Source organism: Cannabis sativa, chromosome 7 (assembly GCF_029168945.1).
Source record: "Cannabis sativa cultivar Pink pepper isolate KNU-18-1 chromosome 7, ASM2916894v1, whole genome shotgun sequence".
In the NCBI taxonomy this organism is placed as follows: domain Eukaryota; kingdom Viridiplantae; phylum Streptophyta; class Magnoliopsida; order Rosales; family Cannabaceae; genus Cannabis; species Cannabis sativa.
Window position 1 is genome coordinate 54,675,414 of NC_083607.1, and position 72,089 is coordinate 54,747,502.

The 72,089-nt window shown below is 34.6% G+C and overlaps 2 protein-coding genes and 2 long non-coding RNA genes across 4 annotated transcripts; 1 reads left to right on the forward strand and 3 right to left on the reverse strand.

Moving 5' to 3' along the window:
- The first annotated feature begins 5,327 nt into the window (after positions 1-5,327).
- Positions 5,328-9,522, forward strand: LOC115696838 (putative wall-associated receptor kinase-like 16). The gene is made up of 3 exons (XM_030623722.2): positions 5,328-6,519; positions 7,192-7,353; positions 8,101-9,522. The coding sequence occupies exons 1-3, from the start codon at positions 5,631-5,633 to the stop codon at positions 9,342-9,344; spliced, it is 2,295 nt and encodes a 764-aa protein (XP_030479582.1). The 5' UTR covers positions 5,328-5,630; the 3' UTR covers positions 9,345-9,522.
- A 7,183-nt stretch (positions 9,523-16,705) lies between these two features.
- On the reverse strand, positions 16,706-20,581 carry LOC115696875 (uncharacterized). Its single transcript, XM_030623761.2, has 5 exons — positions 19,923-20,581; positions 19,530-19,742; positions 19,163-19,311; positions 18,984-19,052; positions 16,706-18,897 (listed from the first exon to the last, which is right to left on the reverse strand). The coding sequence occupies exons 1-5, from the start codon at positions 20,133-20,135 to the stop codon at positions 17,127-17,129; spliced, it is 2,415 nt and encodes an 804-aa protein (XP_030479621.1). The 5' UTR covers positions 20,136-20,581; the 3' UTR covers positions 16,706-17,126.
- Positions 20,582-25,846: 5,265 nt separating this feature from the next.
- On the reverse strand, positions 25,847-27,164 carry LOC115696834 (uncharacterized). Its single transcript, XR_004007787.2, has 2 exons — positions 26,962-27,164; positions 25,847-26,683 (listed from the first exon to the last, which is right to left on the reverse strand). It is a non-coding gene; the product is annotated as an uncharacterized LOC115696834 (long non-coding RNA).
- Positions 27,165-36,265: 9,101 nt separating this feature from the next.
- LOC133039891 (uncharacterized) lies at positions 36,266-38,985 on the reverse strand. Its single transcript, XR_009688838.1, has 3 exons — positions 38,664-38,985; positions 37,749-37,811; positions 36,266-36,594 (listed from the first exon to the last, which is right to left on the reverse strand). It is a non-coding gene; the product is annotated as an uncharacterized LOC133039891 (long non-coding RNA).
- Positions 38,986-72,089: the final 33,104 nt, after the last annotated feature.

Sequence of the window (72,089 nt, forward strand, 5' to 3'; positions counted from 1 at the left end):
TACTTGGTAAATTCTTGATCTGCTTATTGGAAGCTCGGTTATATAGACCCATGGTCCACATACTAGTTGAGACCATACTGCTTGTAAGACTCGGTTAATTGATTTTAATTAATCAATTATAATTCTAAAATTAGACTATGTCTAGTTTATGAATTTTCACTAAGCAAGGGAAAAATTGTGAAGAAAAGAGATTCTAAGTTTTATTTATTAATTAAGAGACTTTATATGTCTAATTAATTTTTAGTTATTAAATAATTGGAATTGGCATTTAAGGATTAAATTGGAAAATTGGCGTTTTTGAGAAAATGGGTTGGAAAAATGACAAAATAGCAAAATTGCAAAGTGGGGCCCAATCCACATCCTATGGTCAGCCACACTAAGAAATTACCATTTATTTTTCTATTATTTTAATGCCAAATAATTCTAACCTAAACCTAGGTGGTTACCTATAAATAGGTAGTGATGGCTTTAGGAAAAAGATGATGCATCTCATTCCTTCAAAGAAAATATTAGGCCGCCACTTCCCTTCTCTTTTCTTCCTAAAATTTTCGAACTATGAGTGAATGAGTGAGTGCCCATACACATCAAGTGGTATCTCAATCATAGTGTGGAAGATTGTGAAGAATCCAATCAACAAGAAGGAGAGAAAGAGATCCAAGTTCAGATCTTGATAATGCTTTGCTACAGAAAGGAATCAAGGGCTAGAGATCTAAACGGAAGGAGTCATTATATTCTGCTGCACCCAATGTAAGGTTTTCTTAAACCCTTATGTGTTTATTTCATTGTTTTAGAATTCATATTAGGATGTTAATGAAACATACTTGTTAGTAAATCTAGATCCTGGTAAAATATTTCCATCACATACTATATAATAATATAGTCTCATAAGCACGTTAATAAGGTCCAGTTTGGCACAGCTTTTGAAAAAGCTAAAAGCTGCTTTTCAAAAAAGCTGTGACAAAAAGGTGTTTGGTGAAGTTAAAAAACAGCTTATTGAAGAATTTATGGAAAAGTTACATCTAAAAGTTAAAGCTGGTAAAACCCAACTTTAAAAAAAGTTATTTTGATTAAAATACTATAATAAATTATTTTTTACTACAATTATATTTAATTATTTAATTTTTTTGAAGGAAAAAATATTTAAAATGAATTATATTTAAATTTCTAATTTTTCATTTTATTTTAAAAAATATTTTATATTTATATTATTAACAAACAATATCAATCCAAGTTTCTTATAAACTACAATTTTATTTACGATTGATAAAATTATAATTTAATAATATTAAAAATTATTTTTATCAAATGCATATAAATTTATATTATAAATAAAAATAATTAAAAATACATAGAAAATAAAAATTTTATATAACATAGTTTTTTATATATATATATTTGTGCTTTTAATGAGATAGATTAAAATATTATTATTATTATTATTATTATTATTATTATTATTATTATTATTATTATCATTATTATTATTATTATTTTAGAATCTTTATAACTCACAGTACTTTAAAATTTATAATTTACCAAACACTTAACTCAGCTTTTTTCTACAGTTCTGCTACAACTCCTTTTTCCTACAGCATAGCTACAGCTGCTTTTCCCCACAGCACAGTTGTGCCAAACTGGCCCTAAATTAATTTCATTATTTTACCCTTCTCAGGTCAAAATTACTAAAATGCCCCTAGCTCACCAACGGGGTCTTAACATAGTATAAATCATATAAATTCTCATATATTAAATTATACAATAATGTAATTTCTCAATAATACATAATTATCTAATTATGGTTTTGCTAATCCATTTACATAATCTTAGGGTATTACAATTACAGTCATGACAGACTTGAAATTAAGGTCAACAAAACACCTCAAAGAAATAAAGTCTTCGGCCAAGGATTCTTGATTGGAAATGACCAACTCCAACATAGATTTCAACAATTCAATGTCTTCTGAATCAGACTTTTTAGAAGATGAACCACTCTCGAATGTTTGCTTAGATGTACCGCGATCATCAATAGATTCATCTAAAATTAAGCCTTCCAATTGCAACTTCTGCCTCTCCTCATCAGTAGGACAAATGTTTTTAATCTTCAACTGAAAAACATAATCAAAAAAACAAAACATTAAACAAAAATAATTAAAAAAAAAACAAATGTTAAGAAATCAGCAAAAAATAATAATAAAGCAGTAAAGAAACTGAAAATCACCTTGTTCAACGGCAAATCAAAAATTTTGCCCTTCAAGTCTCTAAACGTTGGATTTTTGGTCACAACATTATTGGTCCAATTTAGAATTCTTGGAATCGTGGATGAAACTCTTTTACAAAATGTGTTTACCATCGTAGGACAACATTCATAAAACCAAACAATAAACACCCAAGGATAGTCCAACGCTCTATACCAACCATATAGGACTGACCTCCCTTCTCCTCTTTTTTATTTTTCATTTTAATCCCATGCTCTATTCTTCCTTTGAATGAATCAATAGTCAATTCAAATGACTCCCTACCCCAACAATACTCATCCCAATGACCACTATCAACAACATATAGATCAAACCTAGAAACTTCTTTATCTGGAGTATTGCTAAGAAGGAAACATTGGATGAAATACAGCACAAATAATTTCAAACCAAGGGACTCATTCTGACCCCACCTACTTCCCAAGAAAGCATCCTCTATAGCTTTATGATCTATGGTTTTTACGCCACGGAAACAAACCTCAATTAACTGGTTTGACTCTCGGGAAAATAACAGTTTGTTGCAATCACCAAAGCAATCAATACCAGTGATCAAGTCAAACTCCTCGGCACTGAACCGTATACAACGGCCAGCAACCTTAGCCCAAAATTCTTTTGGATTGGGCTGATATATTTCCCTCAAAAGTAGGCTATGGACAATTTGAGGGTGGAAAACAAAATCAGGTATATCCAAAAAAAAAATGACCAAGTTGGGTGTCACGAAACATAGATAACAAATTGACAGACAAAGTATTCTTAATATTATCAAGAACAGAGAAATTACTCGTACAAACACATTTCAATCTCTAGAAATCAGAGGGACTGAATTTGTTATCCCAGACCTGCAATTAAATACACATGGCAAATATAAACAAATAACATATGCAAGTAGCCAAACTATAATAAAACTATAAAAAAACAGAAAACAAACTAAAATATAGAAAGAATTCTTTGAACATCAACATCCATGATAAAATCAAATTGTTACCCATTAATGATATAAAAATGGACACGAAACAACTAGACCAAATAATATTTCCAAAAAACGACATACAAAAAGTGATTACACTATTAAAAAACTATAAAAAAAAACTAAAACAAAATGAGAAGAGATAAAAAAAATGAAACTGAAATGAAAAAATATTAAAAAACCTGGAAAAATAAAAACAGAAAAAAAGACCACAAAATGAAACAAAAATTAAGACTAAACAAACTAAAATGCAAAACCCATCAAAAGAACAAATAAAATTGAACAAAATAAATTGAAGCCTTAAAAACCCAAACAAAACCAAACGAAATGCTAAAATGGAAAACCTAGAATAGCACAATCCAAAAACACAAAATCGAAAAATGTAAAATACAAAAAAAATTAGAAAAGGGGGGAAACCAAAAAGAAACGGAAAACAAACCTCAGATCGAAGACCACCATTAACTTGATCATTTTTTTTTTTTCAGAAACATCTTGAGCAATTTTTTCTTCGGCAGCCAACTTCGATTTCTCCTTTGGACTCCTCGCCCACGTTTAGACAATGGAGGAGCAAAATCAGTGTCATCCTCCTCAATAACAGGTCGTTTACCCTTATTTTTATTAGCTAAAGATTTCAATCTCATTTTAGAGCTTTTCTTTTGAACATGGGAATGAGTTGATGAAGAACGAGTTACAGCTATATTTATATACGGATTGAGAGACAAATAAAAAGAGGAAAAACGGTTATGGGATTCGATTACTGGGAGTTGAAAAAAAAATTGAAGAACAAAATGGACGTGGGATCGGGGAGAGGGAAGGTTCAGCTATGGAGGTTGATATTTAAAAAAAAAAAAAATGAAATGAAATATAAAATCATATGAAAAAGAAGAAAAAAAGAGAGAGAAATGATGGATGGTTGTTTGATAGGGGTCATGGACCACTGAATGGAATGAGTGTGCGTGTGGTAAAATTGTAATAAAATAAAAATGAAGAGTAAAAAAGTTGTTTTAACCGTGTGTAAATATATATGGAATAAATTGTGTATTTTATATTTTTTGTGTAAAAATTTCTAAATTTTATTATTTTTAATAAATAAAATATTTAAATATTAGTTATTTAGAAAGTTGATATAATAGAAGAGTAAATCAAGCAATGCAATTTTAAATTAAATAATCTAAAAGTCAGGTATATTTATAAATAGTATATATAAATATGTTATATTATGTTTTATACGAAATTCTTATAATTATTTTATGTTAAATCTGCTAAAAAATAAGAATACAATTGTTATGATATTTATATAATTAAGATATATAATACTTATAAAAACGAAGTTTTTCCAATATCATATTTACACACAAAGGGTTCCATGAAATTTCCTAGACATCAAAGAAGACTATAAAGTAACCCTACAGTACGGGGGTTATGCTTTGTTAAAGTATAGGGCGCAACTTTATAATTAACTGTTCAAGCGAGACTCAAACCAAACTTTAACAATTAGTATATTTTTTAATTATAGTATCTTTAAACTGACTAATTAGAATAGAAAAAAGATGAAAAAAAAACAGTAGCATTAGGAGAATAGGAGATAGATATGCTCGACAGCAACAGCACTCCAAATGTTAAAATTTGAGAAGTCATTTTTTTTTAACAGTGGGTTCTGACAGCCACATTCAATAGCAATTCATTGGAGTTGCACTAAGGCATTTGGTTGGGCGGAATGAAAATATAGGAATGGGAATGGGAATAGGAATAGGAATGGAATGGAATAAAATTTAAAATGGATAAAAAAAATTGATAAAAAAATCATTAATTTCTTTTTCTTGTTACATTGGAATGGTCATTCCTTTCTTTTTAAAATGGAATAGCCATTCCACCAAAATGGTGGAAAGAGCATTCCATTGGAATGCCATTCCAATACTTTAAAATGCAACCAAACAAAGGAATGGAATGAAAAATATTTCCTTTCCATTCCATTCCATTTCATTACCTCCAACCAAACGCCATGCCGAGTTTTGATTTGTTAGCGGTTTTAATATTATTTAAAATTTGTGGGATCCTATATTAAATTACTCCAATAATATACAGGCACTCATCGTCCTTCACAACTTATCCCTTAGCATTTTTCTTATATTAAATAGTGCAGCAAGAAAAGGAAGACTTGGAAAGTTTCGTCAATATGTAATAGCCTACCAGTACTATTATAGTTGACCATGTAACTTCCAAGAAACTAACGACATAGTAATGATGAAGTGGTCACGGGTCACCCAACCCAAGAGATTGGCTTCTTTTTCTTTATTTTGTATAAAATGAGCCCCATTAGTTTAAATTAGTAGTACTCATGTCTATATATATGAACATTTTATACAAACAAGCAATTCAGAAATCTCTATTATTATAAAATAGTCACCAAAATGGGGTTGTTACATGGTATAATACTCCTTCATTTGGCACTAACTGCAGCAGCAGGGACAATCAATCTGCGCCGCACAGAAGCCAAAACCCCAGATGACGGCTGCCGCAGGCGCTGCGGAAATGTTGACATTCCCTATCCATTCGGGATCGGTGCCGGCTGCTACTTGAACAGCAAATTCAACATCACATGTAACGACACCTCCATAGGCCCTCCGAAGACATATCTCAGAAAAGGTAACCTCCAAGTTATTGACATATCTATTAAAGATGGCGAAATTAAAGTGCTTCAGCTCATAGCAAAAGACTGTTATGAGAAGAATGGCTCCCAATATCGAAAAGATAGGCTCCGGACTAGTCTGCGGTTGTCCAGCTTCACCGTTTCATCTACAAAGAACAAGTTCACTGCCATTGGTTGTGATACTTACGCCATTATTCGAGGCTTTCGAGGCGAACAGAGGTACAGAACAGGTTGTATGTCGTTGTGTGATCGAGCAACAGACATTAACTATGGGACTTGTTCTGGTGTTGGTTGTTGCCAGGTTATGTCCATACCTCCAAGACTAAACAATTTCACGGTTATTTTGAGTAGCTATTCAAATCATACAAAGTTATGGGATTTTAATCCATGTAGCTATGGTATCTTAGCTGAGGAATCTCAGTTCAAATTCTCCAACACGAGTTTCCAAGAATTTCAAAGCAAGAAGAATTTCCCTTTGGTTGTTGATTGGTCAATTGGTGAGTTGCCATGTGAGAAGGCTCGGAAGTTTAAGAATTTTACTTGTCATTTGGAGACAAGTGAGTGTATAAATTCTAATTCCAGCAATGGCTACCTTTGCCGCTGCTTGCCTGGTTTCATAGGAAATCCTTACCACCCAAAGGGTTGCCAAGGTAATATTACTTTTATTAATATAGCTACATCACATTAATTTACGTTTACATATTATCTAGCTATTATCATAACAGTAAAGAGTGAAATTTAACAAATTTTTAACACTATTGATTATATGGATATGTGGGGCATAGTGACTAGTTAGTGATTTTTTATATTAATTATTAATTAAAAAATTGTGAAACGTGTTAATATTAAATTATACTAATAGCCATTTGTTATATTTTGTAAAGTTGGACCCCAATAGTATTTCTAAGAAATTGAGCTAAATATATAGCCTTTCTTATATGTCTATTAAATTATTATATTCCCACTACAAACTAGTATATTTTTTTTTTATTAATTTTTCACAAATGTATGCCCGCTACAATTACTCTAATATTAAATTATTTGAATTCTTTGTTTTGTGAAAAATAAATATATTATTGTAAATTTTAATTAAATTCTCGAAAAGAAAAACCCAAACAATGTTATAGATATGATATTACAAACCATTTTCTAGAATCCGAAATGAGGCGCTTCTGACCCGCAACAAACGGGTCCCCGACAAATTATTGATAGTTATTCTATGAATAGATGACTTAATTGATTTTTTTTTAAAAGAAAAAAATTAGGTGACTTTATTATTATTTATGTGCTTTTAAGCTTGCTCTTATTTTTTCATTATTCAGATATTGACGAGTGCAAAGGTCAAAATCCGTGCATCAACGGGAACTGTATAAATGTAAATGGGACCTTTAACTGTTCATGCCTGAAGGGTTATAAACGAGTCAATGAAACAACTTGCAGTAGAAATGGACCACGTAGAGCTCTCTTCCTCTATATTCCTTTGGGTACGTACGTATATTTATTTTAATCAAATTGATCATGCCTGTTCTTTTTTTTTTCCTTTAATTAATATTAATTGGTTTTTTTATAATGGAAAAAAAAATCCACACGGCGACTTGACTCTAGCTTAAAAGAATCTATGAACAATTAAGTTTTGGAAATAATTGAATAGGTATATGGCTAGCTAGTTAGCTACATTACGTAAATGATAAATTTATAAACAGAGAGTGGGGACTAGCCAGACTGTTTTAAAATCTGTGGATGAAGCTGTAAGTGGTATATTAATAATGGTACTATATATCCTGACAAAAAAAGAAGTAATAGTACTATTTATAATTGATAATTTGAACAAATCTAAATTGATATTCAATTTACCACTTACATTTGTTATGGCAAAATCTAGATAAGAATAAAATTTATAAAATAGAAGTAATTTAAGGGAATTTATCAATGATTTTTTTATTTTTTTGATAGAAATTTGTCAATGATATTCATTATTTAAGTAATATAATTGTGCAGTGTTATTTATTTATTGGGTTATGTAAATAATAATAAAGATGTTGTTGGGCACAATATTATTCTATAACATTAATGATAATGATATTATATACTGACCAAAATTGAACTTATTGGACCATGCCATTTTTGAGAATTAAAGTGAATATTAACCGAAGTAATTAAATTTTAATCTATAATAAAATAAATGTTCTAACTAAATAATTAAGCATCTTATATTTTCTATATCTATGCAGGTGTAAGTATAGGCCTCATGAGTCTTATTGCAATTAGTGTAATGCTATATTGGGGAGTAAGAAAAAGAAAATTGATAATGCTTAAAGAGAAGTTCTTTGAACAAAATGGTGGACTGATGTTACAACAAAGACTATCAAGTACTGAGAAAGGACCTATTGAGACAACGAAAATCTTCACAGCAAAAGAGCTAGAAATGGCCACAGACAATTACCATGAAAGTAGAATCATTGGGGAAGGAGGTTATGGAATAGTTTATAAAGGAATATTCCCAAACAATAAGGTGGTTGCTATAAAAAAGTCCAAATTTGGAGCTCAAATAGTCCCATCTGAACAAATTGAACAATTCATCAATGAAGTAATTCTGCTCATGCAAATTAACCACAGAAATGTGGTTAGGCTCTTAGGTTGTTGTTTAGAGACAGAAGTACCTCTCTTGGTTTACGAATTCATTACAAATGGAACTCTTTTTCAACATATCCACAATAAAGGCAATGAACCATGTTCCTCACTTTCATGGAAAATGAGATTGAAGATTGCAACTGAAACTGCAGGAGCATTAGCATACTTACACTGTGAAACTAATACCCCAATTGTTCATAGAGATATAAAGACAATGAATATACTTTTGGATGAAAACTTCATAGCAAAAGTGTCAGATTTCGGAACATCAAGACTAATTCCCATAGATGAAGATCAGTTATCAACTTTGGTGCAAGGCACTGTTGGGTACTTAGACCCTGAATACTTGCAAACAAGCCAACTTACTGAGAAAAGTGATGTTTATAGCTTCGGAGTTGTTCTAGGGGAGTTATTAACAGGGAAGAAAGCCTTCTCTTTTGATAAATTAAATAATGTTAGTCAAGTCCTAGCAATGTCCCTCCTCTCTGTTAAAGATAATGATCAATTTAACGAATTCATTGATGATAAAATTCTCAATGATGGAAACATTGAGGTTATTAAAGAGGTTGTAGCTCTCACAAAACGGTGTTTGAGGATAAAAGGGGAGGATAGACCTACTATGAAAGAAGTAGCTATGGAGCTAGAGGGATTACGAGCTATGTCAAAGCATTCATGGACAAATATTGGTGATGAAGAGTCTGAACATTTGCTTGGGGAGAAACATTCAATTAATCATAATAATTACATTGGTTATGATCTTGAATGTGGTTCGAGTGGTACAACGGCTATGTATGATAGCATGCAAACTCAGCTCATGCTCAATCCATTTGATGATGGACGCTAGATTTGCATCGTCTAAATATTTTGATGTCCTAAGTATTGTTTTTATTAACTAGTTTTTGTTTTGTTAGAATTGTTGAATGGTACTGCTTTAGTGACTAATTGTACTTACAAGGTTAGTATAAATAGAAAAGTCTTGGGAAAATTGTAGTCAACTAAACTTTAAACAATTAAACAATTAGTAATGACAAGCACAAATCATGAACAATAATCGAAAAAAACAGGGATGAATAAAGTATGGAAAAACCAGAAACAATTAAAGTTGCTAAACAATAAAATCAACGCCAAGATATATGCTATTTTAAGTTCGATAGATTGATGTGATCTATGGCTCTACTCCATTTCTGAAACACCACTAAATTCTCTTTATTTATTTTTTTTAAAACTCAAATCCTCTTTATTGATTGAGCAGGAATAGGTACAATACAGTCGAGATCGATGTTGGAAATTATTTTACAAGGATCTTAGATCTACTCACAAGTATGTTGATTAACACCCTAAATATGTACTTCTAAAACGATTATGAAATAAACACATATAAAGTATGAGAAACTTTACATTGAGTGCACCGGAATTAAATGTCTCATTCCGTTCAGATCTCTAACCCTTGTATCCTTTCTGTCGCAGAGTATTATCAAGATCTGAACCTGGATCTCTTTCTCTCCTTCTTTAGTGCTGAAACTCCTTCTTGTTGAATGTCTTTCTTCACGATCTTCCTCACTATGATTGAGGTATCACTTGCTGTGTGTGGGCACTACTCTAATCACTAAGTGGTTCGAAATTTCAAGGAAGAAGAAAGAGAAGAAGGTGGCGGTGTTAGGTTTTATGCCCTAAATAAAACTCCATTTCAATGTAATCTATTCAACATCAATAAAGAAACAGAAGTATTTTTCATTCATTTGTGTATGTTTTGGTTCACTTTATCAATTGCTTGTCTATTTGATTTATAAATTCATCTTAAACCCTTTTCACATACTTGATCCTGTTTATTGTGTTGTCATCACATTGGAAAGTAAACATGACTATGTGAATAAAGTTTCCTAAATTTATCAGACACAGGGTTTTACTGATATGATAATCTACAACAAGAGTTTACTTGCATTTGGAGAAATGCTATGTTCTTTCCAGAACATTGGTTAAAGTAAAGCTCAGGTTGGATGCATGGAGTATGCATCGGAAGGGACCGATATTGAACTTTGACTTAGATTTAATTAAACTTACCGTAAAATCTATTCAAGTCAATATCGCCAAGTTGATCCTAGATCAAATGTTCTTAATCCTGTTATGATTAGGCTCAATCTTGAAAGGCTATTCGTGTTCTTTGATTTGTTAGTTAAGCCTACTTTTAGGTCAGGGTGATACGTACATTTTGGGAACACGGTAGTGCAATTGAGTGGGAGCGCTAGCATAAACATGGAATCTATAGCTTCTATCTGGCGAATAGTAAGCAAAGGATGATCTCCTTCGAGCTTGACCAAACGAACATAAATGGTGGAGTACTCATTTCACATAAGTTGAAATATCATTTATACGGGGCCAAGTGTTTTAAGGATAAAATACATAGTAGGGTGTTACGGTAATCTAATCCCTTTACAGTGTAGATCATTCATATAGAGGATCATTGATCACATTAGGATTATAACAATGGATAACTAATGATGCGTCTATATGGTGGAACATATAGAACATTCTATATACTGAGAGTGCAATTCTAAGTTCTATGCGTGGATTCAACGAAGAATTAATAAGTTAGTGAATTTTAGTGCTAAATTCTTGATCTACTTATTGGAAGCTCGGTTATATAGACCCATGGTCCCCGCACTAGTTGAGATAATATTATTTGTAAGACTCATGTAATTGGTTTTGATTAATCAATTATAATTCACAAATTAGACTATGTCTATTTGTGAAATTTTCACTAAGTAAGGGCGAAATTGTAAAGAAAGAGTTAATAGGGGGATATTTGTTAATTATGATACTTTGTATGGTTCAATTAATAAATATGATAAATGACAATATTATTTAATAATTATTTATAGTTATTAAATAGTTAGAATTGGCATTTAATTGGTTGAATTAGAAAATTGGCATTTTTGAGAAAATTAGATACAAAGGTGTTAAAATTGTAAAATTGCAAAAAGCGAGGCCCAAATCCAACAAGCCATGGCCGGCCACTTTTGTAGGCATTTTAAACTGATATTTTCATTATTTTAATGCCAAATAATTCAAACCTAACCCTAGTGGAATGCTATAAATAGATAGTGAAGACTTCAGGAAAATTACACTTCTGAATCAGAAAAACTGAGCCTTTCTCTCTCTACCTTGGCCGCCACCCTCTCTCTCTCTTCTTCCTTCATATTTCGAAATTACCTTAGTGATTAGAGTAGTGCCCACACACAGCAAGCAATACCTCAATCATAGTGAGGAAGATTGTGAAGAAAGATCATCAGCAAAGGAGTTTCAGTATCAAGGATTCAAAGAAAGAGATCCAGGTTCAGATCTTGATAATACTCTGCTACAGAAAGGATACAAGGGTTAGAGATCTGAACGGAAGGAGTCATTTAATTCCGCTGCACCCAATGTAAGGTTTCTTAAACTTTATACGTGTTTATTTCATCGTTTTAGAAAGTTCATATTTAGGGTGTTAATAAACATACTTGTAAGTAGATCTAAGATCCTGGTAAAATAAATTCCAACAGGCGGCTAGGTATAGAGAGAGAAGGCTCAGGTTTTTCTCTGAAGGAAAAAGTAGAAAGTTAAGTGTAAATTTCCTGAAGCCTTCACTATCTATTTATAGCATTCCACTAGGGTTAGGTTTGAACTATTTGGCATTAAAATAATGAAAATATCAGATGATAAACCCTATAAAAGTGGCAGGCCTAGGCAATGTGGATTTGGGCCTCACTTTTTGCAATTTTGCAGTTTTATCATTTCTGCATCTCATTTTCTCAAAAACGCCAATTTTCAAATTCAACCATTTAAATGCCAATTCTAACTATTTAATAACTATAAATAATTATTAAATAATATTGTCATTTATCATATTTATTAATTGAACCATACAAAGTATCATAATTAACAAATATGCCCTTAAAACTCTTTCTTTACATTTTCGCCCTTACTTAGTGAAAAATTCACAAATAGACATAGTCTAAAATTGAGAATTATAATTGATTAATCAAAACCAATTATATGAGTCTTACAAGAAATATTATCCCAACTAGTGGGGGGACTATGAGTCTATATAACCAAGCTTCCAATAAGTAGATCAAGAATTTATAACCTAAATTCACTGACTTATTAATTCTTCGTTGAATCCACGCATAGAACTTAGGATTGCACTCTCAGTATATAGAATGCTCTATATGTTCCACCATATAGACACATCATTAGTTATCCATTGTTATAATCCTAATTTGATCAATGATCCTCTATATGAATGATTCACACTGTAAAGGGATTAGATTACCGTTACACCCTACAATGTATTTTATCCTTAAAACACTTAACCCCGTCTAAATGATATTTCAGCTTATGTGAAATGACTACTCCACCATTTATTTTCGTTTGGTCAAGCTCGAAGGAGATCATCCTTTACTTACTATTCGCCAGATAGAAGCTATAGATTCCATGTTTATGTTTGCGCTCCCACTCAATTGCACTACCGTGTTCCCAAAATGTACGTATCACCCTGACCTAAAAGTAGGCTTAACTAACAAATCAAAGAACACGAATAGCCTCTTGAGATTGAGCCTAATCATAACAGGATTAAGATCATTTGATCTAGGATCAACTAGGCGATATTGACTTGAATAGATATTACGGTAAGTTTAATAAATCTAAGTCAAAGTTCAATATCGGTCCCTTCCGATGCATACTCCATGCATCCAACCTGAGCTTTACTTTAACCAATGCTCTGGAAAGAACATAGCATTTCTCCAAATGCAAGTAAACTCTGTTGTAGATTATCATATCAGTAAAACCCTGTGTCTGATAAATCTAGGAAACTTTATTCACATAGTCATGTTTACTTTCCAAAGTGTTGACAGCACAATAAACAGGATCAAGTATGTGAAAAGAGTTTCAGATGAATTTATAAATCAAATTGACAAGCAATTGATAAGATAAACCAAAACATACAAATGAATGAAAAATACTTATGTTTCTTTATTGATGTTGAATAAACTGGATTACATTGAAATGAAGTTTTATTTAGGGCATAAAACCCAACAATCGATTCACTAAATTAGGTCTCTCAAAGTGTTTCAACCCTCATACTCTTACCCAAGAATCTTCTTCATCAACAGAAGACTTCTTACAAAACCCAAATCTAATCTCTCTATTTTCTCTGTATCTCTCTCTAACACTCAACTCAATCTGATCGTCTTTTTTTGAAATGATAAATGTTTGTTGTATTTATAGGCTTAAGATCAAGATCCTAAAGTCGGTGGCTGGAAGAAGGTTAAGTTGTTAAGTTAGTTAGACAATAACTAACTTAACTAACTCTCCTCTGAGTAAGGTCTCCACGTTAGCCTAAGGAACAGTGCATCTGGGAGCGAGTATGAGGGCTTCCGGAGTCACGGTCCAATGCACTCTCTAAAAGACCTTCCTGAATAGGAAAGAGCCAGCTGGAGTCAACTATTGGGGACCTCCTTCTAGGAGAAACAACTAGCCATTTGGAACTCCTTTTCAAAGGAGGACTAGCTTTCCTGAAGACCCTTCTCGGTAGGACAAAAAAGCCTTCTAGAAGATGCACTCGCGAGTTAACAACTTTCTAGAAATGAAATAACTTCTTGGAGAACTTTTCAATTTGGAAGAACTATTCCACAAATTCTACCTAGTTACTTCAAATTAAACGTATGACAATGAAGAAAGAATGCAGCCATCATGGTTGGTGTTCTAAGAATCTCACTATACTAACTTCTGAGATTGATCATTTTTTTATGAAGACCTTAGTCCCAACATCAACAAGATTATCCTCTATTCTGACCATCTCTAAATTAACCAGACCTTCTTATATCTTCTCTCTACTAGTAGAGTCTTATATCTATATGTTTGCTCTTTTCATGATAAACTGGGTTCTTACAAAGATGGATGGATGACTGGATATCCGAATAGATAGTCACTCCCCCTTTGATTTGTTTTAATTCATAAAGAATTCGTCGAAGCCATATAATACTTCCTTGAATGTTTCCTAGTTGCCATGAATTTTGTTTCTGTTGTAGAAAGAGTAACCACAGACTGTAATTGGGCCTTTAAGCTTATACAGTTCGGTTTTGTTAAGAAAATTATGATAGTCAGTAGTTCTGTGGTCCGTAAGGGAAAGTATTGGGTAAGTTGTGCAATCCCACACCGCCTAAGGAAGGTCAAGTAGGATGATTATGAGATTGTGTAGGTATGGGACTACACAGTTGAAGATGGCTTAATGGATTGATTGGTACCATCGATATCAACAAGGTGCATCTTATTTTTCAGTAGCCCATCTTGAAAGAACTCCACTGTTAAGCGTACTTGGCCTGGGGTGATTTCAGGATGGGTGACCTCTTGGGAAGTTTTCCCAAGAAGTGTGCGAGTGAGGACAAAGCACACTGGAAATACTTGTGTTGGTTTGTAGGGTCAGTATTCATTCCATAAAACAGCCAAAGTGACGTACTCATGTATAAGAGTCATCATTCCGTGAGTGTAAGGCCCAATGGAGGCTTAAAGTGGGGACGTTACAAATGGTATCGAAGTCTTGACCTAGCTGGAAGTGTGGTCGACGAGGAAGTCGGACCCCGTAAGGGGGTGATTGTGACAGTAAGTAGTCCTGTGATCCGTAAGGGGAACTACTGGGTAAGCTGTGCAATCCCACACTGCCTGGGTAAGATTGGATTGGATTGAACCATATAAAATTTGTACTTGTGCGGAGTGGATGTTGTTTGACCTCAAAAAGTAACCAATCCAATCTAATCCTGCACTTAATTATATATATATTTTAAAAATTATAATATATAATATATATTAAATTTCTAATAATATTAAAAAAAACGACACAAACTTCTAATTCCTTAATCTTTTTAGTAATATATTGAGCTTGTACATTTTATTTATTTTATAATACAAAACACAAGAAAAATTATTCTTATTTCATACTAGCTTATTTATTTTAGTAATATATATATATATATATATACATATGGAAGAAGTTTCAATGGTTACATTTTTATTGTAACCATCATGGTTACATTTTTTTAGGTCATTGGATTACTATTAAATGGTTGTGATTAATTTAGAAATTAAATAAAAATAAATAATAAATAACTTGTAACCTAAAAGTAACCTAATCATTTATTTCCTTATAAAACTTTAATTAAGATTAATTATATTTTAAAATTAAATTAATTATAATTATTAATTAATTTTTTACAATTTATTACTATATAAGGATCTTTTAGCAATTTATTTTTTTATACTTAAATTATTTAAAATTTTATAGCAAAATATTTTATAATTTAAAATTATACACATATAATTTTATAATTTAAATTTTATTATACTGGTAATCTTAATTTTAATTATTACACTTAATTATTTAATTTTTTTATTTAAATATTTAAAAAGTAAAAAATAAAGGTGTCGTTTGGTAACACTTTTGTTTTTTAATTTTTTAATCACAAAATGAAAGTAAAATTTTTGTTTTTAAAAAATTTGTTTTTGAAAAATAAAAATGCGTTCTGTAACCACTTTTGTTTTTCAATTTTAAAAACAGAAAACAAAAGTGTGTTCTATAAAGTTTATTTTTATTTTTATTTTTTGATTTTATTTAAGTCGGGTCTAGGTCCGGGTCGGATTCGGGTTCAAGTCAAAAGCCGGGTTCAGCGTCAGGACCGTGGGGAGGGGATTTGGGTCCGGGGCTGGTCGTAATCCAAAAGATTGATTAAGAAAAAAAACTGTTTAAAAAAAATATTGAAAGTGATTCTTTTTGTTTTTAAAATTTTGATTTCTAATTATAAAATTGAAAAGTAAAAACAGTTTTATAGAACATGTTTTTGAAAAATATTTTCACTTTTCTACTTTTAAAAACAGAAAATTGATTAAAAAAGTGTTACCAAACGCCACCAAAATAAGTTGAAGGATTTTTTAGAAAAAAAAATGGCTGCACTTGTTATCGATTGATTAGCTTGAGGCCTCATACTTAGTTCATATAATTGTAACAAAATTATAATATATAATATATATAATATAGCTTGAGGCCTCAAGACATTGATGGAAACTGATGAATTTGGCAAATGATTAAATAAGCTACATGCATCAATCATTTGCTACGTTTAAAATCTACTATACTTATAAAACTGAAAACCTTGCAGTTGTAAGGAATCAAATCAATTTACAGTAAAGATTATATTCACTGAACTCCTGTGAATTTTGAAGTTGATGTAGTTCAGCACAATACCAAAAAAATAATTGTTCTGTAATGAATCAAAGAATGGCTATGATGTACAGATCTCACTGAAAAAGAAAGAAAGACTTTGCTATACATAATATTCTCTTAACTCAAACTCGTGAACTATCTGGATGAATGGTGATGTATTGAGAAACATTCAACCTGGTTCTCCTTATGTTCTTTCTGGAAAGAGAACACCTTTTGTTTGCCTGCCCAGAATTTGAGTGACCCATCATCAAAGTTCTGAACTTTCTTAGACACTGGTGAAGATTAAAGAATGTTATGGTACAATAATATCTAACAAACATGACACACATATGAAGAGTGTTGTAAAACTTGAGCAGAAAACTCTCTAATTCAAACTCATGGACTATCTGGATGATGGGTGATGTCTTGGAAAACCTTCAACCTGTTTCTCTTTGTTTTCTTAACAGAAGACCTTCCCTTATGCTGCCCTGAGTTTGAGTTCCGGTCAAACTTCTGAACATTCTTAGATGCTGCTGCAGAACTGAAGCAATCTGTTGTTGAAACTCCCTTCTGGTTCTTCTGATCGAAACACAAAGTACGCCGAGCAGTTGGATTCCCAGATGAAACAGCCACATTCCCCTGTTTACTGTTGTTACCTTCATCTCTTACTTCACAGAATTCAAGCTTCCGGGTCAGACGTTTCATCTGAGACTGCAGATAAGAAGTCCCAGGAATCATGTTTGAAGTATCGCTCTTGCCTTTCAACTCATCTTCACTATACCAATTACCATGAAAGATTTCAAGCTTTTGGCTCGGGTTTTTCATCTGAGTCTGTAGACAAGGACTCCCATGGATTAAGTTTGAATTCATGTTCTCATTATTATATGCTTCTTCACCACTCCAATCACAGCAAAACTCATCTGTTATATAACAATGTTCATCATCTTCTTCTTCAGCCATATCTGCCCAACTTTTCTTGTTATTACAAACCGAAGAATCCACTGATGGCTTTGAAGTTTCTGTAGGTTGTTGGCCAGAATTCTCTACTCTGCCAGAGCTTCCCTCTCCAAAAGTACTGATGGAAGTTCCCAATGCCTTTGTGTTACAAAAATCATTTGGTGACTCTGCAGCAATCATGCCTACATTTAAATACTCTTCTTCCTGGTTACATCTTTTCATATCACCATTTTGCCAAGAACTCTTTCTCCTCCTGTCTTCATCACAGCTGCAATTCTTCTTTGAGTTCCCATCATCGTAGCTGCAGCTTTTCTTTGAATTCCCATCATAGCTGCAATTCTTCCTTGAATTCCCATTATCATAGCTGCAATTCTTCCTTGAATTCCCATTATCATTGTTGCAATTCTTCCTTAAATTCCCATCATTATAGCTGCAATTCTTCCTTGAATTCCCATCATTATAGCTGCAATTCTTCCTTGAATTCCCAGTCACATCTTTTCCCCATACTTCTTCTACCCTCCTCTGCTCTTCATCACTAAATCCCCATAGACACCTTCGAGGTTGAGTATATGGAGTCCTCTGATTGCACCTAGCTGGAGCTGGAGAAAAGTATGTCTTCTTGTTCAAGGAACTTGGATCTGTTCCAACAGTACCAACTCGGTTTTTCATAATGGTAATAACCACAGGCTTGCTATCACTTGAGCTTTCAGAATAATCTTTCTTCCACTTATCAACAGGCACAACTGGCCTAGAAATCTTTATGCCACTTCTTGCTGTCATTGATGTGCAATGTGAATTGTTAATTTCAAACACATTGAAATTGGCCTTATTCTCCAAATGGTTACCACCAACGCAAACTTCTCTTGGTACCACATTTTCAAATACATGATGATGCAGCCTGCTTGTGTTTATGGAGCTATTTACATCTTCCATGCTACTTGTCATGGAGGAAGATAAAGATCTTGACATTTCCTTTGAGCTATTTACATCCTTTTGATTTGATTTCAGTTCTGATTCTTTCTCTAGTTCAGTCAGTGTTTCCAAAGCCCTGTCATAAGACTTGGCATATGATTCATCCATGGGATTCTTACCAGATAAAGCTTTGACAGCATAAAGCAAAGACTTTGCCTCTTGTAGTCTATTCGTATGCATCAAACAGATCGCCAAATTACACTGCTTATTCATGTCTTGCTCCAGCGACAGCGCTTTCCTGAGGCATGATAATTTTTTTAAACAAAATTGTATAAAACAACAAATATAACAGAATCATATATATAAACATGCTTGGAAATATACCTGTAAAACTCTTCTGCAGTTGTATAATTATTTTGTTGCAAGTAAGCCCATGCTAAGTTTCCTAATATCCTGCATTGACAGAGGATAAAGGGCATTTATAAATAATGAATTTCGTTCAAAATGTGTGTATATAAACACATATATGGATATAGAATAGTTATGTGTTTGTGTGTATTAACCTAGATCTCTCTTGTTCAACAGTTATATGAACTTTCTTCCCCTGAGATCTTGCTGTCTTAGTCCTTCTTCCACCAAAAGCTGAGCCTTCTTCAAGTCGTTTGAGTTTAATTTGAAGCATCTCAATCTCCTCTTCAATTCTTCCAGCCCTCTGAGTGAAATTTAAAAGCAAGAAAATTAGTAGAAACAAATTGTACAAATGAATATGAACTAATAAGGAATTTGTAAAACCAAGTAAATGTCAGATGTTAAAAGGTTATTTGGCTTTTTTACTAAAATGAATTCAAACTTTATGTTGAAAATAATAAGAGGAGGTGGGAACCAGAATTTTAAAGAGATGATTATAGAAATAGAAAGAGACAAATTTACCTTATACAATTCAACTAGGACATTGTCAATGGATTCCTGAGACTCGGGAGGACAGAGATGACGAAACGATTTAATGGCTTCAATTGCCTCATCAGAACGATTCAACTGTTTCATCACAACTGCCATGTCTTTCAAGGCACTATCAACTCGATCCCCAGAATTTATTGCTGACCAGAAGAGGGAAATTGCCCTACTTGGATCCTTCTCAATAAGCTATAATGTATAAAGAAGTAATCAAAATCAAAGTCATTTGCATTACACAACAAATCAGAATCTCTATAAAAAATGTTTTCCAGGAAAAGAAAACTCAAAAAGAACTTTTAGAAAAGAAACTAACATAAAACTTTTAACAAACACCATATGATCTTGGAAAAACAAGAACTAGTGTCTAACCTGAACATGTTTGGCTCTGACGTAAGGAGAATCACCAGCAGGCACTTTATGTATTACATGAAACGAATCAACTCTGTTCTGAGGATGACTTCTTCTACACTCAGTCATCGATGTAACGGAAGGATACGAAGGGTTAAAGTTCGATGCCGGAGGTGGCGTCAAAAACCCTTTATAAGGTGGAATAATGGTACACTCATTGTTGTCGTTCCACATTTTCTCCTCTCTCTTGTCACTTTCTCGAGAAAAATCTCCGAACCCTGTTCTTGAAATTCCAAGAAAACTCTTCCAGAAATCGGAAAAAAGAACCTTGTAATCGAAATTAAAATGGGTACTGAGGCAGAAACGAGTACACTTTCTCTAGAAAATGCTCGTTCAAAAGACCCGTTTCTTGATGAAAATCATTGATGGGAAAGAGTATATAGTGGTAAAGACAACCACTTTCTCTCTTCAAGGGAATCGTTTTCTCGGAGATGAACTTTTTTCTAGGAATTGGTGAGAAAGTGATGATGATTATGATGATCGGAAGTGTAATGAGAGAAAAGAAAAGGGAAAATGTAGAAAGGTGAAGAGAAGAAGAGAATGAGAATTTGAATTATAGCCGTTTTATATAACTAGCCGTTGGGCTCAGAGCCCTTGTGACACGTGTCACTTTTCCACAAACAAGCCCCTCCAGATTATTATTTAATATAAAAATATTTTGTAGTTGTAGCTAAGGAAAATCGGGTAGAATTGGAACAAAATTAATCCGAACAATTGTTTGTGAAGTTTGCCCTTTATTTTCATCTTTCGTTCTCTATTTATTTAAGGCTAATTAAGATTTTTGACCTTAAATTCGTTAAAAATGCTACTATTGAGATTATTGAATTTAAGAAATTTTGTCTAATTTCATTCAATTTTACTACTTCAATAATTGTTTATATACTAAATCATACTCCTCAAATTTTGATATCTACTAAATCATGCCCCTCGAACTTTACTATATACTAAATCATGGCCCCTGGACTTTCATCCATGTTAGACTTTTTTACTAAAATTGGAAAAAAGTCCATAAATTCAACAATCTAAATAGTTCAGGGGCATTTTCAACGATCTTAAAAGTTCAGGGACATGATTTAGTACATGTCAAAATTCAGGGGACAAAAATCCTAATTAGCCTTTATTTAATTAAGAAAAAAAATATTTGTTCGAACAATTTGAATTTTTTTTTGTTCTTTATTGTTAAATAATGGAAATCACTTTATATACTATTTTTTTTATTTTTATTTTTTAGGTTGCTTCAGTAATTCATTATGTAGATTTGGATTACGATTTAAATTACTTCGTTAGTTGATAAGTAGACTGTTATGATTTTCATAACAAATATATATATAAAAAATAATTACATAAGGTAGTTTTTTTTGTAAAAAAAATTGCATTTTTACATTTAAAGAAATTTTTTTTACATATTTATGGTTTTCTACGAAAACAACAAGAAAACTACATAAAAAAGTAACATAAAAATAACATTTAAATAATAACAAAAAATAACATGCATATAAAAAAAAATTAACAACAAATTAACAAGAGTACAACATAAAAAAATCGTATTTTCTATAAATAAAATCAAAAAAATCGTAAAAATATTTAAAAACCGTACTTTTGTAATTTTTTTTGTTGTTTTTGTGTATTTGTAAAATAATTAAAAAAAAAAACTATTTTAAAACATAAAAATATAAAAAATAAACCTTAAAATAACAGATATATTAATTACATTTAGGAACTGAAAAATATTTTATTTACAAAAAGACCCAACTTTTATTTACGAAAGTGTACTTCCCTTTTTCATACAAAATCTTACATGGAATTTTAAAGCTCTTTAATTCCCACATTTTTCTTCTAAAAAATAATAATATATACATGTTTCAAATATTAGTGCTATTGTTAATGGTAGCGGTGTTTATCTAATTCAATCCGCACTATTTTACTTAAAGTGCATCCGATCCGCACTAAGTATTTTGGATCCAATCTAATCTAATCTAAGTCGCGAAAATACGGATTAGATCAGTTATTTTGGATTTGTTACTTTTTTATATTAAATTATTTAATATTTATGAAAAAATATATATATTTTTCACATAACTAGCAAAAAAAATAAAACAAATTTTTGTTATTTTATGTCTCCAACAACAAATTAAAAGAAATAAAATAACAAATAACAAATTTATAAGAAGAAAAAAAATTACATGTATAAAAAAATATTTAATTTATTTTTAAATTGTATGTAGAAGAAAAATTATATATAAGAATAGAGTACACATTTGATCTATTAAGTTTTGAAATATAATTGTATTATATATTGGACTCTTGAATTGCTATTTTTTTACATTAAAATATTAATTGTATATATAACTTTTTTAACATTTTATAAATATGTGACAATTGGATTGGATTGATTACTGTTACATGTTAATCAACATCAAATCTGCACAAGTGCGGATTTTGAATTTTCCAATCCAATCAAAGCACACAAGTGTAGATATCTGCACTTTGCGGATTAAATTTGATTGGATCGTGCGGATGGGATGGGATCATGCAGATTGGATTATATCGGTTATTTTATGAATACCTCTAGTTAATAAAGTGAATCGATTACAACAACATATTAGAAATTTTATTACAATGAAAGAAAATCACGATGTATTACAACTCTATTATAAAATATAGTATAAGAATAATATAAGTTATTGATTAAATATATGTTACAACAAAAATATATACACTATATATTATGTATATATTATTATGCACATGTTTTGAACAATAAATATGGTCACGACACGTGTACAAAAATTCGAAAGTTAATAGTCTTGCATATTAAAAAGAATTCATATGACATTAATACGCATCGCGAAATAATGCTTGTAGTTCAAAATACATATAAGTCTTACCTTAAGGATGTATCAAAATTCTGACCATAAAAATAAAACACAAGCGAGACCGATAACATATGTAACTACCTTCTCGGAAAACACTGAGTATAAAGTATGAATGACGAGAAGGCATATTATTCAGAGACAAATCCAGCAAGATCAAGCTAGGCGCAAGACTGAATGCTCCTTCACAAGAAGCACAAGAGATAAATTTTGAAGAGGCTAATTCATGAGAATTGTACAAAAATTATCCAAAATTTTATTTAAGGATAAAAGCTACTAGGAGCATATTTAACGAGCCACTCATTCTGCTAGAAGCACTTAAAAGATAGGGAAAAAAACAGAAAAATACAAAAAAGGAAAAAAAATTACAAAAATACTTTGGGCCGGCCCATTAAACATTTATACAGTCCACATACAAATATTTACAAAAATACCACATGCACTAATGTACAGAGCGAACCATGAAGGTGAAAATACCGCGATCGTTTCAAAACCGCAAAACAACCAAAATGAAACCAAAACGATAAGAATACAACTATTAATTCTGGCGAAATCAACTGGAAAAGAAGACCTGCAATGATCTAAACAGAAAATGATGAAAAAAATATCAGAAAAACTGTGAAGAAACTGAAATTACACATTTGTTTTCTATTTTATTCGATCAAAATAACTCCCCCTAATATCGAAATCTATATTCATGAAATGTAGATCTGTAACAAACAGATCTGGAGCTCCCACCAAATCCAAAACAATGTACGATGTGAAAAATTTTAAAAAAAAAACCTCATGAATAATACATCTACGTTATATACAGTTGCATTTTGATTGATTACTGGTTTCCAATATATATATATTTTTAGAAACACAATAAGAAGAGTAAATTCGAATAAAGGTACAACCAGTTACGTATAAGTCTTTTTATTTTTTGTTTTGGTTGCCTTATAGTTGCATTATCGTTTTATGTTAGTTTATATATTATGCAGGAATTTAATTTGACGGGGACTAAGAAATAGTAGTTATACATAGTAAGTTTTGTGCAAAATAGTTGCATATTAGTTTTATAATGAAATAACATATGCAAGTAGCAAAACTATAATAAAACTACAAAACAACTGTATACAAACTAAAATACAGAAAAAACTCTTTGAACATCAACATCCATGGTAAATCTAATTGTTACCCATTGATGATATAAAAATAGACAGGAAATAACTAGACAAAAAACATATTAAAAAAAATACATACAGAAGGTGTTTACACTATTAAAAAACTATGAAAAAATGAGAAATAATCAAATGAAGAAATTGAAATGAAAAACAATAAAACATCTGGAAAAATAAAAATAGAAAAAAAAAACAACAAAATGAAACAGAAATTAAGACTAAACAAACGAAAATGAAAAACCCATAAAAGAACATATAAATTAAACTAAAAAAATAGAAGCCCTAAAAAACCAAACAAAACAAAAAGGAATGTTAAAAGGAAAAACCTAAAATAGTAAAATCGATAAACACAAAACACACTAATGTCAAATACGAAAAAATTTCAAAAAAGGGGGAAACCAAAAAGAAACCGAAAAAAAAAACCTGAGATCAAAGACCACCACCAACTTGATTATTTTTTTTAGAAACATCTTCAGGAATTTTTTCCTGGGCAGCCACCTTCGATTTCTTCTTTGGAGGAGGTCGCTTACGTTTAGAAAATGGAGGAGCAAAATCAGAGTCATCCTCCTCAACAACAGGTCGTTTACCATTGTTCTATTAGCTGAAGATTTCAATCCCATTTTAAAGCTTTTCTTTTGAACAGGGGAAGGAGTTGATGAAGAACGAGTTACAACTATATTTATATATGGATTAAGAGAAAAATAAAAGGATAGAAAACGGTTATGGCATTCGGTTAATGGGAGTTGAAAAAAAATTTGAAGAACAAAAAGAAGAGGAAAAATAGAGTTGGGATCATGGAGAAGAAAGAGTTCAACTATGGTGGTTGATATTTTTTTTTAAAAAAAAAAACTAAAAAGAAATAGAAAATAAAAGGAAAAAGAAGAGAAAAAGAGAAGAAAATGATGGATGATTGATTGATAGAGGTCATAGTCTATTGACATGTAGTGATGCATGCATGAAATGTGTGTGTAAGTGGTAAAATTGTAATAAAATAAAGTTGAAGAGTAAAAATGTAAGCTTAACCATGTGGTAGTATTTTAGTAATAAAATATGTATTTTGTATTTTTAGTGTAAAAATTTCTAAAAGATATATCATTTGCGAGGCAAAAGGCCGGCCCTAGGTATAGGTGGGCTAGGCCCGCGGCTAGGACCCACTCATTTTAGGAGCCCAAATAAAAAATTGTCTTTTGAAAAATATACATTTTTTTAATAATTTTTAAAAATACTATTTATCTTTATAGTAAGGGCTCAAATTTTTTTTTTTTTTGCCTATGACCCATTTCAATTCAGGGCCGCCCCTGACGAGGCACACATGTGATAAATAGAATAATAACTCGGTAAAATATTTGCTCAAGATAAGATCATAGATGTAGTTATTCAAAGTCTAAATTATGCCTAAGCGGTTATTTATATGAAACCCACATATTGTAAATTAATGAAACGTGAGGTTTGTCCACATGAGTGGTTACCAAGATAAGAGCAAAGGGAATAACTAACATTCTAAAACTCCTATAAATAATGGAAGAAACCATTGTGCGGGGGATGACCAATTGAGAAGAGTGATCATTTAAAGAGAGAATCCTTCTTTCAATCTTGTATCTTGTACTCTGTAATCAAAAAATTTAATAAATAAGATTGGACTATGTAAATTTTATCTACAAGATTACGTATAAATTATTGTTATATATATTCATATAATTTTATATTTATAAGTTTTTTTCATTATTCATTTAATACACAAAAAAAATATCATTAATTGTCAATGAAAATCTGAGTTAATAGTTTAGTCATTGAGAGTATTTTTTTGCAAATTAAGACTCTGAAAAAAAAAATACATCTCCCCACAAGAAAAAACCTGAATATTTTCCCAACATGAAAAATAATTCACAGAATAACAATGTCGGACATGAGGAGGCAGTACATCGCCAAGGAAAAGAACCACAGGGAACTCTGCCCTAAAAAGGCCATAATGAAAGAGGAAATCTTATCGAATGGGATTTTGGGAGAAATGTAAATTATGGGGAAGAAATACTAGAATAAAGAAACTCTGATGCTTATATAACCCCACTAGATACCAATTGTAGAATTGGAAAATCATCAAATTTGACAGACTTGTAGAGTCAAACTGAAGGAACGGTGAATTACAATGTGAGGCTGCTGCTGCAAGGACAGACCCAAATAATGCACCTCCTACACAAGATGAACCTCCAATTAGACAATTGTGAGGGAGGCCTCGTTGTTGAGAGCACAAGATCCCCATGTCAAAGAGAACAATCAAAATAACCCTTCTCATCCACATGAACAACAACCAGGCCGATCCAGGGAAGTTCATGTCGATAGGGAGAATCCCCAAAACTCAAGTGCTATAACTTCTAGACAAACATGACAAAATATTTTGGCAACTTTTCATAAGAATATGGGAAACCCATATGAACAACCAACTACTCGATCGACTCGTCCTCCTCAACCACCCGGAGGAATTTAAAAAAATGAAAGAGACAACATGTACACTTTAGAGATCGTGTGGAAAACTTGTTTCAAAGACGAAGGCTTGCATGAGGTACCTCGCAAGGGTCAGAATCAAATACTGCAATGAGTGAGTCAGGGAGAACTTCGGGGCATAGCTAATCATCCAGGTCATGTACATGAAAAATCCTCCATGTAGGGAAAGAAATTCCCGTTGTAACTATCATAATGAGCAAGAAACAGTTAGTAATTTACAAAGTTACTAATCTGAAAGTATCTCTGCTATCTTTCAACAGAAAAACTATATGGTTAGCAATGAGACAATAAGTTCAATAATAATACTAAATGAGAATTGGGTTAGATCGATCATTTTGTGATACCCTTTATCTTGTTTAACCAATCAAATCCATCAACACTTATAGTCACTTCATCTGAACTTTTCTTAGTATATTCGGAGACTAATTTATTGGTTATGGAATTTAATCTATTTCAGCTTACCAATTTGCATTCGGTGAAGAGGTGGCCTTAGCTTTTCAATAGTTGAATCAATGGCTTCAACATCAACTCCAATTCCCAATCCAACAAGAGACAGTACAGCAACAACAGCATTATAATTGTTGTGGGTTCCCATAACTTTCATTGCATCTAACTGAGAATCAATCCCTAAGGCACGAACTTCTAAGTTGGCAATTTTTTCCTCGGGTTTTATTTGTTCTCTTTGTTATTTTTTTTTTTTTGAAAAAAGAAAAAGAGACATATTTTTACTATATATTTTCTTTTTTATGATTACTGATGTTATTGTTCTCTTTGTTTGATCCAAATATTTGGTTATTTTTGATTTGTTGAGATTAAAGATATAATCAAGTAGTTTTTCTGCCCATTATTTGGTTATGCATTAATTGGTACTTTTATTATTGGTCACTTGACTATTAGCAAGCAAAAATAGAAGGTGATCTTCCCAAAATTTAGTTCCCAAATCATACAAATATTATTTGATGGTTTACAAACATGGATTTAGATTGATTTGTTGGTTTAAAAAATTATAGATTGTTTCTATAAACAATTTTGGTATGTAATTAGTTAATAGTTTTATTGTTATCGATTGTAGAATTAATAATCAATAAAAATATTTATATAAGTTTTATAATTATTATTTTAATTTTTTTGTATTATGTATTTACTGTTATATATAAAATCATTTTAAAATATAAAAAAACATGTAGGGAAAATTGCATGGAAATTTACAATTTTTCATTACCTATATTTATACTTCATTTTATAACTGACAATAGGTGAAATAAAAATGTATTTCAGCAAGTTATGCGTCATTAAAAAACTGACGGTATAAGTTCTTTTGTGTCAGTTTTGAAATAGCACAAAATTATTCGTGTCACTTCCAAACCAACACAAAATGGTAAAAAGAACATTGTATATTTTGTGTCGGTTTCAAAATGAAGGAAATTGTTTTTTGTGTTATTTTAGAAACGACGCAAATAAAAATTATTTGCGACTGTGGCTTATACGTCAGTTTTGTAGATCGACGTAAAATCTTTATATGTCACTTAAGACGAAAATACTCATTTTTGTAGTAGTGGTATTAATGTAGTCAAAGTTGCCTTATTTGTTTATGGAAATTTTGCTAAAAAGTTGTACAGGTTCACTGTACCTGATTAAACGGACTAACTGTTTGTTTAAATAGATTTTTGAGTTTGTTGTCATCATTTAGTTGTTTTTGTTGCCATTTTAATCTTGATTTTTTTTTAAAAGAGGAAGTTTATTTGAGCTGATCGTGTAGGGTTTATTGGATCCTATTTTTGTGGTGTTGACCGAGATTTTCGGCAACTAATAAAATATTATAAAATTATTGAGCTGTAAGAAAGTGAGAGAAGGATTTTTACGTGGTTGGGGCGTTAATGAGCCTTAGTCCACGAGTCTTTGTTATTTATGGATGTATTTAATACAGATATTATACTTGGGAGGATTTCACCCTTATAAATACAGAGAATGTTCTTGGTGAGTATTTACTCTACTTGCTCATATGCAGCCCAAGATTCTCGATCCCATTTAATGAGCTTTGAGGGGGTATTTATAGTGTTTTTGGTGGGGTAATCCCTAGAATTGTCCTTACAAGTGTATCTGTAAGTATCCATAAAGTTGGGTATTCCCAATGAATATACCATGGGTAATGCATGGTCAAATCCCTTGGTGCTGTAGGGTTTTTATGTGGAATGTCCTTATTGCCTTGTGATTGACGTGACTCTTCACAGTGTAGCCGTCGCTAGACTTAAATGATCATTACTGTGGCGCTGCTGGTTGGAGGTTGTGCCGTCAGACTTTATTGCGTGTAGCAGTCCCAACACGCTTCTTCCCATGCGGCATTTAATGCGACTTGATTGCTCAGGAGAAACCTGACACCTCGCGGAGATGCCTTAGCGTTGTGTGAGCTTCCGGGAGCATATTGAGTTCCATGTGCCTTCTCCGGGACCTACGTCCGAGATGTTATCTTATGGCCTAAAGACTTAGGAAATATTGTGAATTGCTTGATCCACGTGTCCCTGTCTGATTGGTCCACATATATTGGGAAAAATTAGGGGCAACATTTACCCCCCAAGTCTTGTTTATTTGGAAAATGAAACAAGGCTTGCTCAAGTTCCTCCGGTTGACTCCTCGGTTTCCTGGCACGAGCTTTGAGCGCGTGAGGGTGTATTTAATGATGGCATTTAATGCAGCGAATCACATTTTGTAGAGGTCGATTCGTTTCACGCCCATTGATTGATACGACGCATTAATGGTGTCAGACAGATACTCAAGCGTTTCCACCGCCTTTATTGTAAATCAATCTGGTCCGTTGATCTTTGGGTATTTGAATCGTGCGCTTCCCTCACCGTTCGATTGGTAGGTGATGACGCCTGTTCCTCATGCATTTTTGCCTATAAAAGCCACCATCTTTTCTTCATTTCGGTTACTTCCCATTTCTTGCCAACTTTGCTCGAATTTCCTAGAGAGAAAATTCTCAGACCTAGAACGAAGCCTTCAAACACTTTGCGATTTTCCCAGTTCTTCTTTGCTCGTTGCTACCAGTCCTTCTCGTCTTCACCCGACTTGCATCAGGACCCCCAGTTTAACACTTCATTGTAAGTTTTTTGCATCCTTTGCTATGTTATTGAATGGCATATTATTACTTGTTCTGTTTGTTCTTTTCTGGATTTGCATTCGAGATTTATGGGCATGCAAGTGTTTAAGTTCTTCATGTAGTCTGTTTGAATTTACTGCTCTAGTTGTAGGATCGCCATTGTCATGTCTCTGTTGTTGTTGTGTATTTTCTTTGTAGAAGGTCATACGTTCTTCGTTTAATGGCTGATTAGGGCATAGAACAGAATCTTTTCTTTCTGTTTTCTTTATCGCGTAAAGCCGTCTTCTGTGAATTTACTGCACCCGACACTTGTCCAGGGAATCCTTCTAGGGTTTCCTGTGTGACACGTGTCCGGAGGGGGCCTCTTTTCAGCGGTTAGGGGATCCCCATTCCCTTTTTCTTGATTTAGGGTTTGGTACGGGGCCTAACTGCTGGAATTTTACCCTTTTTTACAGAATAGAAAAATGTCTGCTTCCGGCTCAAAGTCCTCAAAGAAAAGTGGTAAGCGCATGGCTACCCTCGAAGAGGTCTCCCTGGGACCCGTTGCCCAGGAGGGGTATAAGTCCCGGGCGACCGGATGGGAAGCGGCTGAGCTTCATTCGACCTTGACCTGTCCCCACCAACTGGAGAACATTGTTGAGGTTGCTGGAATCAAGCCTTCCACTTCAGGAACCTACCACCGGCCACCTCGCGACGCGGAGACGCCCAACCACAACTACGGCGGCTTCGGAGCCTGGAGCCAAACACACCTGATGGCCGGTGCCATGCTCCCTCTTCAGGATTACTTTGTTAATTTTCTAGTTTTTGTCGGCCTTGCGCCATACCAACTCATTCCCCAAGCTTACCGCCTGCTTTCAGGCTTATTTATTTTTTATGCCGCCCGAGGATGGGGATCTCCCCGCCCGGCGGAAATTTTGTATTTTTATGAACTTGTTTCCGTCCCCAAGAAGGGGGACAAACTTAAGGACGGTTTTTATGGGTTCCGGGCCCACCCTGCTAACGAAGGGGTGGTCCCGTATAATAGGCAGACTCACGTTAAGGAGTATCGCCATCGCTTTTTCTTTTCCTCCAGATTTAGGGCAATGGACCATCCGGAGCTCCTCACTGAGTGGGTGAGGATCCCTCCATATGAACGGACTGCCCCTACCCAGGCCTTTCTTCGGAGAGCCCAGGCCTTTGCCTCTTATGACCGGGTCGATCTTGACGTCGGGGGTCTGGTCACTACGGAGAACTGCAGGAAGGCCAAACTTATCCTTCCGCATCAATCCGTGGAGGACTCTAACCTCTCCCGGGTCATCTGTCCCAATGTGAGGGCGCCGGTCGCAGAGAAGACCTTCCGGGACGAGATCATCGCCACGGCAGAGAAGAAATACCAGGAGTATCTCTACCGGAAGGCCCAGGAGAAGGCATACTCTAAGGCCCAGGCAGCTTCCGGGAGGGCGCTCCGTGTGGGGAGCCCGGTGGAGAGAAGAAGTCAGGCGATTGCCGGGAAGCCCCTTCACATTAGGGATTCATCGGAGAGAAGGGCTCCCAGGCCACAGCCTTCGGTTCCAGAGCCAAACACTGGGGCTCCTGGTGCCAACACTTCCGGCGCCGACGGTAAGTCTCCTTTGGTAATTCATTATGTTCCTTCTGTTGGCGAATATGCCAGTCGTAGGCCCGTAGGGTTCGACGAGCGTCTGTATAAGTTTAGGATGCCCTCGACCCGGTGGGGGGATCGTTTGAAGGAATTTTATTTTTCAAACTTAGGAGATTTCCTAGGTCGGTCCCGGATGGGTTCTGGTCCTCCGGAGCCCGTTCCCTTAGGTCCTTCAGCTTACATTACATCCAGCTAGTTCCGGCCTTCGGATAGCTATCTCGGAGATGATGCTGCCAGCATAAAAGTTCGGAACTTTGCTAGGGCCGAATTAGGAAGTCCGGGTAGGACTAGCTTATTTGCCATACCTTGTGTTGGTGGTTTCCCACGGATGTTCTAACACTTGCTTATTTTTGTTGTAGCAGGTATTTCCATGGACGCCATCTTGGATCAGCTTGCTAGGGTTCACACTCCTGAGGCTCCTCCTGCCTTTACTTCTTCCCCAATGGCCCCTGCCCTAAAGATTTCTTCCAGCGCTCCCCCCGACACTATTGATTTAGTGGATGACGAGGAGGTGCTGCCGGGAGAAGGTCAAGAAAAGCAATGGGGCTTTTCTGAGGAAGTTGAAGAAGGTGCAGGAGGGCTCCGGGCTCTTCCTGAGGAAGCCGAAAAAAGTGAAGAAGAGCAAGAAATTGCTCTGATTCGCAAGCGTAAGGGCAAAATGATTGCCCAGGAAGAGCCCAAGCGGCCTCGGAGAGCTGACACTCCGGCCTACGACCTTGATGGTGGGGTCTCTCCCATGGAAGAGCATCCTGCTCCTCCCAACATTGTGCTGACTCCGCTTCCTGGAGACGAGGCGAGGCAAGAGCTCCGGATAGCCAAGCATAACTATGCCATGGACGAATACTCCGGGGGGTTTGCCGAGGTGGAAGCCCTTAGAAGGGTTCTGCGGGTTGAGGTGCAAGAAACCATCAACAACACGGAGTACCAGGATCTGTGGGACCTAAACTTGGACCCCCTGTCGGACTGGTTTCGTCGCTTCCGTGGGCCCACCTTGGCTCCCTTCGCCGCGGAGATGACTGGCGAGTTTGCTTCTCAGCTTACCCGGTGCGCGCCTAAGCGGTTCGCAACTTGTGCCTCCCTGAACTTTATCTTTCAGGTCTAGGACCTCAGCCACTCCCTCACTGTGGTAAGTGCTTTGTAATTTTGCTTTTCCCTTTATTTTTCTTTTTTTTTGGGGATTCTTTCTTACACTTGTATTGTTGTTCAGCTTGCTGCTGAGGCTGGCCGCCTCTCCAAGAACATAATTAACCATGGCTTTGTTCTGTCTGATTTTGGGGACATGAAAGACGTCAGGAAGGTCCTTCAGGATCTTACTGCGGAGAGGCAGCTTTACCAGGAGGCTGCTGAGCGCCGGGAGGCTGCTGCAAAGGCCAATGAGGAGGAGGCCAAGCGGAGGGAAGCCCAGGCGGAGGCCATGATCCGGGATGAGGCCCAGCGGAGGGATAGGCTGGAGGCCCAGCATCAAGAGGAGCTGAGGGCAGAAAGTGAGGCCGCTGCAAAGGCCAAGCGGGAGCTCCGGGAGGCCAGGGAAGCCTTGGACGAGATGGTTGCCAAGGTGAGATCCTTAGAGGAAACTCACCAAGAAAACTTAGAGTCCAGGGCTGCTCTAGCCGCGGAGCTGAAGGAGCTCAGGGACTTCAAGGAACAAGCCTCCAAGAAGGCAAAAAGAGCCGAGCTTCTCTCTCCCGTTTCCTGCGGCCGGTGCCCTAAGCGCTTTGATGATGGAGTCTTCATGGCTTGGTCTACCAACAACCAAAATATCAAGCTTACTTTCTACCCCAAACCTGAGGAAATGATTGCCAAATTTCGGGAGAAGAAGAAGAAGCTTGATGCCATGGTAGAGGCGCGTATTGGACCTCGCCTTCCTCCGCGTATTGATTGAGCCGCTTGAGATTAACCCAGTACAACCAGGATTCCACCCACTTCTCTTATTATTATTATTTTTTCTTCTTTTTATATATATTTGCTTACATACAGCTACCCTGAGACAATATATTTAGGTAGCTATTTTTTATTTGAAGGGGAGACAATTTTTTTAAGGCCTGTCCCCGGGCCACTTGTATATATTTGACCTGCCCTGTGGGCTAGGATATTTATATGCGATCTCTTTTGCCACATATTTCTCTTTTTTGACCTGTCCTTTGGATCAGGATTTTTATACTTATGCTTTTTATTTTTGTGCATACTTTTTTGACCTGCCCTTTGGGTCAGGATATTTTGCTTAGTTTGTTTTCTGTCTGTCCGTGCGGTATACCCTATGCCACTCAGTTTTATTCAATATGTAGAGGAGGTATACATTTGGACGGTACAAACTCTTTGAACAAAGTCTAAGTTATATCTTTGCTATTGGTAATATTTTCTGAGTTGATCGACATTCCAGGCTCTTGGCACAATGGTTCCATCTATTCTTTTTAGCTTGTAAGTGCCGGAGCCGATTTTGTCCTCGATTTCATATGGTCCTTCCCAATTTGGCCCAAGTACCCCTACTCCGGGTTCTTGGGTGGCTGGGAAGACTCTTCTTAGGACCATATCCCCAATAGCAAATTTTCTGTTTTTAACCTTAGAGTTAAAATACTTGGTCACCTTCTTCTGATAAGCTGCCATCCGTATTTGAGACTCATCCCGGAGTTCTTCGACTTGATCCAAAGCCTCTTGAAGCAAAGCTTGATTCGCGGCTGGATCGTAAGTCGTCCTCCTGTGGGATGGGAATAACGTTTCTACCGGGACCATCACTTCACAACCGTACGCCATTGAAAAAGGCGAGTGATCGGTCGTGGTTCTGGGGGTCGTCCGGTAGGCCCATAACACCCTTGGCAACTATTCAGGCCAGCAGCTTTTTCTTCAAGGTGACCTTTAGGATTTTATTGACTGCTTCCGCCTGACCGTTTGTTTGAGGTCTGGCCACCGCGGAGAAGCTTTTCACTACTCCGTGTTGGTTGCAGAAGTCAGTAAATTCCTCGCAATCGAATTGCTTTCCATTGTCAGAGACTATTTTGTGAGGCAAGCCATATCGACACACTATGTTTTTAATAACAAAGTCCAGTGCTTTTTTAGCAGTTATTGTCTTCATAGGCTCAGCCTCCGTCCATTTGGTGAAGTAGTCTACTGCTACTATTGCATACTTTACTCCCCCTTTTCCTGTTGGCAGGGACCCAATAAGATCTATTCCCCAAACCGCGAAGGGCCAGGGACTAGTCATCAGGGTGATTTTGTTTGGAGGAGCTCTCGGTATGTTCGCGTACCTTTGGCACGAGTCACACTTTTGGACATAGTCTATACAATCTTTTTTTTATTGTTGGCCAGAAGTACCCTTGCCTCAATATTTTCTTTGAGAGACCGGGTCCTCCCGTATGATCTCCACAAAACCCTTCGTGGACCTCTAGCATGATTTGTCTAGCTTCAGGGTCTGATACACACCTTAAATAAGGCATGCTGAGTCCTCTTCGGTAGAGAATTTGATCCATCATTACATAACGATGAGCCTGATACTGAATCTTCCGAGACAGTGCCCTTTCTTAGGGCAACTCACCTTTTGTTATGTATTTTATGATGGGGACCATCCAGCTGGGTTCTTGCCCAACCATTAGCGTGGTCTCTTTTATTTTGATGCTTGGCTCTGCCAAGCGTTCCACTGGTACTACCCCCAGCTCTTCGATTTCGCTATCCGAGGCTAACTTAGCCAGACAGTCCGCGTGAGCGTTTTTTTCTCGGGTGATTCTTTCTATTTTGTAGTCCGTGAACTCGTGGAGCAGCTCTCGGACTATTGTTACGTACGCGGCCATTCGCTCGCCGCGGGTTTAGTATTCTCCGGATACCTGGTTTACGACCAGTTGGGAATCACTATAGACTTCCACTCTTTTGGCTCCTACAGCTTTTGCTAATTTCAACCCTGCTATCAGGGCTTCATATTCGACCTCATTGTTTGAAGCTGCAAAGTCAAACCGTAGGGCCGCTTGGAGTCGCAGTCCGATTTGTGATACCATAGCTACTCCGGCTCCGGAACCGTTCTCATTGGAGGCTCCGTCTACAAATACCCTCCATGTGGGGATTGGCGGTACCGGCGTATTCGCGGTTGCCTCGGCTTCGTTGCATTCAGTAATGAAGGCCGCCAAGGCTTGGCCTTTTATAGAAATTTGGGGTATGTAGTGCAAGTCGAATTGACTTAGCTCCATTGCCCACTTGAGGAGCCTTCCGGACGCTTCAGGTTTTTGGAGGACCTGTCGGAGCGGGTGATTGGTCAGAATTTTGATCGGATGGGCTTGGAAGTATGGCCTCAACTTCCTTGACGCCATCAGGAGGCAAAACACCAGTTTTTCAATGACCGAGTATCTTGTTTCGGCCCCTATCATGCGCTTGCTGACATAGTACACGGGATGCTGAGTTTTCTCTTCTTCCCGAACCAAGGCAGCGCTGACCGCGTGTTCGGAGACGGCCAAATTAAGAAATAGGTCTTCTCCGAGGACGGGTTTTGATAGGATAGGAGGCTTGGCCATGTGCTCTTTTAGCTTTTTGAATGCCTCCTCGCACTCGTCCGACCATTCGAACTTTTGGCACTTCTTTAGCACGTTGAAGAAGGGTATGCACTTGTCCGTGGACCGTGAGATGAAGCGGCTTAAAGCAGCTACCTTTCCGGTCAGGCTCTGCACATCTTTATGTTTTTTGGGGGATGGCATGCTCAGGAGAGCCTGGATTTTTTCCGGATTTGCCTCAATCCCCCCTTGACTGACGATGAAGCCCATGAACTTTCCTGATTTGACCCCAAAGGTGCATTTCTTTGGGTTGAGCTTCATGTCGTATCTCCGGAAAACTTCAAAGCATTCTTCTAAGTCGCTTGCATGGCTGTTGCATGCTTTGGATTTGACGAGCATGTCATCCACGTAAAACTCCATGTTTCGCCCCAGGAGGCCTTTAAACATCCGGTTAACCATTCTTTGATAAGTTGCTCCGGCGTTTTTCAGTCCGAAGGGCATGACTAGGTAACAGTATACCCCCTTATCGGTCCTGAAGCTAGTGCACTTGTAACGCCCTGAATAAATAGGCAGCTACCCAAAATACTTATGAAACCCTAATCCCCTAAACGGGATTACTAATCAAAATAGCGCAGATTTTAAACTTTTATATTAAACAGAATGAAAATAAACTTGTAATATATTTAAACTTTTAAAATAGTTGGGATCCCAAAAATATTTAAAAACGCTATTACAAGTCATTTATTTCTAGCCGACCTAAACGGCAAAATAGAATTCAAAAGTTCATCACTGATAGACCCTTAACCCGCTTGGTCTGATATGGCCCGGACATGTACATTCTTCGTCCAGCTCCTGCACTCATGGCTGATCAGCATAAGTCCTACCCTTTCCTGCACAGTAGAGCACCCGTGAGCCAAGCCCAGCAAGACAGTATAAAACATATCAATAATATGCTCATCATACAATATAAACAACAATGCTATTCAAATTTGTCTGTGTGACACATACCTGCATGTTACGCTCACATGCCTATTTATGTCTACGTGGCGTAGACCTACGTGTTGCGCTCACACGTCTATTTATGTCTACGTGGCGTAGACCCACATGTTGCTCTCACACGTCTATTTACAATAAGGCCTTAGATCAGTTCATCTCGGTTCTTGTTACCGAGTCCAACCTGGTTATGCCTTGAGCGCATAACCCTTAGTCTCAACATATACATTTATCATATAATTATTGGTGCCACTGCACTATTTGTCTATTTGCTATAGACCTGCGTGTTACGCTCACACGCCTATATATGTCTATGTAGCATAGACCTACGTGTTGCTCCCACACGTCTATATATGTCTATGTAGCATAGACCTACGTGTTACGCTCACACGTCTATTTACAATAAGGCCTTAGTAAGGTTTATCTCGATTATAATTACCGAGTCTAACCTGGTTATGCCTTGCTCACATAACCCTATTCATATATATTTGCGTAATCCATACATTACGTTCTTTCAGTGGTTTATCCTAGTAATATACTAGGTCTAACCAAGTTATGTCTTATGCACATAACTCTTGAAATATATGTATGTATTCAATAGATAACAAAACATATAGAATCTTAGGGTAATAACCTTAATTACATACCAAATAGTCTCTCATATAACATATCATTGCATGCTCAAAATAACACTTATAGAGATTAATAACCCTAATTCATGCTTTCACTTAATTAGCAATATTATTGTACATCATGACTTTCTTACCTTCACATAACTTCTAGGGTAATAACCCTAGACCGCATTACTATCAAACTCAAGGTACTAATTTACCGAGTCTAACTTAATTATGCCTTGTGCGCATAATTCTTTATTACAATATATTTAGCATGGCATAGCATTTACACATTAATAATTACTAGGGTAATAACCCTAGGCCATTAAACCGCTCACTTTAGGGTAATAACCCTAATCCCGGTTTCTAATTATCACCAATATAATATTCAATATAAGCACCACCGTGCATATCTCTACGTGCAACTACTGTCTTACCTGTTGTCCCGCAAAGGCAGAGATTCCGAATCCCCGGGTGCTCCTGACCAGGTGCCGGTAATCCTAGTCACACAATCCGGGATTTTCACAAATAGGGTTAACCCCTGATTTCATATTCATAAAATAAATTCATGGCATTTCAAATACAGATAATCACATAGAGCTCGAAAAGAGCTTTCCAACGGTATAAAGAACGTCCCAAACGGAGTCTCGAGTCAAAAGTTATGGTCGAAACAAAATTCAGCATTTCCCGATGAACTCCAACCGGAATTCCGGATGAACCAACCGGAATTCCGGTTGTCTGGGCAGAGAACACGAAATTTCTCAATCTTTAAACCCCCAAAACTCACTCAAATCATCCCCAAACATTCCCAAACTTTCCAGAGCATCAATATATGTCATAATAAACATATTCCACAACTTAAACCCAACAATTGCACTAAAAATCAAAAAGTGCCATTAAAGCACCAAGCTTGAGTTCCATGAACTCAAGCTTGCTTTTCACAACCAAAATCACAATTAATCCACTTACAACAGCTAGCAAATACTAAGGATTTAAAACACATTATCAAGCATTAAAATCCAGCAATTAATCCCTCAATTTAGATTGCATAAAAAAATCATAGAGTTCAAGCATGTTCATGGCAACATCAAGCTCTTGAATAAGAGCTTCATCAACAACAACTAAATATTTTCCAGCAGTAAAACAATAAGTAAATATTAGATTCAAGCATGAAAAATAACCTAGAATCATACTCTAAGCTCAATCCTACACAAATCAAGAGATTAACAAGCTTAAACATCCAATTCACTAAGCATGCAACACCAAGAACAAACAATCTCAAGCATGCTTTTATCACCATATTTCAGCCATGAATTCAACAAACAACTCATATAATTTCAGCTAGAAACTACCTCAATCTCTTGCTCAAACAAGCTCCAAGCTTCCAACACAAATCAAGCTTCCAAACCAAGCTAAAAATCAAGCTTTCTTCTCAAAAATCAAGTTTGAAGGAGAAGAGGGTTAGAGAGGATGAGAGGGTTCGGTTGAGAGGGGAAAGCCACCAGAAATTAACATTTCATTTCCTCAAAAATCACATTTTCCAAACATAGTAATTAGGGGTCAAATGACCAAAATGCCCTTAGGGCTTAAATACCCACATACACCCTCACAAGGGTAAAATAGTCATTCAATACTCAATTAATTTCAAATAAATTTCAGATTATCATTCATTAAATAAAATGCCAAATAATCAATCCAATTTACATTTCGGGCCCGAACCCAGTTCGGCCCGAAATTCCCGGTTGTGACTATACCACGCTAACCTGTCAGAACACACCTGAAAAGACAACACAGGCATACTATATAATAATATAGTTCTATTAAGCACGTAATTAAATTAATTTCATCATTTTACCCTTCTCGGGTCATAATTACCAAAATGCCCCTGGCTCACCAACGGGGTCTTTAATATATTAAAATTCATGTAAAATCACATATATTGAACTATATAATAATATAATTCCTCAATTATACATAATTATCTAGTTAAGGTTTTGCTAATCCATTTCTTAATTCCGGGTATTACAGCACTCCTGGTTTGCCGTATGCATTTTTATTTGATTGTACCCAGCATAGGCGTTCATGAAGGATAGCAGTTTGAATCCGGAAGTGGCATCTACCATCTGGTCGATCCTGGGCAGCGGGAAGCAGTCCTTTGGACAAGCTTTGTTTAGATCGGTGAAATCTATACAGACTCGCCAAGTTCCGTTCGGCTTGGGCACCAGGACCGGATTAGCCAGCCACTCTGGATAGTATACGTCGCGGATCATGCCGTTAGTCAAAAGTTTGTCCACCTCTTTCTCTAGAGCTTCAGCTTTCACCGAATCGAGCGGGCGTCGCTTTTGCTGGACGGGAGGCATGTCCGGATTGACGTTGAGTACGTGGGTGATGACATGAGGGCTTATGCCAGTCATGTCTTCTTGGCGCCATGCAAAGATGTCGACGGCGCCCTTCAGTGTTGTTATTATTTTTTATTTTTCCTCCGGATCTAGGTTCTTCCCTAGCCGGAGTACTTTGGTGGAGTCGATGTCGCACCCTGACACTTCTTCGACGTCCTCCATTGGTTCCACAATTCTTTCGGACCCCACACGGGGGTCCAACTCATCCTCTTCAGCCACTTCTGGCTCAGCTGACTCCCGGACCATTAGCACGGGCAGGTGGGTTGCGACATTGTAACATTGTCTTGCTTCCCCCTGGTTTCCCCTCATAGTTCCGATTCCGGCCTCCCGGGTAGGGAACTTTAGGCACAGGTGCCAAATCGATGTGACTGCGCCAAAGTCCACCAAGGCCGGTTGGCCGAGGATCGCGTTGTAGGCTGTCGGACAGTCCACCACTACGAAGGTGCAGTATTTGAATGTGCTCTGGGGGTGTCCGGGCACAAGGTGACTGGGAGCCTTACTTTTCCCATTGGGATAAGTGTCGTCCCGTTAAACCCTGTGAGCTGGGACCCACTGGGTGAGAGGTCCCGGTCTGTCAAGCCTATCGCGGTGAAGGCTTCTTTGAAGAGTAAGTTCACGGAACTTCCATTGTCAATTAATACTCTGGCCACCACTTTATTCATGATGGGGGTCTCTATGACCAACGGGTCATGATGAGGGAAGCGCACCGTCTTGGCGTCTTCTTCCGTGAACGTGATGGGTTGGTCAATCAACCGGGGCCTTTGAGCTGGGAGTTGAGTAACTTCCCACACCTCATTGTGTTTCGAGGCCCCGGCGTATCGCTTAAGCTCCTTGCAAGTAGTCCCTCCGATATGGGGACTTCCGGAGATCATGGCTACCCTCCCATTAGGCCGGGGCGGCAGATCGGGGATATGCTGGGCGTCGCCCGTGGGAGCAGCTGGAGCCAATACTCCTGCTGTACCCCACGGTGTTCCCTGAGGCATACCCACAGTTGCCTGACCCGGATTGAGGTGCGGCAACCTATTCTTGATCCACTCGTAGAGGTGGCCTAATCGGATTAGATTTTCGATCTCGTCTTTGAGATTCTTACATTCATTGGTGCTATGACCAATGTCGTTGTGGTACTCGCATCTCTTGCTCGGATCTCTCCGGAAGCTATCTTTGTACAACGGTTGTGGTCTCCAGTAGTGTGTATTTTGCCTAGTAGCAAAGTACACACGCTCTTGGGAATCTGACAGCTCCGTGTATTGAGTATACTGGGGGGTGTACCCCTTTTTCTAGCGCTTCTCTCCCGTCCGGGTGCTGCCTTTGGAGGATCTTTTACTCCTCGAACCCTGGGAAGGGCCTGTCAGGCTAGCAGCCGGAGCAGATTGTGAAGGAGCTTGTCCATTCACTCCGGACGGGTTGCCAAAATAGGATGATGCTGGTGCTAAGGCTTGGCCCTGGCTATATCCGGGGGTAGCAGAGAATTGTATGCCACTTGCTTGTGGAGTTGCGGTCGGGGCAGTACCCGAGGGTGATACTCCGGGCATGTACCCTGGTATTCCGGTGGGATAGTAGCCTCCATAAGCCACGATTTGGGCTTCTTCGAGGTTGATATATTTTTGGACTCTCTTCTGGAAGTCCTGGAGGCTAGCAGCTCCTTCTTGCTGCAGCTCATTCCAGAAAGGAGTCCCAGTACGGATGCCTGCTTGGAGAAGTGCAAGTTGTTGTCCGTCGTCAACTTTCTTGGTTTTCGAGGCTTCCTCTCGGAACCTCTTTATGTAATTCTTCAAGGTCTCGGTGGGCAGTTGCTTGATATTAGTCAAGGCACTGACCTCCAGATTGACCTTTCTTGCTGCGATAAACTGTCTCCGGAAGTTGGCCTGTAGTTTATTCCAACAGCCCACAGATCCTGGTTCCAATTTTTTGAACCATTCCTCCGCGGACCCATTTAGGGTAAGTGGGAAGCACAGACATTTGGCGTCATTGCTGACCCTCATGACCGTCATGACACGGTTGAACCGTGACAAGTGGTCGCTAGGATCGGAGTTCCCGGTATAAGCTGCCATTTTGGGCATCTTAAAGTTCTTAGGGAGCTCCGCCTCTAAGATGTGCTTAGCACATGGCTCTCGATCCTCGCTGTCCGAGTCGGAGTCATCTCCTTTCTGTCTCCGGGAGACTCGGGCAATGTCTTTTCGAAGTATGGCGAGTTCCGCCATAATTCCTTCATTCAACGTACCCGTGGAGACCGTGGGTCCGTATCTTTTTTGGTCAAGGTGATCTCGGAGATCACCTTGGTTCCCATTGATTTGATTTCTCAGATCAACGGGAGGACGCCTCTGTCCTCTTCTCCTTCTACCCCCGGGTTCTTGGTGTACGGAAACGCTTTTTCGGTCCCCTCGATCCTGAGGGCCAAGGCTCCCTTTTTGGGGCTTGCCCCTCTGCGGACCTTTCCCTTTAGGGAAATCTGAGCGGACCTTTCGCGGATCCTGCACCTTTTTCTTTCGCCCTGGGGTAGAAGTAGGGCTTTTTGTTTGATTCCCTTCAGCAGGGTATCTTATAGGGCTAGGCTCCCTAGATTTCTGCTGCTGGGAATTAGGCGAAGACGTCGCTGGCTCCTTGTCGAGTCCAGCGGTCATTGCCTTGGGGTGCACGTGAATGCCAGCTGCTTCCATGGCTTTTTGCATGGCCAGCATCACTTCTTGCATTTTCTGGTTTTGCGCTTTCTGAGCTTCGATCTCAGCTTCGTGATCGATAGCTTTTTGTCTGAGAAGCACCAGTTCTGAGTAACTACCTTCGTTGTAGGCATACTCATCGAGGTTTCCCTCGTAGTCATCATCGGGGACTATTTCTTCTTCCTCGGACTCCTCTGCTGCTCTTGAGGCTACATCTTCCTCATTCGGGTCTTGAGCGTCTTCCAGAGGACGAGGTTGACGAGTACTTCTTGTCTCCACCATGTTTGTGAAGTCAAGTGTTTGTTTACAGTAGCTTTCTTCAGCTCTCAATGAAAGCACCAAAATGTTGACCGAGATTTTCGGCAACTAATAAAATATTATAAAATTATTGAGCAGTAAGAAAGTGAGAGAAGAATTTTTACGTGGTTGGGGCGTTAATGAGCCTTAGTCCACGAGTCTTTGTTATTTATGGATGTATTTAATACAGATATTATACTTGGGAGGATTTCACCCTTATAAATACAGAGAATGTTCTTGGTGAGTATTTACTCTACTTGCTCATATGCAGCCCAAGATTCTCGATCCCATTTAATGAGCTTTGAGGGGGTATTTATAGTGTTTTTGGTGGGGTAATCCCTAGAATTGTCCTTACAAGTGTATCTGTAAGTATCCATAAAGTTGGGTATTCCCAATGAATATACCATGGGTAATGCATGGTCAAATTCCTAGGTGCTGTAGGGTTTTTATGTGGAATGTCCTTATTGCCTTGTGATTGACGCGACTCTTCACAGTGTAGCCGTCGCTAGACTTAAATGATCATTACTGTGGCGCTGCTGGTTGGAGGTTGTGCCGTCAGACTTTATTGCGTGTAGCAGTCCCAACACGCTTCCTCCCATGCGACATTTAATGCGACTTGATTGCTCAGGAGAAACCTGACACCTCGCGGAGATGCCTTAGCGTTGTGTGAGCTTCCGGGAGCATATTGAGCTCCATGTGCCTTCTCCAGGACCTACGTCCGGGATGTTATCTTATGGCCTAAAGACTTAGCAAATATTGTGAATTGCTTGATCCACGTGTCCCTGTCTGATTGGTCCACATATATTGGGCAAAATTAGGGGCAACATGTGGTATCTTTTTTGTTTTTTTTTAAAGAATAAATAAAAATAAAAACATTTTTTTGTTTCCCTTGTAAGTTGCAAATCATTTTTGAATAAAAAAAAGGGTATCCTCTTGGCAGATCGTGTGAGTTGTGTACATGGGTTTTTGTCTCCTTTTTTGGTTCAAATTAAAAAAAAAAAAAGGAAAACAACTTTATAGTGGGTTAATTTTAGAAAGGGAATGTCTTGTCTTATTAATATGTTACTCACCTACTCTCTTTTTCTCACACGAGCTGTACTTCTTCATTGTATTTTTTCAAAAAATCGGGTGTGAGTTTCAGTTTTTGCAAAGAGGAAAAATAGTGAAGACCCGAAATCGTCCAAGGGCCCTACTGCAACTAAAGTCCGACCATCACCATCTCCGTTGGCTTCAGTTTTGACTTCACTTCCACCTGCGTTAGCTCGGACGGCCTCTGTTGGTCGCACCAACAAGACCAAGGCTCGAAAGAAAGTGTTTCCTCTCTCCAATGAGCATTTTATGGTGTTTCCAGACATCACCTTTGACCATGGAGTCGATGCACCACCATCTGAAGTGGTGGTGCCATCTCGAGTCAAAAATGTTGACTCTTTTTCTATTGAACCCTCGGTGGTGGCTAAGGCAAAGGCTAAATTGGGTTCATCTTCATCAAAGGCTACTAGTGCTACTGCTGGGCTTCTCAAATTACCTATGAAGCCTAGTCGATCAAAGAAAAATAAGTTGGCCCCTAAAAGAAAATTGATTTTGGGCACATCGTCATCTCCATCTTCTTCTCCATCTCATGCAAAGAAGAAATCAAAGGCTCATCCTCCATCTCCATCTCCATCACCATCTTTTTTTGAATTTGAGCCCGAGGAAGAAGAATCTGAGTCCAAGACTGATGAGTTTGATGAATCATTTCCTGATCATGTTGACTCTGAACTAGAATCTGAAGAATCTGAGTCTAAAGATGTTGCAGCTATCCTATTCCAGAAGCAGAGTGTGCCCATACACCAGTCCCTCCACCATTGTCTTCAAAGGGTAAAAGGCAAGAAACTAGTTACTGAAAATATTTCTTCTCCACGGATGAAAGGTGTGCACTTTAAAACTCATTCTCCTTTATTTTTCTTCAATGATAATGCTCGTGACATGGTTATTTATGCACAAAGAAAAATTCTTGTTGAAAGAAATTATATTTTGAGTGATCATCGTCCATATGGTGTTCTTAACATTCTTCAAGAGAGAAAATAGCAGGTTCTTTGGCTATTTTTTTTTTTTTGGCTATGTGGATAGGATTGTTAAAGAGTTCTATGCAAATCTCAATAATAAAATTGTTGAGTCTAACTCTCAAATGTTTTGTAAAATTTTTGTGAGAGGTCATTGGTTCTCTTTTTCTCCACAAGATGTATCAAAAGCATTGCATCTTCCTATTCTCTTGCTATTCCAGGTGAAAAGGAGAGTGAACCTCTAGACAAGGATGAGGTTCTTTTTGAGATGGTGTGGCCTCCAAATTCTATCATCTCGATCACCAATCTCACTTTTATGTATGTCGTGCTTTACAATTTTGCTACAAAAAATTGGAAACTGACTTCTCACACTACACATGGCTTCTTTCTTATACAAGGTTGAAACTGGACATGATATTGATTTGGCCACTATCATCCATGACCAAATCATTAGTTTTTGGAAAGGTAACAAGAAAAATCTAAAGCTTCCATTTCCTCAAGTCATTTACAAAATTTTGAGTGTACAGAAAAGTGATCTCAAGACAGAGCAAGAAGATTGTGGCTCCTTCTACTGCTGCATCTTACAAGGCATCTGCACCAATTCCTAATACTGTTGAAGCCTCATCGTCAAAGAAATCCGAGCCTCAATCTCTAGTGTTTGCTTTAGATGATTTTCCTACAGAAGCTATTGTTCTAACTACTTCAGCATCTATCTCTGCAGAACTCTCTGGTGTTCGAGCTTCCCTTAATGCCTTAACTGATCGAGTAATGACTCTTGAAGGACTCCAACGTTCAGTTCTAGATGCTGTCCAAGCCTTGGCTAAGGCCCCAGAAGCTTAGTTTTTCTTGTCCTTTATTTTTTCTCCATTCCTAAGAACATTGATACTTTCTTTAGTCTTAGATTTGATGTATTTGTTTCTTTTATGTTTTTCAGTACTTAGGCTGCTTTGAAAGACACAAAGGGAGAGAGTATATACTCAAAACCATGTTATATTTTGTTGTGTAACTCTGGACCTTTCTTATTTTGAAGGGGAGTTAAATTTTAGTTTCGTTTTCATGTTTGTTATAAGTTATGCATGCTTGGAGGGGGAGTTCTTCTCTTTACCTATTTCTAACATGTGTGCTGCAGGTTTTTGTTTTTATTTTTGTCTATCAAATTACCAAAGGGGAAGATTGTAAAATCCTTTATTGGCATATTTGATAAATTAAACAAAAATAATGTTTGTGGTATTTTTGAAATTGGCTTTAATTGTTTATTATTTATTTTCAAAAATGTAGTTTCTCTTTCTTGTGTTAAAAGGCTTTTAAAATCAGATTTTATACTCTTTTGATTTATTGTGAATTAAATATGAGTTTTCCTTTTATAGAATATTTGATTTATCCTTTACTTTTTAAAGGAATTTCTTAATCATATCTATTTTTCTTTTATCTGATTTCTAGACAAGGAAACCGTGTACAACTATGGGTATTAATGTAGTCAAAGTTGCCTTATTTGTTTATGGAAACTTTGCTAAAAAACTGTTCAAGTTCAGTGTACCTGTTTGAATTAACGGACTAACTGTTTGTTTAAACAGATTTTAACTTTCCTATTTGGGAAGATTTTCATTTAATGACCTGGTCTTTTCTTGGTTGTTTGACCACAACTTAGAGGGTTTCTAAACTGTATAAATTCATCCTTAGATAGCTGGTATTAGTTAGCTCTCTTGGTGTATCGATTCTAAACTGCATAAATTCATCCTTAGATAGCTGGCATTGACCACTAGTGTTTTCTTTGTTCTGTAAGGAACTTGAGTCCAACAAGTTCTTAGTATTTTATTATTGTGTTACTCTATATTGTTTCTAGTTGAAAATGAGGTTGAACACCTTGTTAATCAAGCTTCAGGAGAAGTCTTGTTCGTGAGTCACCTTCCAAGAGGAAAAGTACATGTGAGTCACTCTTCGGGAGAAAGATTGCAAGCTAGACACTCTTCGGGAAGAAGATTACAAGTGATGAGTCACTCTTCGGGAAGAAGATTGCAAGTTAGACACTCTTCGATCGGGAGAAAGATTGCATGTGAGTCACTCTTCGGGATGACGTATGCAAGTGCTACGAATTGAAGGAAGTTCAAGGTCTCGGCACTTCAGAAATTTGATTAGAAAAATAGATTACAACACGTTGCGGCAAATTGAAAGAGAAAGTCTTTATTTCTGTAAGTCAATTTGGTTTTGTTAGCACTTGAGATTCATCTAACAAATTTCATTATTTGGGCGTGGCATCGTAGACTAGGAGCAATTCGAAAGAGTTGTTGTTACCACATATAAAATGTTGCGTGCACATTTTATTTTTCTGCATTTTTAATTCTGTAGTATATTTCTGTTCTAACAAATTCTGTGTCTGATAGAACATAAATAAATTATGTTCAAACAATTTTTTATTTCAGTTACGCATTATTTAAATTGTTTGATAATTTTACTTGGTAATTATAAAAAATAGAATTTCAATAATTAATTCTACAATTTATTTATTACAAAAGGCTAATTATTTAGTTAACGAAAATCTACGTTACGTTAACACCTATTAACAACGTTAGATATTTATTTGGGTAACATAGTGTTAACAAAATATTTGCTTAGAGATTAGATATTTATATATAAAAAAAAATATTGATATTTTTAAATTATAAATCGAATAAAAAAAACTAAAAAAAAAGTTTAAGAATTAAAGGGAGAATAAATAAAATTATGTGAAGTGATTATAGAGTGTCATAATACTATCTTCATTATATATATAAATATAATAGATATATATATATATATATTTGTATTCTTAATACACTATTGTATTTCTAAGACGTACAATAATATGAAAACACGAGTTGTCCAAGATGGTGAAACTATAAAATACTAAAACAATCATATATATATATAGATATAGATGTGATACTATAGATTCAACACATTTTATAATGGTTATAAATAACAGTATATATAAGTACTTAGGAGGCGTTTGGTTGGGAGGAATGAAAGTATAGGAATAGGAATGAGAATAGAAATAGGAATGGAATGGAATAAAATTTAAAATGCATAAAAAAAATTGATAAAAAAATTATTAAATTTTTTTTCTTGTTACATTGGAATAGTCATTCCTTTTTTTTTTTTTAAATTGGTAAACATATATGTAGTACATTTATATCTAAATCTTCTTTTAATAAATTGAAAACAGAATAGAAAATCTATAGTTTTGAAGACACTGCCCAAGATGGTGAAACTATACATAATTTTGTTGAAAATTGGCAAAGCAAAGTAAATGTAACAAAATTTTTTATTTATTAGCAGTAGGTGATCATATACATAATAATAATAATAATAATAATGAGGCCCCTAGTGATCGAGCGATCGAAGGAATTTTTCTTCGATCTGTTATTATATTATACGTCGTAAGTAATAAATAGACTAAGCTCTAATTTATTTGACATAATAATTATCAAATACATAAGTACTATATATCAATATCTGTAATAATAATTACTAGTACTATAGTACTCTAATCAAAATTGATAGGAGGGTAGCTAGTTGTTTGATGAGGACAAGGCAGTGACCTCATAGAAAGTGGATTCATCACAGGGCAAGACAATGGCGTTGTTAGTGTCAAAGCCGTACTCTTCTGCAGCCTTGTCCAAAAGTGTCTGAAAAATAGAGTTCTTCAAGTATGAAATTGGGATCACAAATCTCTTCATTTCTTTCCCAACATAAACCACAAAGTGTCCCTTTGGAGCTCTTTTACAGTAGTACTTTCTCATCTCCTCATCTTCACTAATATTATTATGCTTTCTTGCCATTTTTTCTTCGGCAATGTACTATATTATATATAAGGAATAGCTTGAAATGGATTAATATTATTGAAGTTGCACTACTGAATACTGATCTATCTATCTATATATATATATATGTATATATGATAAGAAATATATGGTACCCAATGTTGGTATGTATAGTAATTAGCGAGCAAAACGTGCCAGTTATACATATAAATGTTCCAGGCATGTTCTATGGTTGAAAAGGAAAGAAGATAGAAGCTTGATTTTCTTTTCTTTTCTTTTTTTTTTTGGCGGACATTTTGTCTTTAGAGAAGGAAGTAATAGTAATTGTATATATCTAGCTAAGTACCTAGTTCTAGACTTACAGTGAAAATAGTTGAATTTCAACACGTTGGTTCAATTCATCAACTTAATAAATGTAAGAATAAATATAGGATTTTTCCTTACAATCATTCTTTTTTATTATTATTATTATTTTTGAAAAATTTCTCTCTAATTACAAAATTTGTCGTAAATGTCATCCTTTAGTTAGATAATATTTAATTTTCTAAAAAATAATTTTCAAACTAATGTAATTAATACTAATTTGACGTAGTTTAATATTGTGGACAAAAATTACATAAATGAGAATATGTTGTCGGCATTCTTACATTTAATATGTTTATAATATAATAAATTAGATTTGACTTAGCCTAGGTTAGTTAAACAAATTCAACCATACATGCATGTCTCATAAGCACATAGGCAATTTAGAAAAAATCAATAATGAAGAAAATATAACCAAAGGTAGACATTATATAGAAACAATTTTTATAATTCATTTAAAAAAAATTGTTAAAAAATATATGACAAATTATTATACATGAGTTATAGTTGAGCTTTTGTAAGAAAAACCATATTTTATTCTAGAATGATAATAACAACAACAAAGTCACTAACAATTGATTATGAGAAAGAAGTAATTCATTCATCTTATATATGAAAATTTATTTTTACATATTATCAATGTGAGACTAACTCTAATATTTAGTTAGAGAATTCTAGCTGAAGTTGTCTGTAGAACAGGACTGGTTCCTCAAGATTATTCTTTGGCTTCAATTCTTAAGTGACTAAGGAATAAGCTGAATCAAGGTAGAAGAAAGATTTTTATGATCTTTATTACTGCCACTATTTCTTGTATTTGGCAAAGTCGAAACAGTACTCTTTGGGGAGCTTAGACATTCAATTGTAAAGGGTTGTTAATTAAAGCTATTCTTCATTTCTTGCCATAGAATTATGATAATGATCAATATACAAAAGTTAAATAGACAGGATAGAGATTGGGTGGATACTCTTTGGAAGAGTTTGTATAATTAGCTTTTTTTTTGTGTGTGTGTGTGTTTGAGTTGAGGTTGTAAAGGAGTTTTGTGATCAATATATTTCAACTGATTCTTTAAAAAAAAAATAGTCACTAGATGAATTAATGATTTAGTGATTAGAACTTATATATAATATTTATATATATATATGCCTTCAAACAAGACCATTTATATGTTTTATTTTTGACAAGAAAGATCTTATATACATGTTAGTTTAAATATATCCGGTTAAAAGAAAAAATACATCAAGGGCTCGTTTGGAACGCCGTATTAGGTCGTATTGTATTGTATTGTATTATATTGAATTGTATTTTATGCAATATTTTTATGTAAAACTATATGTGGTATTAACTTTTATGGACACCTAAATATATAATATTTTAGTATAAATTAAAGTTTAACATAGTATTATATAAAAATATGATATATAATCCAATTCAATATAATACAATACAATACAATACGACCTAATACGACGTTCCAAACGAGCCCCAACTGGAAGAATCGATCGAAGTGATACTGAACGAAACGACATAGAAAGTCTTTTTTGTATGTATAGCAGTGATAATTTAGACTCCATATATATATATGTGTGGCTAAAATCAATAACATTAATAATAATATTGGTACGTACTCATCTGGTACTCTTGCTCATTGTTAGTATCTGCTTCTATATTATTATGTCACTATTTTGTCATTATCACTTTTTTAAATAATAATAATGCATGGGTAATAATAATAGAAAAATATCTATATATATTTTGATGAAATATCTCTCTCTCTCTCTCTCTCTCTCTCTCTCTCTCTCTCTCTCTCTCTCTCTCTCTCTCTCTCTCTCTCTCTTTTTTCTTTTGCTTAACTTGATCAAATATCTCCATCTTACTCATTTCAATTACAATTAATACATGGGCCAACAGACCAACATAAATTAGATAAATTTTTAATTCTTACAATATATAAATATCTTATTCTTTTTTAAAAAAAAAAAAATCCAGAATCTGCTTATTCTGTATTGAGAATCATGGGGTTCTATCTAAAAATCAATTGGCAATGAGTGGAGTAGCCCATGTTCTTATATATGGCTCAATTCTCTACCATTTATTCCATGTGGGACAATGTCCACAATATTCTCCCTCAAGATGATGGCTATTTTTTGCTCATCAATCTTGAACCGTATCAGATCGGATAGGAACACTTGCCCGCAAGGGATATGGCTCTGATACCATGTTGAGAATCATGGGGTTCCATCTCAAAACCAATTGGCAATGAGTGGAGTAGCCCATGTTCTTATATATGGTTCAATTCTCTACCATTTATTCCACGTGGGATAATGTCCACAATATTCTGCAACATCAGTAAAGAAAGTGCGAAACAGTAATGATTTGATTGTTGTGATAATTATATAAAACACATTTATATTTTTAAGTTTAAATATTTTTATTTTTATATTTTTACAGTATTTTATATAAATAATAAAAGAACTATATAAAAGTAACAAGAAAATAATATCAAACTAACATCAAAACAATAATAAAAAAAATAACATACAAATAATAACAAATTAACAAGAGTACATTATAAAAAAACTGTATTTTCTGTAAATAAAATCATAAAAAAATATTTAAAACTTTGTACAAACGTATTTTTGTAATTTTTTATTATTTTTATAGATTTGTGAAATAATCCCTTCATTGTTGTTATAGTAAGCACTGCCTTATTCAATTAAAAGGCTGGCTGAACTGGAAAACAAGTTGCTGGTGTATACATCGATTGATAGGATGGATATCTCCAAGTAAAATGACTATGTTTAAGAAAGAAAAGCCTCTCTTTCATGTTAGTGGCTTTTGTGTACATAATTTAGAGAGCTAAGAATGATGTTCTTTGAGAGCAAAAAATCAAGAGAAGAGATTTATTTGTTAATAAAAAAAATACTAAGTATAGTAGGATAAGTGTAAGAAGGAAAGCAAAATGTAATTCTTTTTCTAGAGCAAAATGGTACACTGTAGTACAAAATACATTATTCTCATCGGTCCTGAAATTAATATTTTTTGATGACCGTTGCTAATAAAATGAAGTTAGTGTTTAAAATTGACAACTATAGTCAAGAATACTCGTCGATTTTAAAGGGTCGTTAATAATAGCTAATGATTAGAAACACTAACAAAATTGAAACGAGATAGCTAATAAAATGAAGTTAGTGTTTTTTTTTGTCTCAAACTTACCAAGATGTGCAACAATAAAGTGAAAACTCATAGTGGAATTTTGAACTTGATTTTTAAATTAAATTAAGGATTCGGATTATGTGCTTCATTCATACATATTTGTACCTATATTTTAAAATCGTGAGGGTGGATACTTGAGATTCATGCTTATGTGTGTACATAATAATTTTCTTAATTGTTTAAACTTTTCACGCCTAGTAGCTACTATTGATTATATATTTTCCTCTACGTGTTTAGTACATATGGTTACCAGTTCTCTCTCAAATCTCTGGTTCCAAGTTTTCCCCATGTTTTGATTTTTTTGTTTAATGAATTTTTTTTTTATTTTTGTTTAAGCTTATTATGTATTATTGATTGTTGGCTATGCTATACCCAACAGTGCAAAACAGTCAGCTATAGTATAGACAACAGTCAAAAACTTCGATGTTGCCTAAAATTTCTCTCAAAATATGTGGCACTTCAAGAGAAAGTTAGGTGGCAATGAGACCCACGTTACAGGACATTTCTCCTTAGTACTCTCAGAGTCCATTATTTCAAAAGAGTAATGATAAATTAGTCATCTCTAGAAATATATCCAGCTGGACTGCAAGCATCTCTCGTTTGTTCCTCTTCGTGAGTGAACTATATACAGAGGATGGCACATGAGGACTAATGGAAGATGACCTGACACTCAAGGATGAAGACATTGTATATGCATTTAATGCATCATGAGGATGAACATCAGATGTCTTACGCTAACAAGAGTGTTTAAGGGTTTAAGCCCATTATTCTCTAATTTCACGATCCTCCATACATCAATTGACGACTACATAAATGAGCCATCAAGTCATAAATAAGGGATAAATGACATTCCAACAAATACCTATAGAGAGCCTAAATCCATCATAAAATAGGAAATTATGCCCTAAGTCACTTGAGAAATTGTGCCAAGTATGGTACAAATAAACACGAAAATAATGGTCTTTTACCACCATTATAAGCCTATAAACACTCTAATGATAAATAAAAATGGGGATCGACTAAGAAAAACAACTATAATAAACCACCCAATAATGGTCTTTTACCCTGACAATCGTGTTTAAGGGTTTGAGTCCTTTCAGACTCTTGCTTGAAATTTGCTTCCTTTCGAGGAGCCTTAGCACCCGGTGTTTTCTTAGTGCTTGCACAGTTTTTAGGCATGGTAGTTGTGTTCTGTGCATTAAGGGTTTCCCCTTGAGCACTATAATTCCCACGTGACATGTTTGTCGACATGGAATCTCTCTCACCAACTCAAAAAGACCCTTGCAAAGGGGTAGTTTTGCGTTTAGAGTGACAAGCTTCTCTGATCTGTTGAGACAGGTTAGCTCTCCGATATTCCTATTCAACCCATTGGCTTTCGATGCTCTGCCATTTCTCCATGAACCATTGTTAGATCTATTTGTGTTGTCTGTCGAGTGAGTCTTGCTCCTTTTATTGTAGATCAGCCATAGTTTAGCTAAGCTATACAGCTTGGGGATTGGCCTCCTTGGGGTCTTCAAACTCGAGGCGTGGCTCTCTAGGTGGAATTTGTTTGTCGGTTCTAGTACAAGAAGCATTTAGTGGCCTTGGGGAATGACCTGTGGAGCTAGTTTTAGGGCCTCCTCCTGACACATGAGGTGCAATGAGTAGTCTCAGTTCCAGCTTCAGTGACTAGCGTGATGCTGATTTGTTGGCTAGTTGTTGTGGATCTTCTTTCAACACTTGAGGAGGGTGTTGTTGTTGGAAATTATTTTACCAGGATCTTAGATCTACTCACAAGTATGTTTATTAACATCCTAAATAAGAACTTTCTAAAACGATGAAATAAACACATATAAAGTTTAGGAAACCTTACATTGGGTGCAGCGGAATAATATGACTCCTTCCGTTCAGATATCTAGCCCTTGATTCCTTTCTGTAGCAGAGCATTATCAATATATGAACCTGGATCTCTTTCTCTGAATCTTTGATGCTGAAACTCCTTTGCTGAATGTCTTTCTTCACGATCTTCCTCACTATGATTGAGGTATCACTTGCTGTGTGTGGGCACTAATCATACACTAAGATTTCGAAATTCAAGAGGAAGAGAGAGAGAGTGGGTTCGGCCAAAGATAGGGAGAGAGAAGGCTCAGGCTTTTCTGAATCAAAAGTGTGAGAAGAAAAGTGTAATTTTCCTGAAGCCTTCACTATCTATTTATAGCATTCCACTAGGGTTAGGTTTGAATTATTTGGCATTAAAATAATAAAAATATCAGAGGGAAAAACCCTACAATAGTGGCCGGCCCTACACAGTGGATTTGGGCCTCACTTTTTGAAATTTTGCAGTTTTATCTTTTCTGCATATGATTTTCTCAAAAACGCCAATTTTCTAATTCAACCATTTAAATGCCAATTCTAACTATTTAATAACTATAAACAATTATTAAATAATATTGTCATTTATCATATTTATTAATTGAACCATACAAAGTATCATAATTAACAAATATGCCCCTATAAACTCGTTCTTTACAATTTCGCCCTTACTTAGTGAAAAATTCACAAATAGACATAGTGTGGGGACCATGGGTCTATATAACCGAGCTTCCAATAAGTAGATCAAGAATTTAGCACTAAAATTCACTAACTTATTAATTCTTCGTTGAATCCACGCATAGAACTTAGAATTGCACTCTCAGTATATAGAATGCTCTATATGTTCCACCATATAGACACATCATTAGTTATCCATTGTTATAATCCTAATTTGATCACTGATCCTCTATATGAATGATCTACACTGTAAAGGGATTAAATTACCGTTACACCCTACAATGTATTTATTCCTTAAAACACTTGTCCCCGTATAAATGATATTTCAGCTTATGTGAAATGAGTACTCCACCATTTATGTTCGTTTGGTCAAGCTCGAAGGAGATCATCCTTTGCTTACTATTCGCCAGATAGAAGCTATAGATTCCATGTTTATGATAGCGCTCCCACTCAATTGCACTACCGTGTTCCCAAAATGTACGTATCACCCTGACCTAAAAGTGGGCTTAACTAACAAATCAAAAAACATGAATAGTCTTTCAAGATTGAGCTTAATCATAACAGGATTAAGAACATTTGATCTAGGATCAACTAGGCGATATTGACTTGAATAGATATTACGGTAAGTTTAATAAATCTAAGTCAAAGTTCAATATCGGTCCCTTCCGATGCATACTCCATGCATCCAACCTGAGCTTTACTTTAACCAATGCTCTGGAAAGAACATAGCACTTCTCCAAATGCAAGTAAACTCTGTTGTAGATTATCATATCAGTAAAACCCTATGTCTGATAAATCTAGGAAACTTTATTCACATAGTCATGTTTACTTTCCAATGTGTTGACGGCACAATAAACAGGATCAAGTATGTGAAAAGGGTTTCAGATGAATTTATACATTATGTACATATAATCATGAAATAAATCATGTGAACCATGCAACATTAAATGTTATTTCTAATCTATATTATTAAGTAAATCTGATTATAACCCAACAGTTGTAACCATCTTGTAAGTGACTTTCTTGAGTTGTGGCTTTCAATGAAAGTACCAAAATATTAACTCAAAAATTTAGACATAAAATTTTAGGTCACACTCTCTCACTAGATTAACGAGAATATGAGATATATGTTTAGTATAAATAGAGAGACACAATAAACTATAGTAGTTCACTCCCTATATCACGAATCTAATGGAGTTACGTCTACTTCAAGTTTTTATTCTCACAAGATGGATTACAGAAAAATGCTCTGACCTTATGGCTACTTTTTTGAAAGTGAAAAATGAGCTAGAGGACCTCTCCTTTTATAAGTGAATAAGGTCCTATTAAACGCGAATAAAATAATCCAAAAAATATGGAAAAATACAGTTTGTGTATTTTTAACTGTAAATGATGATCTCGTGGTGTAAATCAACTTCTAAGGTTTATAGTCAATTTTTGGAGTCTGGGTCGCGACAGAAGGACCCACTTCGGGTAAGTTATAGCTTAAATTTGTAACTCCCTTGGGGGTAAAATTTAGAGTTGACAGATTCATAATTTTTATTAAAGTGTGAGACATGACTTAAAAAAAATCATTGAATAGTTTCAAAATACAATTTGAATTGCACCAATCAAATCAATATTGAGTGAGTTATGACCATTTTACTGAAGGTTATTCTAAGCCCAGCGCCCAAGTTGACATTCTAGAGCCCATGTTGACATGTGATGTCAACTTGGATGCTGGGTGAGTGGGAAAACATACTGGGTATGTATTTTTTGATGCCTAAGTAATATTTTGACATCACTTAGTACATTTCTATGCTCTGGTGAAGCTGGTAACCAGTTCTCAGAGATGTTGTTGTATTAGTAGAAACAGGAGACTCGAAACTACCTAATTTTTGAGTAAATCACCTTGTCAAAAATGTGAAAATATAAAGTTATGAATTTGACTTTTTTGACTTTATTTCTCTATGTTATTATGAAAAACTAGATGGATGGTCAAGACGGAATTAGAATTGGATGAGCAAAATCCAATGCACCAGGCCATTTATCAACTTGGGTGTTGCGTACTTATTTCAGGGCTTCCAAAATGTCGTTTTGATACTTTCAAGGAACTAGAACTTGAGGAAGAGATCTACTACCCCCTTTTTGACCATTCTAGAGAGAATGCTCACATTAGAATTGGCATTTGATTGATCGAAACTAGCACACCAAGTTTATTTTCAACTGTGGTGCTGGACCCACACCAGGTCAACCTGGGTGCTAGGCTCAATTTCTAGGCCTTTAGGTTCGTGGTTTTCTCTCGAGTTTTCTTGTATCTTCGTTCATTTTGATCATAAAAAAAATGCTTAAAACACTTTTTTAAGAAAATGATTAAAAAGGACCGAGGTTGATAATATGTCAACGTGGGCACTAGGTCCAATTTGATGGCACCTAGAAGTTTCGTGTGGTCTCCAAAAATAGTTAAGTACGTCTTAATCTTTGCTGAAAATAGAGAATATGCCCAAAAGACTTCTAAGAAAAAAATCCTTGGAAATGGCATAGGTTGACAAAATGTCAACTTGGGCGATAGGCCCTTGTTTTGGTACCTACGTTGGACTGTTTCTTCCTCGAAAGTACCTATTTCCCTATTTTTGATTAAGACAAAGAATATTTATGAGTCAAATTTTTGATATGATGCTTGGAAGTTTCCTAGATTGACAGATTGTCAATTTGGGCGCCAGGGCGCCTAGGCACCAAGTGTTTGGTTGCTAAAAAATGAACATTCTCTGAATCTAATTCTAATGCCTCAAATATGTTTGTGGTTCTAGTTCATGTCCTAATACAAAAATTGACCCATTTTCATTAAGACAGTCCTCGAAAACTAAATCCCTAGTTGGGTTTGTCAACTTAGGCGCTAGGTGAAACCCTAGGTACCCAGGTTGACTTTCGAGGTATTGATTTGTGTGTTTTCAGCTCACGGAGCTTGGACATGGTTGCTCCATGTCATCATGGTACAAAATACTAAAAGATAGTGAGTTGGAAATGATTTATCAAAGTTTGAACTTCCATTTTAGAGTTACCAGAGTTGACTTGGGCACAGGGCTCGGGACCCCTCCAAGGTTGAGTGCTATGACTTGGGACTACTCAACTCCAAGATATCATCTTTCTTGCCACATGTCAAACATTGATGTCCACGTCACCAAGAAAATTTTCGAGTTAACAGAGAGATAGCAGAAGAAGTGGTGAAAGGAAAATAAGTCTCGTTGAAATGTACATCATGAGTGATAAAAATACCATTAGAGGAAGGATGAAGACATAAAAAAAACCTTTTTGTTTACTTGTAACCAAGAAAATTGCAAAGGGAAGATTGAAACTCTAGTTTGTGACTATTTATAGGGTGATTAAAAGGAAAACATTGACAGCCAAACACCCAATGGAGAGAATAGTTGGGATACTTGTGATAGAGAAGTTGATATGGGCGGGAATAGTATAGAATGTGATTAGAAAGTCGATCAATAATGAAAATGGTAGTATAGAAAGCATAAGGCCAAAAGTGAAGAGACATTTGAGCATGGGCCAAAAGAGTGAGATAAGTTTTAACTACATGATAATTTTTGCACTCATGCATGACCATTTTTTTGTGGAGTGTGATGGCATGAGAGGTCATGGAGAATGTCATGTAGGGTGAAAATGTGGAAAGGGTGCAGGACTCACCGCCCTAATCAAAGTGAACAATTTGAATTGTGCTTTGAAATTGAGTAGAGACTAAATTTTTAAACATAACAAAAGCTTGGACTGGTTCATCTTTAGTTGTAAGAAAATAGAACCAAGAAAAAAAAAGTAAAATTATCAACAAACAATAGAAAATATTCAACACCAGCGATCACCGTGATTGGGCCTAGACCCCAAATATCAAAATGTATCAATTTAAAAGGCTTGGAAGGCGCAAATATAAATTAGGAAAAACAACTCTATGAGATTTGCCTAATTGACAAGCAGTAAAAAAGATGTGGCCAACTCTTTTAGGAAAAAAATTACAAACAGAGGAAAAATGAGTAACATCTTGAGAAGAATATGGATGGCGGGGGTTTTGAGAGGATTAATGATTTGAGCGAGTTGCATCAGAATAATTTGGGTTGGAAAGGGTTTTGTTGGGATATCTTAGAGAAAATTGAGATTGCGGGGATGGAGCTTTTAGGCACTATTTTGGAAAGGGTAAGTTGACAAAGTTTGCTTGAAAGAAGTCGATGGAGGAAGTTGTCGTTTGTCTTTCAAGAAAGCTTCATAGCTCAAAAGGAGAGCTTCAACTTCCTCAAGCACTGGTTTGACAGGACGGGCTAAAATTAGGGTTACAAACACATAATACTCTGGTCCTAAATAATTAATCAAATACACTAAATGATCTTTATGTAAAATTAGTTCACCCACAGAAGCAAGAGTGTTATAGAGAGACTTCAATTTCTGCAAAGGTTGTGAGTCCTTCCTTTTTAATGTTTTGCAACATTGTTCAAAAATTTGAGCTTCGAGCAAAAGAGACAGTTGTGTTGGTGCTTTCCAGAGAGACCAAAATCTTTATTACAGTGGAGAAGCTCACTATCTTTCCCAACATGGAATCAGAGAGAGAGACATAAATCAAACTCATGAGAAGCCTGTTGTATCGATGCCATGCCATGAAATTGGGATTAATTTGGGTGGAGTTCGAATCGACAAACTGAGGAGGATAGAGAATTGTGTCCTTGATTTATCCTTTAACCCATTAGCAACAATAATATTATGCATTTGCATTCTCCAAACAAGATACTTTGATTCAACATGCACTACAAGAAAACCTAGTTTTACCGGCGCAATTGGTCAATTGCAGCGGCAAAAGTTGTCAGAATAAATGAAATGTTGAACTTCCAATTCGATTCAGCAATAACTTTTATCGGCGCAATTTTGCGCCGGCAAAAGGTATTCAGTACCGGCGTATTATTACATATGCGCCGGTGAAAGATCAACAATGAACCGCCAAATGGCGCGAACACGTTGGTGGGAATCTTGACCGCCCACGTGAAATTTTGGGTGGAAAAAATCTCGCGTGGAAAGTGGTGGTAAGTGGGATTACTTTTACGGTAAAAGTATTTAACGAAACGGTGCGTTCGCGTTTAGGGTTATATGACCACTTTTACTGGCGCAATTCAATGTGCCGGTAAAAGTGTTCATATATGCCCCTTCGAGCAGCAAACCCCATTTCCCTTTTTTTTCTGAACATTTTTTTCCTCTCTAATTCTCCTTCAGCCCTCTCTCTCAATCTCACTCATTCTCACTCAATCTCTCTCAATCTCACTCAATCTCTCTCAATCCCTCTCATTACCTCTCAAAATTTTTGATTTTTTTTTGGAAAAAAAATCACCACCGTCGGCAACCACACCACCACCGTCCGCCACCAGCCACCACCGCAGACCACCCGAAGCCCCACCTCCTCTAATTTGTGTAAGGTATTTTTTAATTTTTTAATTTTTTTTTAAATGTTTATATATAGGTATGGATTAGTGTAATAATGTGTATGTATATGTGTTTATTAGTGTATAGATGTGTATATGTATGTATTTCTGTATGTATGTGTATGTATATTAATGTGGGTATAAATGTATATATGTGTATAAATATATGTATGTATGTATATGTATGTGTATATATGTGGGATTATGTATATATGTGTATGTATGTATGTGTATGTGGATGTGGGTGTATGTATATATGTATGCATGTATTTGTTTGTGTATGTTGGTGTATGTATATATATGTGTATATGTGTCTGTGGGTGTATGTATATATATGTATATGTGTATGTGTATGTGGGTGTATGTATATATATGTATATGTGTATATATGTGTATGTGAGAGTATATGTAAATATGTGTATATACGTATGTGTTTATATGTGTGTATGTATGTGTATGTGTTTATGTGTGTGTGTATGTATGTGTATGTGTATATATGTAAGTTTAAGTGTAAGTGTATGTATATATATTTATGTGTGTATATGTATGTTCATATTTTAATTTAATTGGGTTTTATTTTTATGAAATTAGGTTCCTTTTACCGGCCCAAAGCACCGCTTGCTGCTTGTTGTTGTCACTTTTGGACTGCTTCAGGTTTGTTTTTTTTTTCTTTATATTAGTATTGTAAATTTAATAGTTTTGTTATAAGTTAGTATGCCTATACATGTTAGTGAAATAGGTTCTGTGATAAAATTTACTGTAGTCTGATCGGTGGTGTGATTTATTGTTTTTTATATATTGTTATGGAAAGTTTGTTTGTGTTATTCATAGGTTTTGAAAATTTTGAGTTTACGCTTTTTAAGCTGTTATGCTGCCCAAATTTTGGTAGATAGTTAAATAATGTAATTTTTAATTTAAATAAATTAAATAAAAATTTGTTAAATAATATATATCATAAAATGTCAAAAGTAGGCAAAAAAATATTTTAAATTTATAAACTTTATAATCTTTAATTTAAATAAATAAAATAAAAAATTATAAATTAGTGTATATCAAAAAATATAATAAGTAATCAAAATATTTGTTTTATTTTAAAAAATTAGTAATCTTTAATTTAAATAAATAAAATTGAAAATTATAAATTAGTATATATTATAAAATATAATAGGTAATCAAAATATTTTTTTTTTATTTTAAAAAATTTGTAATCTTTAATTTAAATAAATAAAATTATAAATTAAATATCGGGTAAATATCATTTTGGACCTTGTGTTTTGCAAAAGTTACAGATTGGACCTTGTGTTTTGTTAAATGACAAAATGAACCCTGTATTTTCTAAAATAGTAAAAATAGGACCCTGAGCTTAATTTTTGACGACTTTTTTTTAATACAACCAACTTGAAGACAATACTTAATACGAAGAGAAACAAAAAAATGTAAACAGACTTGTCATAGCACTTTTAGATCGGATTATAATTAAACTTTATTTTGACAAAAAATCAATTCAGGGTCCTATTTGTACTATTTTAGAAAATACAGGGTCCATTTTGTCATTTAACAAAACACAGGGTCTAATTAGTAACTTTTGTAAAACAGAGGGTCCAAAATGGTATTTACCCTAAAATATAATTAATTAATTAAATTGACGTTTAATTCAAATTTATATTAAAATTTATATAAAAAAAAAAGTTATATAATTTTGTTAAATTTTTTTAAATAATTATCTAAGTTATATTTTAATAAATAAATTAAATTTTGATATTTAAAACTAATTTTTTTTTTTCAAAAAAAAAAATAATTAATTAATTTAACAATGTTATTTTAAATGTTAACTTTAACGAATAAATTAAAAAAAATATTAAGATCACAATTTCCGTTAAATAACCACATTTAATATTAGAGAAATATTTATATATAAAAAAAAATTGGCACATCCAATTTCTTGAACTTAAAAACTCAAAAAGAAAATTAAACTTTTCATGTCATTCCTATTTAAATAGATTTTTTATAATTAAGTGAGAATTTATTAATACCAATTACACAATCCTCAAATTGAAAAACCAATCTTCATCCACATTTGTGGTTTTAAGGAAATGGAATCACTTATTGTAAACACTAATTAATTTAAGCTTTGTAATAGTTTAGCTTTTCCTAATTTTATGGTGTTTGGTCACCTCTTTGATGGACATGCGTCTTGCTTTAGTATTGTTTTATTCTAAGGGTTATATAATCAGTACTAGTTTTCTCTAGGAACATAACTACATTTACTTTCCTTCTCACATGGTATCAGACCCATAAAAGCTCTCGATGATATATGTCGTGAGTAAAATTTTTACCCAACAAATGGAGGATGCAAACACATAAAACCCTCTTTTAAATCCTACTATTACAAATCAAGAAAACTTTATCAATATATAGCTTCCCCAAACACTTTCCAAACCCTTACAATTTCATCTTCTTTATTATCCTTAACCATCCCCTCTCTCAATAAAACAACCTGTCTCAAACATCACTACAAGAAAACCCTTTTTTGCCGGTGTATTTTTGCGCCGGCAAAGCTTTGGCGGCGCACTACTGCGCCGGCAAAACTTGTCTGAGAATCTTGGTCGGTAAAAGATTTTTCACCGGCGCGTAGACTAAATGTGCCGGTGAAACTCTGTTTTACCGGCGAGAAATCACGCCGGTGAAAAAGAAGCCCCGGTGTTAAAAAATACCCTTATCCGCTATGAACCTGCTTTGATAAGCTTTTACCGCAATAGTGTGTCGGCAAAACTGTTGGCGCCAATCCTCAGATTGGCGCCAATAGTTTTAGCGCCGGCAAAACTATTGGCGCCAATCTGAGGATTGGCGCCAACAGTTTTGGGCCACTTTTTACCGGCGCAGGAATGCGCCGGAAAAAGTATTTATTTTTTTTTAAAAAAATATTAATTAATTATATTTAATTAATTATAATTAATTCATTTTTTAAATAATTATAATATTATATTGACAAAAAAAACCAACATAATTTACATTAAAAGATAAACAAAGATTAATTATATTATGTTCTACTAAAACCAGTATATAAACAAAATGTTAAAAGATCGATGTTCAAATCGGATAATAAAAAAAGTAAAGTTCTATAGGCGGGTAATGTCATCATCGTTGTTTCTCTGAGTCTCCAGAGGCTGCGATGACGATCCAGCACCAGGAGCAGCCGACGATCCAGCACCAGGAGTGGGCAATGGTGGCAGATCGATGGGAGGCAAGTTGAAACCCGGCACAGCTCAAGAAAAATGCTCAAACTGATCTTGGAATCGTTTGAGGTAGATTTGTTGTGTCTCATACTGCTGCCTCGTATGTTGAGTTTTCTGCTCCGCTTCCTCCACTTTTTTCTATAAAACCTCATACTGTTCCATTGTAACAGTCGGTGGGGCCGAAGAATGCGTGGCAGGTGCTCTTTTGGCCCCAACTCCCTTCAGTCTGGGGAGATGGCCAAAGCCTCTAAGATGTCTAGATCGTTCTCCGAGTACTTGCGTCATAACACGTAAGTCTCGGGGGTACTATGTAGGATCGACAGCAGGGTCATCGGGCTGATCTTCAGTGGGCGCTGGTTGAGTTGCCACTATTTCAACCCTTTGCTCCTAAAACAAACAAATAAGTTAAATGGTTAATTTTAATACAAAATAAATTGAAAGAAATAAATAAAAATTGAATTAAAATGTAAACTTACGTAAGCTTGTTGCGCGAACTCGTTGCGCCAATTGTTGCCTTTATGGTGAAACTTTTGAAAAATTTCCACCGTAGTTGGCAGTTTTCCTGTGTCGGGGTTAGCCTATTTTCAAGAGAAAATATATTACTATTGTTATTTTACTAGAAAAAATTAAATGAATGATAGTAATATATGAACTTACCCCCTTGACAACATGTGAAACAATAGGTTTCGAGGCCCAGCCTCCTTGAAGTTTCATCTTACCCTGACTTTCTTTATTTTTCACTGCTCTCGCCTAAAATTAATAATTTTTCTAACAATTAATTATTTATTATTGACTATATAAATTAAACATTACTAAAATTAGAAATTTTAAAAAATGTACCTTTTGTTTGTTTGCTCCAGTAAACGATGCAGTCACTCCACACCTCTTGAGTTACTCCGTCAGGAGGTGACATGTCAGCCCTCTCCTGTCCAAGCTCCTCAATGTTTTGTATCCACTTTTTCTTGCAGTCTGCTCTCCAGTCACGTAAACCCTTTGACATCTCGTACTCACCGTAGTCTACGTATGTAGGGTTATCTCGTGGGAGGACAAACTTGGTCTGCAAAAAGTTACACATTAATACATTAATTACAATTTAATAAGAATATAGTAATTTAAAAATTAAAAAAATTATTACACCATACCTCAAGTCTATCCCAGAGTGCATTGATGTCAACTCTACTGACATCTTCCCATTTAAATTTATTGATGGGGATAGACATCCGAGTCATCCATTTAGCCATGTTGTTGAATTTTTCCCCTTTTTGCCGATGGGGGTGCCAGTCTTTGCATGCAACTCAATCTGTAACTTGGCAGATTGTGTTTTGGAGAGCTCCTCTTCAACATTCTTGGCTTTGTATTTACCTCTGACCCCTTTCTTTTTCGAACTGCTGCCACCTGGTGTAGACATACTACATATACAACACTATTTCAAAACACTATTTAAAACATATTAAAGAAGAAGGGTTCTAATTTTTATTTTATTTAAAACACTATTTCAATTACAATTCATCATCCTCATCATCAGTTACATATACAACATTATCATCACTATCACTCTCTATTTCTAAGGAGTTGTCCTCTTCGGTATTTAGATCCTCGTTGTCATCATCGACAATTAAATCATGTAATTGTTGAGGCTGTGAATTCACACGATGGATGTTTGCAACTTCAGTTGGGTCCACATCAAGGCGAACATAGTCAACATCATCCAACTGCGGAAGTTGAACAACGAACTCGGTTTCAGCTGAATTGTTTTCCTATACAAAGGGTGTCTCCCCATCAGTCTCTGGGAAGTCCCAAACATTTCGCGGTATGTACTCATTTACAATCAGCCAGTCTTTACCGTTCTTCAAATCAGGAATGTAGTAGATCAATTTTGTGTGAGATGCAAGTATGAACTGTTCATTTTGGTACCACTCTCGGTTGACGCAAATGCTAGTAATAACACCGTCACTATCCACTCTACTCCCATTAGTGTCTAACCACTTACACAAAAATAAGAGAACAGTGTAGTCTTTTACATAAGTGAACACCATAATTTTTTCAAGTGTGCCGTAAAAATTTTGTCCATCTTCACCGGGCACCATAACACCGCTATTTTGTGTTTTGCGGTTATTATCCCTTTCCTTGACCAAAAATTTAATACCGTTCACTATGCACCCTGGATAAAAATAAATTGCTGCATTCGCTGGGTTAGCAATAGCATACAACTCATCTAACACTGCACCCTGGTTGCTCAACCATAGTTCATTAATCTACATTTCAGGAAAAATATTAAATTAAGAAAAGTTTAACAGTTATTGATTACCTATTATATGGGTAAATACCATTTTGGACCCTGTGTTTTGTAAAAATTATAGATTGGACCCTGTGTTTTGTTAAATGACAAAATGGATCCTGTATTTTCTAAAATAGTAAAAATAGGACCCTGAGCTTAATTTTTGACAACTTTTTTTTAGTACAACCAACTTGAAGACAATGCTTAATACGAACAGATACAAAAAAATGTAAACAGTTTTGTCATAGCACTTTTAGATCGGATTCTAATTAAATTTTATTTTGACAAAAAATCAATTTAGGGTCCTATTTGTACTATTTTGGAAAATACAAGGTCCATTTTGTCATTTAATAAAACACAGGGTCTAATTGGTAACTTTTGCAAAACAGAAGGTCCAAAATGGTATTTAGCCTAAATCTAATAGCAAATATTGATTGTATGTTATTAATAATGAGTAATATATATTTATAAATTTTGAAAAATGCAACTTTTGACAAAAAGTCATTGATCGTAACAATATGCATTGCATCAATCACGTACACTATGAATCCAGTCAATTACAAACCGACCAAAATCTTCTCTCATTATGTAAAATTATTAGACTGTTGAATAATTAATTGAAGTTAATTAATTAAGTTCTTATTTGTTCTTATGTTTCTGAGCGTAGTTAATATGTAGTTATGTACTGCATATACATATAATATAAACTTGACAATTTATAATAATTAATGTTCCCAGTTGGTATAATAATACTCAGATATTAAATGTGAAGATATAGTTCAGTGGGGTATATTTAAATCATGACTTGTCATCAACAGTGATTGAATCTGTTATAAATATATTTATATATATATATATAAATACACGCGTTAAACGCGCGGTGCATATACAATGAGATGACTTAACATAGAGAAGTGAAAACAAAAGCTTCAATCAAACCATGACAAGACTCAACATGATGCAAGGCATGCATGAATAAGTAATATATTAATAGCGCATGCAGTGGCACATAAATATATATATTGCAACACAAACAAACAACTAACAACTGATGAACCCTAATAATTTAACGTGGGTGCTAGCCTACAGATATAACTAAACTGTTCACACACACTAGTCTTGTTTAGTAATATTTTTATTTTTTAATTTTAAAAATAGAAAATAAAAATATGTTTTGTAAAATTTATTTTTTGATTTTATTTAAGTTATGTCTGAGTCCAGAGTCGAGTCCGAATCCAAGTCCGGTGCTAGGTTCAGCACCAGGGCCAAGGCCGGGTTTAGGTTTGGGTCCGAGTCTGGTCGGAGTCCAAAACATTGAGTAAAAATTCTCTTTAGAAAAATAATGAAAGTGACTTTTTTTTTTTTGTTTTGAAAATTTTGATTTCCAATTAAAAAATTAAAAAAGTGAAAACAGTTTTATAGAACATGTTTTTAAAAAATATTTTCACTTTTTTAATTTTAAAAACAGAAACCTGATTAAAAAAAGTATTACCAAACGACACCCTAATGATCTCAAAAAAATTTACAAGCCGTCTAACTTAAATAAATCAAAGTAAACTAATAAACCAAAAAAAAAATAAATAATAATAAAATATTTTTGAACAATCTAACCAAAAGTTGAAATCGCCTAATAAATTTATTGGGTTAGCTGAATATTATTCTAACTCGCTGAAATAATCTAGATAAACTGAATAAACAGATTTATATATTTTACTAAAATTATTTATAATATTATATATAAATTAAATAGTTAAATTATTTTACATTTAAAATTTGCATTTTGTAGTGTTTAATTGAAATTTGAAATTTATGGCTGATAATTATTGTATTTGAATATTAAAGTTAAAATTTAAAATTTAAAATTTACACATAAAATATTTATTTTTCTATCCTACTTTCAAGAATGTTGTTTAATATAATATTTCAACATTTATTTAATTTATGGTTTTTTTAAAATTAATTTTATCAACATTTATTTAATTTCAATCGTAAAATTAAAATATGTATATACTATATATTTATTTAATTTTTAAAATAAATTATTTGAACACCAAATATTAATAATAATAAAAAAATAAAAATAAAGATTAATTTGAATAGGTTAATCCGACCAAATCAACGAAATTATTAGGTGGGTTAAACTTTTTTTTTAATTTTTCATTAAACGGATTACACTTAAATATTTGTAACATGTCATTTATATTGAAATAATAAAAATACATTATAACCTGACCAAACTGATAATAGATACTTCTAGCTATATCACGTATACTAGTCAAACTTAACAAATGTTGATGTTACGTGTAATGCACATATAATTATTTTTATTTTTAACTAAGTTTAATTAGGTGATGTTAAGTGTAATATGTATGTTTAATTTTTTTTTTTAGTTAAATAATGTATTTTTCTAAAAAAGTTGAAATGATATTTAAGATTTTGATTTTTGAGAATTTTTTTAACTATTGCAATATTAGTGTATATATTCCTCCTATCAATAATTAGTGCTTTATATAATCATGATATATCAAGTTTGACTTAAAATATTTTTGGATTTTGATGTTAAAAAATAATTTATATAAACTATATTTTAAGATCATATGCCTTTAAAAATCATGTGAAATGCAACAATCCATAAAATCATAAAAATCATTAGGTTTTACTCTACATATATATTGATAAAAAAAAATAACATAATCACACTAAATATGACCAAAAAACTAATATAAAATATTCACAATTAATTTTTTTTATATAAAATATTTATAATATTTTAAGTATTTTAAATTTAAATTTAAATTTTTTATATAAAATGTCTATATAATTTTTTAATATTTTAAATTTAAATTAATTTTTTATATATAAAATATCTATATAATTTTTATTTTTAAATATATATATCATAATATTATAAAATTAATAATATCAAGTTAACGTAAAAAACTAAAAAATATTATTAAACAAAAAATTTTATTATATAGTTACATTTTACATCGAATAAATATATATATATTAATGTACATATAGATTAATATATAATTATGATACTCTACCGTGCTCTCTAAGCATTAAATACGTACATGTATTATATATTATGATCGATATATATACACATGTGTCTGACATACATGAATATTAATTTGTCTTTCTGCTCAATATGGCTCAACACGTTGATCCCGTGTACTGTTTAGTGAATATATAGTACTGTTGTGTAATGCTCTAGACCCATACTTAAGTTCAACACATTATCTCATCTATAATTTGATCATTAATTTTTGTGTCAACATGTATATCGATCTAATAGATCGAGATCTTATCTTACACTGTATCGTTTTTCTTGATTTCTTTAGCATATATTTATGTATAAAATATATTATATTACACTTGCATATAAACCATATATATATAAAAATACATAGATATAGTTAGGGTGACTGTTTTGTTTCTTTCTTTTAATTTACAGACTTTAATCTGTTTTTATAGAACTGTTTTCGAATAACTAATTATTTATTATAAGTCTTTACATAAAAACTATTGTGACAATAAATTATTGAAATAAATTCTGGTGCAACAAATTCGCAGGCCTAAACAAATAAAAATGAGGCATATATAAGGTTTTGTTTTTAGATGATTTGATTGATGGGGAGGGCCCACTACACTTCGAAATGAAGTGATCATTTTGAATAGAATTATAAGTGAATTGACTCACACATATAAGAACTGTATACTCATTCTTCTCATTAATTTGGCTGCAACGGTAATTAAGAAAATACTCTTCTTAAACTTGATCGACCAAAGCAAACATATCAAGGGATATTGCTAGTAAAACCATTTAAATTTTATGATTTGTAACACTTAACTTTATAAACTCATCTTTGACAAGGAAATTATTTGAATTGCACTTCTGATATGCTTTATAATTTTTCTGTTCAAAAAACTCAGTTAAGTGCCACGTTGGACATGCCTCGGTGTACCCTGATGTACACGCGGCAAATATTTAGTGGTCACATAATATTAATTATTTAAATATTATAAAAAATAATTTAAAAAATAAAAACAAATAATTTAAAAAATAAAATAAAATAAATAATTAAAAATATTAAAAATATTTTAATTTACTTTTTTCTGAAATGAATGCTCCACAACACACGTAGACATGCACACCTCCTTCTTCTTCTTCTTCTTCTTCATCAAATCAAAACCCCAGACGGAGATCTCCATCTCTCCCCCTCACTTCTTCTTCCACTCTCACACTCACTATGCGCTCTCTCTATAAGGCAGATCCTCCCCCCCCCCCTCTCTCTCTCTCTGCACTAATACAAAATTGGCTTTTAACATCGGTTTGTAACTGTCATTTATATTATTTTCAAATGGTTCCTAAAACTGTTACCTATATGAGTGTCATAAAAATGCGGAACTTTAAATGATAGTTTATAACCGTTAGAAAAAGTTACTTTAAATGACGGTTAAGAACTGTTGAAAAAAGTCACTTTAAATGAAAGTTTATAACTGTTGGAAAAGACTTCTATCGAGTCGATTGTAACTGATGGAAAGTAATATCTCTTTAAATGCCAGGTTATAACCATTGAGAAAAGCCACATTAAATGACAGTTTATAACTATTGGAAAAGACTTCAAATAGACTATAATAACTAACAAAATATACTACTTAAAATGATGATTATAAATCAATGGACAATATGAAGTAAGGAAAAAATTACAAATGTTAATGCAATTCTCCCTCTGCATTTTTATTATTTAGATTTCTAATATACAGATGAAAAAACATAATAACAGTAATAATGATTTTATAAAAAAATTTATACATTTGTATATAGCTAGAGTATATATATTAAAAAAAAAACCTTTATACATTGGTCAAGTTAGAGTATATAGCCCTTCAATCCAATGGGCAATGGAGATTATATAGCTATCTAAACTAAGAATTTAATTTTCAAGTATTGATAAAAATAGTTTACTAAATCTTCATTCATTTCTCCCTTCAAATGCTCTTATAAATGTGATCAATGAAATGTGTAAAAGATTCAACTTGTACACACTATAAAGTTACAGCTGATTGTTGTAACACCTCTTCAAAAATATTAAAGCTTCATGAAAACCATAAGATACCATCAAAGTTTAGTAATGCAAAACAAAAAAAGAAAATCCAATTGAGTTTCTACATTTTACAATCTTTTGTAGAATGTGTTATTGTGCACTGTAAAATATTACAATTGAGGTAAAGAAAACTAAGCACCCATTATTGCTAAAGACAATATCTTCAGAACATCTGAAAATATGTATACTAAGAACAAAATAAGTCTCCAGGTAGACACTTGAGAATTTAATCAAACAGGTGGAGATCACTTCCTAAAAATTAAAAAAAAAAAAAATAAGATAATAGTAACTGAGATCGATGTCAACCTATCAATCGTCTTCTTGGATAACATGGGAATCATCCATGAGCAATTCTATCATTGGTCATCATACTCTGCATTATTAGTCATTTTCCTGCTGCCAACATCTTCATGACATAGTTTTTTCATTCGTCACGTATTTTATTAATTTCTTTGTTAGTGTAAGAGGATGATATGTTCCTTTTAAACTGCAATAAATGAGACAAATCATTAATTGAATAGGTCATAATAAAAGTATTTAAAAACTTTAGTATTTGTGAAAATAATTAGTGTCTTTACCTCTGATTCAAAATTTCGTGTAGGATTATTTTTAGTCATGAAAGATTTAACAAATCTCATACTATAAAACCCACACTGGATGCCATCTGGTTGCTCCGGACATGTGTACTCAGTGAAGCTTACTGCTACTGACCGTCAGTTTCTTTAATAAAAGTAGAACCTCTCAAGAGCACTACACAAAAATAATATAAAGTTAATACATACATTAATGACAATTGGAGAAATATACTGAGAGCTTTAAACTACTAGAACATACGTTTGAACACATCTTTTAATATCTTGATGAAAAATTTTGTTTTTAGAATCTAGAAATACTACACTCTGCGACCCCGTTTGGATTAGGATTCTACAATTTCATCAGTACAGACTCTGTTATTGTCTTAAACAAGACACCTATAAGACCCAAATTTTAGATTATTTGGTCTGGACGAAAAATATGTAGTATCAGCTACTTTCAAATCTTTTTTTAATAAATTTAAAACGGAGCCTAAACTGACGAAAATAGAGAAAAATCACAGTTTTACAAACATTGGGTACTTATGCCACTAAAAAAATCATTGGGTTTATGCCGCTTACAAACTCAAAATTTTGGGTATTTATGCCGCTATTTACCCTTAAGTTAATTATCAACTATCATACCTGCACCATACAGACATTGGAAAAGATCTGATCTAGTTGAGATAACAAACGTCAAGTATGTATTTTTTTTTAAAAGTATATTTTGTTCTCTACCTATTGTGGTATTTTTAACACGCAAGTATACGTATCGTTAATAAGTAATAGACTCACAAAGTGTGAGGTCGATCCCACAAGGATTGTAGTTAAGT

Bases quoted from the DNA above. Each gene is read 5' to 3' on its own strand.
- LOC115696875 (XM_030623761.2), bottom strand. From the start codon at position 20,135: ATGTGGAACGACAACAATGAGTGTACCATTATTCCACCTTATAAAGGG. The intron at 19,743-19,922 runs GTTAGACACTAG...TATACATTATAG, and splicing joins TCAGAGCCAAACATGTTCAG to CTTATTGAGAAGGATCCAAG. The intron at 18,898-18,983 runs GTATATTTCCAA...ATCATGCCTCAG, and splicing joins ACTGCAGAAGAGTTTTACAG to GAAAGCGCTGTCGCTGGAGC.
- LOC115696838 (XM_030623722.2), top strand. From the start codon at position 5,631: ATGGGGTTGTTACATGGTATAATACTCCTTCATTTGGCACTAACTGCA. The intron at 6,520-7,191 runs GTAATATTACTT...TTCATTATTCAG, and splicing joins CCACCCAAAGGGTTGCCAAG to ATATTGACGAGTGCAAAGGT. The intron at 7,354-8,100 runs GTACGTACGTAT...ATATCTATGCAG, and splicing joins CTTCCTCTATATTCCTTTGG to GTGTAAGTATAGGCCTCATG.